Source organism: Spermophilus citellus (genome assembly GCF_964194105.1).
Source record: "Spermophilus citellus genome assembly, chromosome: 9".
Classification (NCBI taxonomy): domain Eukaryota; kingdom Metazoa; phylum Chordata; class Mammalia; order Rodentia; family Sciuridae; genus Spermophilus; species Spermophilus citellus.
Window position 1 is genome coordinate 92,693,527 of NC_138191.1, and position 72,089 is coordinate 92,765,615.

Sequence of the window (72,089 nt, forward strand, 5' to 3'; positions counted from 1 at the left end):
GATAGAAAATGTCTCCAATTCTCAGCCAAAAAAGCACATTGCATCAGACCAGGCTGCTCTGACCAGGGGCTTCGTTCTCAATCTGCTCCTGTTGCAGTCTTCCGTATCTCAGCAAACAGCACCTGCATCCTCGAGTTGCCCAAGCCAAAAACCTAAGAGTTATTCTTGTTGCCTCCCTCTTCCTCACCCCCACAGCCAATCTGTCACCAAATCCTGTTGATTATACCTCCAAAATATATTTCTATTTCATCTACTTTTCTCCAATACCCATTAACCATATTCAAACACTATCATATCCCATCTGGACTCCTTCTCTCCCCACTTTCACAACAGTTCCACTAAATCACAGACACACACACACACACACACACACACACACACACACACACCACAATCTATTAACCATCCAATACTCAAAGTAATCTAAAAAGAAAAGTATACCAGATCATGTCACTGTCTTACTTAAAATCCACAGATGGCTCTCCATTGCTGGCAGAAGAGCCTAAAAATCCTCTCTAATGTTTGCAAGGGCTCTGTGATTTGGCCTCAGCCTACCTCTTGGCTTCAATCTCTACCTCATTCATTATATCTCAGCCTCAGTGGACAGCTTCCAGTTCTTGCCCACCTTGCGGCTTCTATCATCCACCATTCTAGAATATTCCCCCTGTACTGTCTCTCCTCCTCCTCATCTTATTTCACCAGTTTCTATTAATAATTAAAGAAATATCACTTAAATATACCTAAATATCACTTCCTCAGAGAGGTCTTCTATGACTTCCAAGTCGACCAGAGCTTCCTGAGGAAGCTAGAGTTCTTCTCTTTCATGTGTCAGAAACCCAGAGCCACTTGATTTCATTAAGTAGCCTTTTCATTGAATAAGCAAAAGGAAATTTATTGAATCCCCAAACTGAAAAGTCTAGAATTAGCCTTGCTTCTGGCACAGTGGGTCCAGCCCTCAACTGATGTCATCAGAGCTGTGTTTAGCTCCATATCATCATTGAATCTTACATTCAACAAATATTTCTTATCTATTACAAACCAAGCAAAGCACTGTTCTGGGTACTGGGGATATTCAGTGAAGAAAAAAAAATATTTGGCTTGCGGGAGGCTGTCGTTCTAACAAGAAAAGATACACAGACACGGACTCACACACGAATCAGTAAAGGTAGTCAAGTATACCATATACAGTTGATTCTCCATATTTACAGGTTCTACATCCACAGGTGCAACCAATCATGATAAAAAAATATTTAGGATAAAAAGGTTGCATCTGAATATGTATAGATGCTGTGTTCTGGTCACCATTCCCTACACGATACAGAATGACAACTAATTAAAGAACACAGGAGAATATTTGTAGATACAAATAAATATTTGTAGATACAAATAATATCTGTAAATACAAATACTACACCATTTTACATAAAGGACTTGATTATCCACAGATTTTAGTACCCCCCATGGTTACTGGGGGATGACTACATTAGAAGATGTACCTGACATGAAAATAAAATAAACAGTTAGATTGGGAGAGCTGAGAGGTGAGGGGTTAGGCTGGCAATTTTAAATAGGGCAACCAGGGTAGACCTCTATGAGAAAGTGATATTTAAGCCAAGGAAGTAAGGAAGTAAGGTTAATGAGAACAACAAATATCTGAGATGGAAAAATCTTCCAGGCTGATGAGGTGGCAAGTCAAAAAATGTGTTTGTCATCCTAAGGACCAACAAGGGACAAGTGTGACTGACTCCAGTGAGGGAGAGGTGAGGGAAGGAAGGCCAAACCCCAGAGGACCTCATAGGCCATTGGAGGGCTTTGAGCAGAGGAGGAAAAAAATCTGGCTTACATTCCAGAAGAACCATTCTACAAGGTGTGTTAAGCAAAGATTTCAAGAGCAAGAGTAGAAGCAGGGAAGCCAGTTAAGTGGCCATTGCAGTCATCCAGGGAAGAGTGACAGTGGCGCTAATAATCAAGAAAGGAGCAAGGGTGGTGAGAAGGGGCTGGTTTCTGGATGTTTGGGCAGATTGGATGTGGGATGTGGCAGAATGTCCGCAATAAAGACTTCCTGGTCTTCCCTGAAGTTCAGTCATCTAATTTTAAAATTGGGCTCATGGAACATAAGCAGAAAGAGGTGGGCAGCTATTCAAAGGGAAGAGGCATGCCCTTCTCCTTCCCTCTCACCTCTGTTTTGCAGGCTGATGCCAGGCTTTAACTCTGGCAGCCATTTGAATCATGTAGGAGGGCAACACTTAAGGGAGCCACCAAGTGGTCCATGGAGGAACTGTCACACCAGCCCTGGTTTGCTAATGCATGGCTTGTTAAAATGAGAAAGACGCATCTACCATATTGAGGACACGTTTCCTTAGGTCTTTGTAAAAGAAGTCGAATGTACATCAGACATAAAATAGTGGTTGCCTGCTGTTCTTCAGTGGTGGCAGGATTTTATCATGCAATTTAACAATCTGAGTCAACCCAACAAGGACATTTTGACTGCAAAAATTAAGCCATTTCAGAAGTTACTTGAAGAGTCAAAAGTGTTAATAGCTTACTTTTCATAATATGACATTTTTTTCACAGAATTTTTACCTGCAATATTTTACTCAATTATTGAAACAACAAAACAACATTGTGAGCTAAGTACATACAGTTCTCTACCCTTCTCTGACCATCCTGTGGGGGAGGGGGCGGTGGCCATATTTTAACCATCCTTGTATCCACATCTCTGTATCTCTCATTCAGGGCCTGGCATCCAAAGTCTGATTTGATTAGTAAATGAATTAGTAAATATTTGGATAAGTGAAAAATATGGTTCTTCACAAAAAGGTTCAAAGGAATTAAATATCTTGATCCAGTTAACAAAGTTACCAGATTACACAGTTATCCTCTGGATTGACACTTTGCTTTAGAGTTTTCTAAGAGTGAGTGGAGGAAGGAAAAAGATGAAAGATAAAGAGAGAGAACCAATGGGAATTAAAGTGAAGAACAGCAATAAAGCAGCAATCCTACCACTTTTCCAGTGTGTATTTGTCATAGGAGAAGGAAATATGTGTACAGAGTCTCCTCACCTCTGAGTCCTTGGGGTGGAGCATGTTCAACACTATGCAGCAGGTCTTAGAAGCTCCCACCCTACTCCATGGGCCAGCACCCAGCAAAAAGCAGACATCTGAACCACAGGTCAGCAGTTAAAAGATGTTTAAAAACATTAAGTGAACAATTTATAATTTTTAAATTACATATAGTTCTGAGTAGCATGGTGAGATCTCCAGCCTTTCTGCTGCATCCCTCTTGGAGGAAATGTGCCTTTGTTCAGCATATCCATGCTGTATATGGTACTCACCCAATAGTCACACTTAGTAGCTATCTTGATTATCAGGTCAACTATGGTGGTATTATAGTACTTGTGTTCAATAACCTTTATTTTACCTAGCGACAACCCCCAAAGTCCAAGAACAGTGATGCTGGCAATTCAGATATAGTGAACAAAAGCTGTAAAGTGCTTCCTTTAAAGAAAAGGTAGAACATGATCATAGGTATACTATATCATAGAAATACATATAGAAAAAAAATACTTTATATAGTGTTCAGTGCTATCCACGGTACTAGGCATCCACTGGGGATCTTGTAACATATTCCTTGCTGATAGGGGAGTACTACTATACTTTCAAAGACAACCAATAGTAAAATGGCACAGCCAGATTCCAGACCGTTCACTCCCACTCCACCACCACTCACTATTCACTCCAGCAAACATCACCTTTTCCATTCTGAGAATCTGTCTAAATTCTAAAGTTAGAACAAGCCCTGGGTAGACAAAACTGAAATGAAGATGAGATTCCTATAGCAGAGTATGAGGAGGTGGTGTGTGCCTCACAGCCTCTCCTAGGAGGCATCTGAGATGACTCTGTGCTGTTCCCATGGCTCAGGCAGCCTTGGCCCCAGGCCAGGATGGGAAGACACAGAGACCCAAGGGGAAGGAAGAGGGGGCCCCTACTCTGGGGATAATGAGGTGTAACCACTGCACTCCAGGCACTGGAGCCTTCCATGTCTTTGGATCCTTTTATGCCAAGTTCAGACTAAGTCTGAAATTTCCTAGTGGTCATAGTATATTTTCAAAGGCTTAGTCGGATCAGTAAGAAGAATGCCCCGGAATCTTCACTAATGCAGTGTGGGCTGTTTCCAAGACATGGGGCTTAGAAGCCAAGAATCTTACCAAATATCATCTGGCTACTAAGCAGAGCAAGATCACAGCAAGTTCAAAGTGCCGGTGACTCTGATATAAATGGGCTTCAGTGAGCATAAAATTAAATCAAATAAAGGCATGCAAAACTTTGAAAACTCTCTTCCCACCCTAAATGAATTCCACAGAAAATGTTTGCGAATAATTCCTCGATGTCCAGTGATTTTCTTCCATAGTAAATCCTTTCAAAAGATTAGAACAATGAGGGACATCTTGTGATCTTCCAAACACACCCTCTCATGTAAATAATTAATACAAAATCCATACTTTCAAAATTATCTTTACTACCACATTTACCTAAACAACGATTTTTAAAGGAGTCCTTTTCTTACATATGTGATAAAATACAAACCATGGCATGGAGACAAATATATACAAAATATATTGTGAAAAATCTTCCACACTTTGATTTCTCAAGGTGGTATAAACAAAAAATGGTGATGTGAGATATTTTTATATTATAATTACATGTATTTAGACCTGCAAACCTTGAGAAAATGTAAAAAGTGTTACATGGTAATAAACAGAAGTTGTAGCAACAGGAATAGTTAACATATGAGCTAGTATAATTGTATATGGTAGGCGTCCGTCTGAGGTAGACATCATTATCCTCATTTTATAATTAAGAAAATTGGGGCTCAAAGAACTAATTTCCTACAATCAATCACACATCTAGTTAGCGGTAGAGCTAGTATCCAATCTCTGTTCTATCAGACTGCAAAGCTCATAGCCATCTGCTATACCTTCTCCCTTGTGCTCTCTCAGAGGAGTTCTAGATTTTTAAAAACTATGATGCTAGTCAGGAGCAATTTTAAGTATTAGCAATTCACTCCTCTTCATAATATTTCCAAACACGAATTCCTCATTTGAAACATCTCTCCCATGGGACTCCAACACATTCTCTGGGGCAGGTGTTATACATCGCACACACCCTGCCATTCAGCTTGCTTCCTCAGTTATGACACTCAGTCAGGGTTGTGGTCTTCTTCCTCAGAGCCCGTGTCTTCTTCTTCTGGCCTAGGGTCAAGTCTGTCTGGATACAAAATGACAGAATTGGAACCTCCATCAACTCTGTCGGATACTTCTGTTTCCTCAGACAAGGAGCCTTTAAAAAATCGTCTATATATCATGCATGTTTGAAATGCTGAGCTGAAATCAGCAGTGTTAAGGATGTTCAATAGGGTGTAAAGGGTCTCTGAGTCACTGCTGTACTATTTTCACTATATTATAGAACCACCTCCATCATCCTCTGCAGTTAAACTGGAGGTGAGTATGGGTGCATTTTCCAAAGCTCTAGGAGTTGTACTGGGTACATTTTTCTCCCACTGCTGCCTCTGAGGACTTGGTTGAACTGGCTTTCATGGAAAGACTGACAGATTACCTGACTCTTTTTTCCTCTGGTTACTCTCCTCAATGCACTTTCACACAGGTTTGTATTAGTACCTTCTAAATTGGGATGGTTACACCTTCTTTTTCTCCCTCTTGCATCATGCTTGTTTCGTTTCCCAGAGCTATCATGATTCTCCTGGGGTTGGTTTTTCTTGGTGTATTATGCTTACACATTTTGTTTTCATCTAATATTTATTCTCCTTATGCTGTGATGACCTCAGGGAGTAAGCACTTCTGGACTAGTCGAGAGCTAAACTGCCTCTGGAGAGCAGAGTAGTAGCTGAAGGACACTGTGAAGAATTCCTTTTGAACATCTGCATGATAAGGTAGTAAAACTCATAGGAATAATGAGATGGCAGTGGGTGGATGGACCCTTGACATATTTTGAGAATAAGACTTTTCCAACTGTTTGCCTGAAATGAATGCTTAAGGGTACAGAGTTTATACAGAATGCATCCCAAGGACCAGAGGTCACTTTTTATTATAAGGCAGGTTTTCCCAAATCTCTGAAGGCACATAATAAGGTGATCCCACATACGTATAAGCAAATGCCATGGGATTGGAGAGAAGACGTGCAGATCCAAAATCTTCCATTTTTACTTTTCCATTTGGGGTGAGGAAGACGTCCTCTAATTGATATTTCTGTGTAGCTCACGTTTCTTGTGAATGTGGTTTACTCCAAAGCACATTTGTGTAAACCAATTAAGTATTATAGCTACAGAAAATAATTTTCCTCTTTGCTTTTTAATCTTTTGCAGTAGATCTCCTCCATCACAATATTCTATCACATACGGATGTCCTTCAGCCTCAAAGAATTCTTTAAAGGCAACAATATTGGGTGTTTCATTTTGGCTAACAGAACAGACTCTTTCCTAGAATTCTGTCTATCAGAGGGAGACTTAGAAGCCTTTTTTTCTAAATGGAAAACATCTGATTGTTGCTTTCCTGCTAAACCGAAAGAGCTCTGCCAAAGAAGCCCTCCTCCCTGATCACTCTCAGGACTGTGTAGTCATCCATGCTGGGCATCCACAGCTGGGCTCCACTCATGCAGTCACCACGGGCTCTCCTCTATGGCCTCCTAGGTGACCAAGTTGGTTTCTCCACCCAGGTGACTGGTGTGCTTCATAGAGGGCGGTCATGAGAGATTTTTGTTCATGCTGACTATTAATAAGTGTATTTCCTTATACTACAGAGGGTTCTGAGATGGGTGATAAAATATTTTCCTATGAAATGTCCTATCTGAGGTAAGATATTAAGAGTTATGTCAAAGTGGGTAAAGATAGGGACCTTTTCAGGGTAATTCAACAAATATTTGAACACTTATGAACCATATCTATATCCAAAATTGTACCAAGTATTAGAAAGAGTCAAAGTTGAACAGATTAGATTTCTATCTTACAGAGTCCATTCAGGTGGGGAAAATGAAATAGTAGGCATCGGCTTTAAGTCACATGTTTTCTCAAATCTCTGAAATCAGGATGCATCTTGCAACTGACACTGTGTGAAAATGTAATCAACATTGCTTTTTCTTTTTTAGTGGCACATAAATAATAGGGTAGTTTAATATCCATTACCAGGATGAAATATGGTGTTACATAAAATATAATAAAATTAAAAGTCCCCAATTCCCCTCTCAAACCTAAAAGTATCACCCCTCCTGAGAAGAGTATTTGTAGTTGAAGAACTTAAGTCCCAATGGGCAAATTAAGTAGTAAAGTAAGGAATGATTACACAAAAGCACTTATAAATTTTTTTGTTCATAATGATGAAAATGTACTGCTATCTTTCATCATTTTAATGGATAATAATAGGTGTCATAAATTTCATTTCCATTTTCTTATCTTGAAGTTTTTCAGAATCCCCCTCTTTCAGTCATAATAAGATCATCATGCACTCATCATATTCTTCTGAAGATAATATGTACACTATCAGTAGTTTTGTTCTCCAGTATGTGATCTTTCACCAGAATATTTCATTTTGTCTTGATTTTAGGGTCTCAAATTATTGTTCAGTCGACAGGCCACTGATTTCCCAGAGGAGGGGAACAATACAGAAGCCTGAGATGAAAAACAAGCAAAACTTTGGGTGAACATTTTCTCAACATTCTCAGGTCAGCGTATTTGGTAGATCTTTCCCAATCAACACACCTTCCAGTAATTCCCTCTTCCTCATGCCTTCCACTTACCCATGCTTCAGCGACAGCTGATTACTGACAAGCCATAAACATGTCTGTGCAGTTCATGCCTCCTGACTTTGCTCATGCTTTCCCCTTTGCCTCAAATGCTTTTCCTCTGTATCTCCTTGTGGAAAACTCATGTTTAGTCTCTTAGCTTGGGCTTCCATAGAGGGGCAGAGCCTGAGACAGAAGTTAAGATAGTAATTTATTTGGGAAATGAACACAAGGATTAGGATGGAGAACTGGAAAGTGTGAAATAGTGAAGGACAAAATGTTGATGTAAGAGGGAATTATTGCAGGACTCTTTTCTGTGGGCAACTGGCCTCATCCTTCAGGGACCATTTGAGGATCTAGTGGAATGAATTTCAGAATTGTTACCTATAGGATTATGATTTATTCATCACCTCCTGCTCCCTATAGGTCATAAGATGCCTCATGGGATGTTAACACTCTTGCTTTTCCAGGTTGTGCATGAGTCAAGGATGTCCTAGTACAGAAAGTGAAAGATACATAGTGCTGTCAGGTTATGCTTCTGCAAAGTGGTTGTTATGGAAATAGTTATAGTAAGAGGTAGACTGAGAGGATGAGAGGCAGTACCCAAGAGGTTACTTTCCCACCGGGTGTCATGGCTCAGGTCTGTAATTCCAGCAATTTAGAAGGCTGAGGCAGGAGGATTGCAAATTCAAAGCCAGTCTTAGCAATGGTGAGATGCTAAGCAACTCAGTGAGACCCTGTCTCTAAATAAAATACAAAATAGGGCTGGGGATGTGGCTTAGTGGTTGAGTGCCCCTGGGTTCAATCCCCAGTACCCACAAAAAAGGTCAGACTTTCCTATCATGAAGAGTTAAGCTTGCCCCATCATACTTCCATGGAGGCAGGCACAGCACATGGCATCTGTTCTGTTGTTGTGGAATGATTATTGAACTATATGAATATATTATATGAGTATGAACTTCTTAGCAGTGGTGACAAGATCTTGCTCACCTCAGTGACTACTGCATCTAGCACAGTAGTCTCAGGACCTCTGAATGAAGTAAAAACACAAATTTTAAATTAATGGATAACTTTATAGCAGCCACTGTATTTCTCAAGGAGTTAATTAACTATTCAAGGGAAACCTTATGATGGGAAGAAATGCAGAATGAAAACCAAAATTGAAAACAAAGTTGACCCAAAGATGTGCTCATTCACGATCGAGGGGCAAGTTCTCATTTTAACAACATTATCAATTATACTTGGTGGGATTTTTTTTTCCTAAAGAAACCTAGCAGAAATAAACATTGTGTGTATTATACCATGACCCACTCAGTATCAAGTGATTAAGTGTTTATAAAAGAAGTTTTCTTTTGCAATTCTAAAAAATCCTAGCCACACTACATGTGATATAAGAGAAGGAAGTAGGCCAAAAGTCACCAACTGTAGGGGACATACAACCCACATAAAGGTTCATTTGATTTAATTATTTTTTATTTTTTCAATCTTGAATTGGCTTTTATAAATTAATCTTGATTTCTGGCTTCCCTGAAAAGAAAAAATCAGAAACTCTAGCAACTTTGAACCAAAGTTCCAGTCTGGCAATAGTAGGTCAGAGCTGAGTCAGAATTTACTGCCCTTTTAGAGGTAAGGAGGCAGCTAGAGCCTCTGAGAATGTGGATGGGCTGGGATTGGGAGAAAGGTATGGACTTCAGGTAGAAGGAATACTTCAATTATGGTCCATACTTTAATTTATAAACATATACAAACCCACGTAGACTCCAACATTCTCCTAGCCTTTTGTATCCATAGCAATCAATAAGTATATAGGTCTTTTAGCCACCAACATTTAACCCTACAAATGAAGAAACAGGAGTCTATAGAGGTTGAGTAATACTAGAATGGGTCTGTGGTGGTTAACAGACCCAAAGTTTTGGGGCAACAGAGGGAAATTACAGCATAGAGGGCACCTGTTATTCTGTCAGCCCCAAATTTTTTTTCTGCTTTCTGAAAAATAAATCATATTTTGCTTGGAGAACCCCCATTCCTCTTTATTCCATATGATCCTGATGACACAAAGTCCTCCTGGCTTCACGGTTGGCATGGGACCCAGGCCTGGCCACGCCCATCCACCTGGATCTATCAGAAAGAAAGTAAAATCCCTCCACTAGGGTTTGCTGATAAGAAAAGATTTAAGTCTGAATGATGATATCTATACCTAATTTGAAACAGAATGATGTAATAAAAAGATGATAAGCTACATTTCTTTGGTAAGTTACTTAGCTATTCTGAGCCTCAGTTGCCACATCTGTAAACAGAAACAGCACTTCCTACCTCAAAGATCTGTTGTCTGGCTGTAAATAAATAATGTATGCAAAATGCCTGGCACACAGTAGGAGCTCATTAATGCTGGCACCTTTTTTTTTTTCCTTCCAAAAAATGTCAGATGGATGTAGCATTACTGTAATTAAAATGTAAGAAGTGCATTGGCAGACTTTCTTTACTACATATTGAGAACAGCTTTTTCAGTAGCTACCTTATGTGATTTCAGGGAATGGGAGAGGAAAAAGAAAATAAAATGCAGCTTGATTTCCTGGAACAATTCAAGCCATATCCCATGCCTGCCAAGTGTAGCCCATAAGTCTATGTCTGCATTCATCTATTATCTCACCTCTATATAGATAAAGTGGTTTTCCTTCCCTCTCACTAGCTATTGTATTTTTAAAATGGGAACTCTTTTGAATCCCTGGCAATCATTTAGCTGACGATTCAGCTAGTAAGGTAATAATAATATCAGGAGCAGCTGCATGACACTTCCTGCTTTTAAAGCATTTACAAATCTGAGCTAATTAACAAGAAGGATAACATGCCAGATTTTTATGGATTAATATTACAATTATACTTTGCTTGTTCAATAAAAATGCAATGAAATGTGGAAAAACAAGAACTAAATAAGCTGTCTCCTCAATGCATTCAAAAGCCATGTAGTTGAAATATAAAATAAAGTGAAAGATATACAGTGCTGTCAGGTTATGCTTCTGCAAAGTGGCTGAATGTTCCTTTAACAACATCTACAAGGATTTAGAAGGAGGTATCACAACAAGGTTCTAACCCTTCAAATATACTTTCTACTTATCTCTAGACTTAAATACCTCAAAGAAACAAGAAAATCTTCTACTTCTGATTTATTCTTAAACCAAACATGGAAAAAAAAACAGCTTACATTGTATAGCAAAATACCCCATTATTTCTATTATAATATTGTATTGGTCAGCTTTCCATCACTGTGACATAAGAAAATACATAAGAAAAACAACTTAGAGGAAGAAAATTTAATTTGGCTTATGATTTCAGAGATTTCTGTCCAAGGTCGGCTGGCTTCATTGTTTCCGAGCCTGTGGTGAAGCAGGACATTATGACAGAAGGGAATGGAGGAACAAAGCTGTTCAACTCATGGTAGCCAGGAAGTTGAGAAAGAGAGGAAGGTGCTGGGGATGAGACACAAGCTTCCAGGGCACATTCTCAGGAACTCACCCCTTTCGCCTATGTTCACCTCCTACAGTTTTTACCATCTTCCAGTAGTCTATTAGCTATGAATCTATTAGTGAATTATTCCATTGAAAAGATTAAAGCCCTCATGATCCAATCACCTCCAAAGGCCCCATTTCTGAACATTGCTGCATTAGGGAACATGCCTCCAATACATGAGCCATTGGGGGACATTTCAAATCCAAACAGTAACTAATATGGAAGTATATTTGAGGGCTGGGATTGTGGCTCAGTGGTAGCGTGCTTGCCTTGCATGTGTGGGGCACTGGATTCGGTCCTAAGCACACATGAATAAATAAAATAAAGGTATTGTGTCCTACAACTTAAAAAAAAGAAAAAAGAAAGTATACTTGAGTCAGTACAGAGTCAGAAAGACTTGGGTTGGAATTTCAGCTCTGATATTCACTAGCTATGTAGTCATCACTCTCTGAATCTTAAGTTACCTGATCTGGGGATGATAATACTTTCTTGGCAGGAATCCTAGGAGGGTCAAAGAAGACCCTGCCTTACATGATATTTGGGATAGGCAGGTGTTCATATTGGCTTGACACATCCTCTCTATCCATAATTCATCTTTCTCCCCCTACAGTCTAAAATTACCCCAATATTCATTCAGTTTGCAGGAAAACAGAGAATCAGAATAAATAAAAATGTTCTTTTCTATATAAGCATTATGCATTTTAAATATATAATGACATTTTAAGAGGATTAAGAGTAAAAATAAAAGTTAATTTCAAAAATAAAAATCTGAATATATGATCCCCCTTAAGCTTTAATTTTAACATTGTTTAAAGGAAGTAAATTGTTAATTACAGAGACAACTAGCTTGAATTTAACCATTTTGCCCTCTGCTTTTTTGTAAATCAACAAGAAAAAAATAGTAAAAGTGACGAGACAAGGTCAGATAGTGGAGGGATGTGTGGAGCACACATGCTTGAAGAGCCTGCAGACTGGCTTGCCTCTCCATGAGCAAAGAGGCCAGACCCCAGTGACACGTACTACTTGAAAGGCTCACAAGACTGATTGGCCTACCAGCCTGCCAACTTGTTCTTTGCATCAAAAATTGTAACTGCCACCTGTCTCTAAAGCTCCCATCAGTATGATCTGTCCATTCTCTTGCTTTGTGAAAAGATAAGTCATAATATATGTAGGTTGACTGCTTTCTGGATCTGGAGTTAGAACAAGGAGACTCAGCTATGTTTCCAATGTAATGGCTTCATACAGGGGAAAAACCCCCCACCCCTGCTTTTCAGAGACTCCAAATGCGTATATACTGGGGGAACTTGAATTTGCCTTACAACTCAGTGATTCTCTATGCATTTTTAATTTTTTAAAAATTCCTTTGTGTGTTCATTTTGGTTGGTCTCTTTTTTGATCATTTATTCGACAAATATTTATTGAATGCTTGCTATGAAACTAATACTGATGTAGTCCATAGGAATAAAGCAATAAAAAGAGAAAAAAATCATCCTCCTACCATAGAAGTTATCAGAGCATACATGATTAGGCCAATGAGATAGAAAATATTAGAATCTTCCACCATATTAGAACCAGCAACCTATAACACTCCAGCTTCCTTTTTCTTCAACATTGCTTGGAAAGGAACTGGCAGCATCTATCACTGTGAACTTAGATGTGCACATTCATTCAGGCCTAAATGTCCTTCCATTTCTTTACATTTACTTGACCATCTCTACACTGATGAGGTGGTCTTCCTACTTAACTCTGAAGATATACATATGTGTACACACACACACACACACACACACACACACACACATGAAAGACAGTCTGGGTTAGGAAAAATACATCTTTGTCCCTTTGAATTCCTGCTCCATTACTTCCTTGATCTGTGTCACTTAGCAAGTTAATAATCACCCCCTTTTATTACTTAAAAAGTTGCAAGTAATTTATTAATGTATTTTTCAATTTTTAACATTCAAACATGGTCTTGTTATTTTAGTAATTGTGCAAGGGTTTATACTATAATCTCTAATGCATATTCAAGGGCTATTATGCCACTTCTTGTATGGTGTAAGAACCTTACAATATTGTGCTTGCACGTCTTTCTTCCTAGATTTTACATTGTTGTCACACATTTTATTTGCATATATGTTATAAATCTCACAGTATATTGGTATTATTTTTAAATGGCTAATATTCTTTTAAAGAGATTTAAGTGCTAAGAAAAAATCTTGCATATGTACCTATGTAGTTGTTATCCCTGATCTCCATTCTTCCATGTAGATCCATATTTCCATCTTACGTAATTTCCTTCTGCCTGATTAGATGTCCTCTAATATTTCTTGTTCTTTCAGATTTTGTATATCATATAAAAGTCTTTAGGTTGCCCTTATCTCCTGAAAAGTATTTTTACTAGGCATAGAATTTTAAGTTAGGTGATTTAGTTGCTTTTAGGTTTTCTTGCTTTCGTTGTTCTCAACAAGAAATCTGATGTCATTCTTTGTCCCTACGTAGGTAACATGCCTTTTTTTATTTCCCTTTGGCAAAATTTCCTCTTTATTATTGGCTTTGAGTAATTTGATCATAATGGATCCTAGTATAATTTTTATTTATTTTCTTCTGCTTGGAGTTTCTTCAGTTTCTAGGATCTATGAGATTATAGTTTTCTTCTAATTTGTACATTCTTTTCAGGCATTATTTTTTCAGATATTTTCTATGATCCCTTACCCCTGCTTTTTAGAGACTCCTATTGCATACATACTGAGATGCTTGAAGTTCCCTTATGGATTCTCTGTTCATTTTTAATTTTTTTTTATTTTTCTGTGTGTTCCTTTTTTTTTTTTTGGTCTCTTTTTGTTATGTATCCAAGTTTGCTGATCCTTTCTTCATCAATGTCTAACATGTCATCAATCTTGATAGTGTATTTTTCATCTCACACATTGTAGTTTTCATCCCCAGAAGTTGAATTTTATCCTTTTTGTATTTTCCGTGTCTCTATTAACTTATTGAACTTACACGATACAGTTGTGAAGAATGTTTTAATGTTCTGGTGTGGTGAGTGTAACAGCCATGTCAGTACTGGATGGATTTCAATTGATATTTTTTCCTAACTAAGGATTCCATTGAGGGAGGCATTGAGATGACTTGGAGTGTATCTGAATTCTATGCCCAGCTTTCCTTCCTTCCATCTATATTTCAAAGCCTACCATTGGAGGGTCCTAGATAGCAAAACCTTCAGGAGACACTGTTCACACAGTATCGTGTATCATGCTCTAGGATACAACTAATTTGTTGTATCTAATTTGATACAACAAATTTCCAGTGTTGCCAGGGTCCTCATCCAGACCTGGTATATAAATGTCAGTGAAAGGCACATCCCTCCTCCTCCTCCTCCTCCTCCTCCCCCTCCTCCCCCTCCTCCTCCCCCTCCTTCTCTTCCTTCCACCAGGGATTCAACCTAGGGGCACTGAACCACTGAGCAACATCATTTACAGTCTTTTTGAATATTTTATTTAGAGACGGAGGGTCTTGCTAAGTTGCTGAGGCTGGATTTGAACTTGCAATCCTTCCCAAGCTGCTGCGATTACAGGCATGCAGCACTGCACCCAGCTCTATTCTACATTTTTTTTTTACTATCTTGTCCATGTACAACAAATCCTAAATCTGCTCTAAATTAAATTCAACAGACACTTTAAAATACCTACTCTGTGCAGACATGGTGTTATCATGGGAGCTGGTCACTGGATAAGACCCTTGATAACAGAAGAGCACCCTCAGGTGGCCTGAGAATGGGCCCTCACAGTGTTCAGTTTTTGAGCACTGGGTTCTCATCTTTAAAAATCTTTCTCTCCATCTTCTTTCCATTACATTCATGGTTCAGCCCATCTTATGCTCTGAGAACAAACAAAAATGAGATGAGACAAATTAAGAATGATGTGGGAAATAAGCTCATTTTTCTGACTCATTCACTTCTTCAACATTTATTGAGCACTACTACACTCCTGATACCATGCTGAATGTTGGTAGTTTAAGGACTATCAGACAGTTTTTATCCTTCAAGTATTCATAACCGGGCGGGTGGGGGAGGATGAAGACAAATGAGTCAATGGGAATCCTTGGTGAAGTAAGTAAAGGAATGTGTAAGGGCAATGTCTAAGTTCTTGAAAAGCCATCAATTTTTGGCAGAAATGGTGTTTATCCTCAAGAGCTTCTAACAATGGTGATTTATATGCAGTGAACACTTAGGGAAGAGTCAAAAAGGTCTGAATTCCTTGGGCTGTCCTTGGGCAATCATGTTAATTTTCTGAGCTTCAGTTTTTCATCTGTGAAGTGTAACTGATGATATGGCCTTGCTTGCCTTACTGGGTTATTATAAGGATTAACAGTCATGAGAGTGATTTTTAAATTGTAAAGATCGCCATAAAAAACACAACCATAAGTTATATTAATATATTTTTGTTGCATTTTGAAATGTAAGTCTTTCTGCACTTCACACAAGTCAAGTTTTCCAGAAAGAGAGCGACACAGAGATATTTAACCAGCCCAAAATTGTCCTTCACCTTTGCCTCCTGAGGAGTTCACAAAGTAGGTCCGATTTGACTTTTTCATCTGACTAGAAAGATACTTGCTGGTATCCCAACTGCACACATGAGAGAAGTGAGGCGTCAAAGAATCTGTCCTGGAACACAAGCCCCTAGAAGTCCTGCCTGGGTGACTTTCCTAGATCTCTTTACACGTCAAAACATTTAAAACCAAGACCCCGCCTTTGGAGACCCAGTTCCTCTCATAATCCCGCCTCCCTAGCTCGGGGCGAGGTTTCAACTCCGCCCCGTGACGCAACGACTTCGGCCCCGCCCCCTGCGCGCCACCTCTCGCGGTATCTCTCGGGAAGACTGACGGGGTCAGGTGCCATCATGGCTGCGGAAGAGGCAGATGTGGATATCGAAGGGGATGTGGTGTCTGCGGTGGCAGCGGCACCGCCAGGGTGAGGCGCAGAGACGGGGTCTCCCCGGGATGGGGGCGGGCACAGATGCTAGGGGAGGACCGTGGATCCTTGGCTGCGGGTCCTGCAAGGGACAGGGAAACCGAAGATGGTGTGTTGGGTCAGAGTCTCCTCTGGTCCCGGAAGTCGAAGCGCGGGTTCCGCCCGCTAGCTTGCCCTGAGCCCAGCAGAATGGTACTTGAGCTCAGGTACTCAAGTGTCCGCATGGCTCTTTAGCTTTTTTACAGAGATGCTGTGAGGGAGCAGTTTTCTCTTAGCTTATTGCACTTGCTTCCACAATTCGGATGCCTTCTTGCATTCCCTTTGCCTCAGAATCTGCCCGTCAGTAACTAGAATGAGGGCACCTAGTAGACCGGACCTGAGCTCAGGGACTCATCTTCCATCGCTTGCTATCCGTGTGACCTTGGACGAGTCGTTCGTTCCTTTTCCTACATAGGGGTAGTTGCGAAAAACTTCCTAAGAGGCAGCATGAGTTAAAGGAAAGGGGTCAGATTTTAGAGTTCTGGACAGTTCTGGACTTTCCTTCTGCTTTTGCTGGTTCTACCAGTAACTAGCCTTGTGACCTTGGGCAAGACGCTTAACTTGTCTGAGCCTCAGACTGCTTATGTGTAAGTTGGGGGTCATGATGTGAAGATCAAATGAGTCCTCATCTTCGGGGATGGTTTCCTTTAGTACCTATTCCTGCAGATCAGGATGCTATGGTTTGAAACAACTTCCTTTGCGCCTTTGCTTTCAAAGTAAGAAATGTGCCTCCTTTCAGTAATGGCCCAAGACACCATCTTCGGTTTCCCTGTCCCTTTCAAGTCTATACAAAATAGGAATCAGATCTATGTTCTAATTGCATCGAGTTACGTTACATAGGCCATTTTTGACATGTGAAGTGGCAATTTCATGTGATTCCTCTTGATATCAGGGCTCAGAAGGAGAAAAGTACCCACCTTGACCATGAGGCACTAAGATAGGGAGTTTCAAGTGTGAATTCTAAAGAACTATAAAAATGTGAGGAATATGGATCTTTATGCAGAGCATTGGGAAGCTATACAGATAAGTAGGAAGTCTCATAACAATTGTTCATATTTGTGTAGGCTTTAAATTTTAAGTATTTTTGAATGCTTGGTTTAATTTATGTTTCATAATAAGTCAATGAAGTAAGTGGACAGGGATACTTAATCTGCGGTCCATAAAGAAATTAGTTTGCCTTGGAAGATCATCTGAGGATTTTGGCTCTATGCCTCTTTCATGGTTTTATCTTAATTTTTCTGATTATGTTTAATTTTTCTCCCTTTTCTCATTTTCTTCCTTCCTGTTTTTTCAGCCTTAGGTGTAGTGGTGGCTCTTCAATCTGTTTCATACAAGCAGAACTACAAAGATTATTGGCTCCTGATGGTCAGATTCATTGCTTTATGTGATTCCAAGGAGACTTATTGACATTATGTTCTTGTAAATGGGGCTACAGTCATCTGGAATTTAGTATAACTGGTGCCCCCCGAAGTGTGTAATTACAGCTGATAATAGCATTTGTGGAACTCTTGAAGATAAATTTAAAGCATACTGCTTTTAACCATTTTCTGAGTGCTAGGTACCAAAATTAAAAGATGGCATTTTAGTTTTCCTTCTGTTTTTATCGTTGTTTCTTGTCTTCCTTTTCTTCTGCTTGCTCTTTAAATGACAATATTAAAAAGGGATTAGTCATAGGTCTTCTGCTTCTTCATAGTTACTGGTGATACCATCTCTCAAAACGTAATTTTTGTTAGATGCTCCATATGAAATTTTACCAGTATTCTTCCATGAAAGTTCCCTAAGTTGAACCTAATACACGCTAATATCTCCCAAATCTGTCACTAAGCCAAATCTTTCTCCTGAGCTTCAGAGTAATTTACTCAACTCTCTGAATCTGTCAGCACTTGGATGTCCCACAAGTACTTAAATCTCAACTTAGAAACTTTCACCACCAGACCTGCCTCTCTGATGTTCCCTAGTTTACTAAGTGGCACTGGCAGCCATCCATCCGGTCATATAAGACACAGATCTAAAACTTCATCCCTTTTTCTTAACTCTTTCTACTTTCCCATTCTATTAGTTGTTAAGGAACTGTTCATTCTGTTTACATATCCTTTCAAATGTATTTACTTCTGGTCACACTGTTTGTTCCTTAGGTATAAGTTGCTGCCACCTTTTTTTTTTTGGTATTTTTATAATCATTTCTTTACTGGTCTTTGTCTCCTTGACCCCCTTTATTCTTTACTAAAGATAGTCTTTCTTACCAAATGTGAATATTATTCCCTTCAGTCTCCAATTGGTTTTGTGATAAATCTTCAATTCCCTACTAGAGACCTGTGTGATTTGTGACCCACCTACTTTGTTCATTCAATCAAGTGTGAATTGAGCACCATGTACACGCCAGGCCTAGGTATATAGCTATTGTAAAAACCAAGTACCTCCTCATACAGAACTAATATTCCTGTTGGATAAGATAGACAGTAAATGTTTTATAGTGACAGATGGAAAAAAGTGAAGAAAAGATGAAAGATGAATAGCTTGTCGGCTTTATCTCTTATACTTAGGCAGGAAAACTGTAAGGTCTGAAACTATGAGATCTCAAACTAAGTATGAATACAGTGGAAAGACTAAGTTTGGAAAAGGAAGAAACAATAGAATTGTCAGGCAGACTGAATAAGGATTGTGAAGAAAGAACGGCAGATTCAGACTTTTGGTTTGGATAACTAGGGAGGTGATGGTGCAATTAACTGGGATAAAAAACCATGGAAGGGTAACAGATTTGGAAGAAAACGTGATTTTTAGACTTACACATGTTGATTTGTGGTATGTATGGAGATTTGGGCAGTGTTCATATGCATACACCAGAGTGTAGATATTGCTAATCCTTCCTTTTAGAGAGTAGTATGTGAAGAGATTTGTGCAGTGAACTTGAAATGATAATAGTCCCAACTCCCACACACTTGGTAGACCTAGTTATTTGAGCAAAGATTTCCTTTTGCTGATACAAGAGACAGAATCCTTTATTTAGCCTCTTCCAGATCAGAGTTGGTCCTTGAATTTAAACCTGGGGAAAAGTTTGGCCAGGGAAAAGTCATTACTAGAAAACTTGTAACTTCAAGTGTACAAAAGCAAAATATTAAATTTAATTATATCACAGTTTGTGGTGTGAAAACTTAACGAGCCAGCCTTTTTACTTATGTAGTGTACTTTGTAACTTGTTAGTACAATGAAAGGAGTGAGAAAATTAATAAAGTTTGATTCCCTGATGGACATAGAAGTCCTCCAAATAACCCAAATTAATTTTTAAAAATTATATGAGTAGAACTAGGTGTGGTGGTACACTACTGTAATCCCATCGACTTTGTACTCTGAGGCAGGAGGATCGAAAGTTTGAGGCCAGCATCAGCAATTTAGTGAGACTCTGTCTTAGAAAATAAAAAGGACTGGGCATGTAGCTCATGGTGAGGTATCCCTTGATACAATCCCCATTACAAAAAAGAAAAGTGTATGGGATGTCATTAAAACTTCATTTAGTAATTTCTATTTTGATTTTTCCATCTAGTTTTTTTTTTTCTTCATTTTGAGGTTGATGCTATAGATGGAAGTTTTTTATGGTTTAGATATAGTTAAAAGGTTTAATTACAAAGTTGAGTTCTTTTACACATATGAGTCAAAACTGAAGTGGTACTTCAAGGCCACAGAATATATTGTGGTTGTTGCCTGGCAGTATTTTTTTCCTTATAGGCCAAGGAGGTACAGTAGGCATTTTTGCTATATTAAATCTTTTTAAGGGGAGAAAGAAACCTACACCAGAGTCCCTGAGTATGAGCTATAGCCATTAACCAATACTTATCTCTTATAGCCATTTTCTTAATTATTACAGAAATGATGAAAATAAAGCATCACTTTTACAAGATCACTATCTGGACTCATCATGGAGAAATGAGAATGGCCTTATTGTAAGTATTGTATGAAACTGTTATCATTGCCCAGAGTGCCTCTTTCTTATTTTTAACAGAGGGCTAGTTTTCAGAAATAACATAGATAATACATAAGAACTTTTTTCTTACTTTCATAATGGAAGAAACCTCATTTTTCTTTCAATTTTGAAAAATGTCCTATTAAGAAACAACTTTGGAGCCAGTTGGATTTAGGTACAAATTCTTGACTCTGCCACTTCTCGGGTTTGTGAACTTTTGTTTCTTCAAGTAAACAGTGGGGATTAACCCTACTTTCATTTCTTTATTTATCAGTTATTTATTGAATATCTACTATATGCCAGACACTAGGCCAGGTTTGGGAATACAGCTATAATCAAGACAGATGTGGTCCTACTTTCAAAGAGTTTGTATTCATTCAGTAGGAGAGAGAGGTGATAAGTAGGCAAATCATTTATAGATTATGAAGGAAATAAAGTGCTGATGAGAATACCAGGGTGGGGAGCCTCCTTGAGATAAATTGTCAATGAGGGAAAATGGGGAGGTGATATTTTAAGCTGAAAATTAATAGGAAGAATGGGGAGATATGTGAAGAATTGAGACAAGAATCCTAGGTAAAAGGAATAACAATTGCAAAAGCTCTGGTTGAAGGAAGGAGCCCTATACCATGTCTAGAATATAGTGGGAAAGAGAGGTGTGAAAGCAGGTAAGAACTCTTGTCATTTAGGGCTTGTGAGTTAAATTATGCTAAAGGGCTTACATTTTATTTTAAGAGAACTGAATCATCATTGAAACACTTTACATAGATTTTATACAGATGTGTAAGTTCATTTTGATACAGTTAATTTAGGGTATAGATTCTATTCAAATGTGTAAGTTCATTTTGATACAATTAATTTGGGATGCTAGGGTAAAGATTAGATTGGAGGGGAAGCAAGAGTGGAATCAAAGGGACCAGTTAGGAAACATTTGAAGTAATCTAAGTAAGATTTATGATGGTAGCTTGTGCCTAGTGGTAGCAAAAGAGAGAGACATTAACAGATTTGAATTATATTTTGGAGGTAGAGCTGGTTGGCAGGTTGAATATGGAGATTGGGGAAAAGAAAGAATCCACAATAATTACTGGGTTTTTAGATGGAGGAACTTAGTGACTAGTAATGTCTTTTACGATGTTGGAAAGGCAACAGAAGAAGCAGTTGGAGATATGTAATGGTAAGTTTCATTTTGAATATGTTAAATTTGAAAAGCCAATTATATCCAAGATGAAATCTTGAGTGAACAGTTGGATGTAAGCTTGGAGAACATATATGAGCTGATAATTTATAACTTTGGAGTTGAAAATATGCATGATCATCCACAGAGAGATTGTGGCTGAGGGAAAAAAAGAATTGTAAGTTTTGGAAATTTGTTGAGTGTCTAGTAAGATATCTGATGCCTAATAACTCTTCATACATAATAGCCATTATTATCTCATTGTGGGGAGGAACATGAGCCTTGGAATTTGACAGTGCTGGTTTAAGGACTCTTTCTTCCACCTAAAATGCTGCAGTGCTATCGGTGAGCATGAAGTTTTATCTCATAGTTTTTGTGAGAATCAAAGATGTCTGTAATTATAATATTATATATTTTTGTTTACTAAAACATGAAAAATATTTCCAAAACATAATAAAAATATGTGTTCTTACTCCTTTTTTTTTTTTTTTTTAAATAGCCTTGGACTCTTGATAGCACCATCAGTGAAGAGAACAGAGCTGTCATTGAGAAAATGTTGTTGGAAGAAGAGTATCCTTTAGTGATTATAGGGGCATTTATGGTTTTGGTTTTAAAAAATCAATGTAAAAATGATGAGAGAGGCTACTCTAGTTCCTAGATGGGTATTACTTGGTTACAGACAGCTATCATGTAATACAATATTTTCTATCTATGAGAAAGCATTTGTTTTATTCTTCAAGTTCTGTTTTATTGCTTAGTCTGAGATCCAACTTAATATTTTTTAGAATTTTTTTGTCAGCCAACACTTCGTGATATGTGAGTACTGAATTAATTGAAACTATAGAATATTTAAGTCAGTCAGAACCTTAAAGCCAATTTCCATTTTCAGAGTTAAAACTTAAAAGAGGTTCATTTTTCTAAGGATTCAAAATTATAATATGTAAAAGTTCTTTTCACTTTTTACTCTATAATTTACAGGTGTTTTGTGGGAAGAATCTTAAGTACAAAACATAAAGCAAATACTGTAGAATGAATATTTTATCCCCAAAATTGTGGCTACTTATCTATGTTTCAGCCTCAACCACTAGTCTCTTGTCCTCATTTTTAAAAAATTTTAATTTGTTATATATGACAGCAGAATGCATTACAATTCATATTACACATAAAGAGCACAATTTTTCATATCTCTGCTTGTATGCAAAGTATAGTTACACCATTCATGTCTTCATACATGTACTTAGGGTAATGATGTCCACCTCATTCCACCTTCTTTCCTATCCCCTACCTCCTCCCTTCTCTTCCCTCCGCTTTGTCCTAATCCTCCCATGCCCACCTCCCAACCACATTATGAAACAGCATCCTTAAATCAGAGAAAATATTCGGCTTTTGATTTTTTTGGATAGATTAACTTCACTTAGCATTATATTCTCCAACTCTATCCATTTACTATAAATGCCATGATTTTATTCTCTTTTAATGATGAATAATATTTCATTGTGTATATACGTCACATTTTCTTTATCCATTCACTTACTGAAGAGCATTTAGATTGGTCCCACAGTTTAGCTATTGTGAATTGTGCTGCAATAATCATTGATGTGGCTGTGTCCCTACAGTATGCTGTTTTTAAGTCCTTTGGGTATAGACTGAAGAGTGAGATAGCTGGGTCAAATGGTAGTTCCATTCCCAGTTTTCCAAGGTTTCTCCATACTGTTGTCCATATTGGCTGCACCAATTTGCAGTCCCACCAGCAATGTATGAGTGTGCCTTTCCCCCCCACATTCTCAACAACACTTAATGGTTGTTTGTATTTTTAATAGCTGCCATTCTGACTGGAGTGAGATGAAATCTTAGAGTAGTTTTGTTCTGCATTTCTCTAATTGTTAGAGATGTTGAACATTTTTTTTTATATTTGTTGATTAATTTTATATCTTCTGAGAAGTGTCTGTTCAGTTCCTTAGCCCATTTATTGATTGGGGTTTTTCTTTTTCTTTTTTTTTTTTTTGGTGTTGAGATTTTTGTGTTTTTTATATATCCTAGAGATTAGTGCTCTATCTGATGTGCATGTGGTAAAGAATTGTTCCCAAATGTAGGCACTCTGTTTGCCTCACTGATTGTTTCTTTGCTGAGAAGAACCTTTTAATTTGAATCCATACCATTTATGGATTCTTCATTTTAATTCTTATGCTATTGGAGTCTTATTGTCTGAGCCTAATCCATCATGATGGAGATTTGGGCCTACCTTTTCTTCTAATAGATGCAGTGTCTCTAGTTTAATTCCTAGGTCTTTGATTCACTTTAAGTTGAGTTTTGTGCATGGTGAGAGATAGGGGTTTAATTTCATTTTGTTGCATATGGATTTCCAGTTTTCCCAGCACCATTTGTTGAAGAGGCTACCTTTTCTCCAATGAACGTTTTTGCACCTTTGTCTGATATAAGATAACGGTAATTATATGGGTTAGTCTCTGTGTCCTCTATTCTGTACCATTGGTCTACAAGTCTGTTTTGGTGCTAATACCATGCTGTTTTTGTTATTGTTGCTCTGTAGTATAGGTTAAGGTCTGGTATAGTGATGCCACCTGCTTCACTCTTCTTGTTAAGGATTGCTTTAGCTTTTCTGAGTCTCTTATTTTTCCAGATGAACTTCATGACTATTTTTCCTATTTCTATGAAGAATGACATTGGGATTTTTGATTTAATTGCATTAAATATGTATAGTGCTTTTGGTAGTATGGTCAGTTTGACAGTATTAATTTTTCCTATTCAAGAGCAAGAGAAAATCTTTCCATCTTATAAGGTCTTTTTAATTTCTTTCTTTAGCATTCTGTAGTTTTCATTGTAGAGTTCTTTCATTAAGTTGACTCTCGTGTGTGTGTGTGTGTGTGTGTGTGTGTGTGTGTGTATTTTTTTTTTTTTTTTTTTTTGAGGCTATTGTAAATGGGGTAGTTTTCCTCATTTCCCTTTCAGAGGATTTGTCACTGATACACAGAAATGCCTTTGATTTATTGTCCTCATTTTTTTTTTGTGTGTGTGATATTGGTTATTTAACTTCTTTGAGACTCAGTTTTCTTACATGTTAAATAGAAAGGTTGAACAAAATGATTTCTGATATGACTTATAAAGATTATTAATAGTCTAATAAATTATGGTTTATTTTTAATTCATCCCAATTGTTGCTGTGTTGATTTTAATTATCAAAGGTTAGCTTCTTGTAGACTTTCTTATTTTCTAACATTTCCCAAACATTGCAGTTATAGCCTAAATAATTGCTATTCAATGAGAGGCACATATAATTTAATATTTCCTAGTTATTTAAAACTAAAACAGATAAAATTATTTTGATAATATATCATTTATATATATAATTCTAATAATATATCATTTAAAATATTTTTTGTAAACATTATTAATGAAATGTTTTATATTCTTTGTTTCATACTCAATCTTTGGAACCCTGTGTTTTCTATCCTTAGAAAACATTTCAGTTCGTGCCAGTTATGGAGTTTAAGTGCTCAAGAGTCGCATACGGCTAGTAGCCACTATATTAAACAATAGAATTCTAGGTTAATGAACCCTGAAGTAGTTACTTAAGAAATGGTAACAGAAATTATAATGAGAGGAGAATTATATGTAAGCATTTAGAAGACAGGGATAATGTCTGCTTATATTTTTTGTCCTCAACTCATAGTACCTAACATAATACCTGGTGTAGTGTATAGTCAATAAATATTTGTTAAGTAAATAATAGTTTGGATTAATGACAGTATTGCAATAGGCTAGTTTCAAGAACTTGAGAGAGGGAGATCCTTTGTAGATTTGATCTCAGTGTTCTTTTCATTAGGGTAGAGAGGAATGCTGAACTATTCTCTGTTATCTTTAGAAATATGGAAACAATATTCTCAAATTACCTTAGACAACCAATCTAATTCATCTATTATACTCCTCGTATATTTTAGAAAAAAAGTTTTAAACAGTAAGGCTATTTCTTCTCACTTCTAATAGAGAAGATAAGAGAAATTAGCATTTACGTAGCACATTTTGTGCAGGCATTGTGTGATATTACATATAATTTATACATGTAACAACACTGAGATATGATATTTTTACCATAATTTTTGTGGACCTAGAAGAGGCTTTCAGAATTGGTTTTGCCAATTTCAAGTTTTCCAAGTCAAACAAAGTATGACTTTCATGAGTCTATAAATGCCAATTTTATATGTCACACAAAAAGTTTTATGAGATTAATCTTATTTTAAAAGTGTCCTTAATAATCATACAGGTATTATTTATCTAAAAAATCACTTCCAGGAAAATTCTGGCTTGATAAAAAGGAAGATAATAAAAAACAAATGAACAGGTAAAATCAATTTAAACTGTTAAACATATAAATGCATTTTTAGAAATTTCTTCTCAAGCTTCCTTATTTTTTTTTTCATGTGGTGCAGTCTGCAGAAAACAGCAAAAATCATGTATGTACTTCTGTTTTATATTTTTAAAACCTTTCTGATCATTTAAAATTATGGAATATTTTTCAAAAATTATAGTTATCTTGAGGAAAAGCCCTCTTGATTAAAAAACAAAATAAATATAAAAACAGAGTTTCTAGTACAGATGTAAGAATGCCATAAGTATGTTAATATTTATTAGCTAGAATTTCTTTTGTGACCCATAGAGGCAATTCATCAAATTATGGGAAAGATAGAAATTTTAAGAAACCTATTACCTAATACATTGTATATTAACTTGAATTCTATTGCTGTGTTAACTAATTTTCAGCAGAAATCTAATTTGGATTTATGGCTTTCAAGCATTATCTAGAAATTTTATCTTACAAATATCTTTTCCCAGTAATTGGAAAATATTGATTTAGCATTTATAAACTTGTAAGTAAAAAAATTACTTAGCATTATAAACTTGTAAGTATATAGTTGGTTAAAATATGGATTGATTATTAGGCCCAGTAGCACAGGCCTGTAATCCTACACAACTTCGGAGGCTGAGGTAGGAGGAGTGAAAGTTCAAGGCCAGTCTCAGCAATTTGGTGAGACCCTCAGCTTAGTGAGACCCTATCTCAAAATTTAAACAAACAAACAAAATAAATAAATAAAGGACTCGTAATGCAGCTCAGTGGTAAAGTACCCCTGTATTCAATCCCCAGTATAAAAAAAAATGGATTTATATAATTTACATAGTGGTAATTGTGCAAGAACTTGTCCACTGAGCAGCCTTTGATGTTTGTATTTTGTGGAGTGAACAATAACAATGAAATTAATACAAAGATCAATGACTTGAGTGAATTAGCTTCATCAGTATTTTATTTTTAATTTACTAAAATGATTTAAAAGCAGTAAGTGTAATGCCATGGTTTTGCAACATCTTTTCTGGCTCAGTATTTATATGGATTTACCCAGTAATTAAATCAGAGATATTTCTGGAATCATTGTAAATTCTTAGATACCTTTAGGATTGGGGAATGTATTAACACTTGCTGCTTTGTATTCATTCCAAGAGGGCTGTTTTGTTGGTTATTACATTGACTTCCTTTGATGTCTTTAGTTTTATCCTCACTCAAACCCGGGGATTATATCTTTCGGGGTTTGTATCATCCATAGTAGAGATACATGACAGGGTAAATCTCTCCCCCTAGGTAGAGGCTGTAGCCTTCTTTTTTTGTTTTATTTTTTAATTCTTTGATTCATTTTAGCCCATGGCTATCTATAATCTTTAGCTGCATACATAAGGAATGTTCCATTTCAGAAATTTTTTTGCAATTCCTCTTTTTCCCCTCAGGGTACACTCTCCTACAAAACCAGCCAGTTACTCAGTAAAGTGGACCATAGAAGAAAAAGAGCTGTTTGAACAAGGGCTGGTAAATAGAGCAATTTTTAATTTATAGTAAAAATGATTCTAAAAGCAAATACTGATAGAGTTATAAGATTAATTCGTAGAGACCAGAGCCTTTTAATTAAATTTATTTAACAACTTGAGTTTTTCTGTAGTTAGAGTAATGGTATTTATAGTGTAGTACAAGAGAATTCCTTTTAACTAAGGTACTAAAATAGATTTGAATCAGTATTTTGATATAAACTTTTTTTGGGGTATTAGTAAAATCCAAGAAATTGTGCTGTTATCTGTATACATGACACCAACTCTCTGGATTAAAAGGTAAAATATTTAGTTGTCTAAAACTTTGTGTTAAGCTGGGTGATCAGCTGAGTTGTTCTTTAAAAAACTGTTTGGCATTATGTACACAGGCAAATGTTTTACACATAGATATGAAGACCAGAATAATTTCATACAAAATAAATTCATACAAAACATTCTTTTGTATGAATGTTTCACTGAAATCTATTTAAAAATGCACAGATTATATAATGGGGAAAAGATATATGCTCATTTCTGAAAATATTCCTTAATATGAAGAAATTTTTAACAAAAATGTTCAGGAAATTTGTCTTTAACAATAGTAGATTATATATTTTCTTTTAAGATACTTGTTACTCTGTATTTTATAAATTACTTTAGAAATTATATATATATATATATATATAATATGTGTAATTATTTAAGATTTGTAAATGCAATTTGAAATATTTACATTTCTATAGATGATGAGAAATAAAATGTTTTTGCTTTTCTAGTTAAAACCATGATATCTATAAATTCTGTGAATACTAAACAATATTGAGGGGTTTTTCCCCTGTACTGGTGATTTTTTTCCTATATTGGTATTTCAGTCTGTTGCATCATAGTCTAATTTTAATTAACCAGTAATTTATTTTAGACTGCTGACAGCTTTTATGTTTTGTCCCTTATAAAGATCAGATATACATATGTGTGAAATGCTTTGTTTTCAACCATTTTTTGGTTGTTAATTGTTGACATTGTTGGTAGTTATGGGACTGCATTTGTGCTCAAAAGTCAAAAGTAATCTAGTTATAGGGTGTTAAGTCTCCCTCTCACTTCTGAAGTAATCAGTGTCGTCATCTTTGTATATCCTTCCTAAGATATTTTGTCCATTTATAAGCAAATATGTATTTACTTATATAGAGATATGTAGGAATCTACCTATCTACATTAAGAGATATTTGAATTAGAATGCTTTCATAAACAAAAAACAGAGTTTGCATATATACTGAATTCTCTCAGGCATATGAGAAGGGAATTATGTGATACTGAACAACTAAGGAAGGTTTTTTTCTTATTTTCCTTTGGCAGTGGACTGTCCCTTTATTTTGAAATTGGTGCATGTTTTCCTTGCTACTCTCGTTAGTATCTTTTCTCCAGTGTTCTTGTTGTCCAAATTTCTGATGTCCCCAGTGATATACTTTTATCTAGATATCTAGATCTACTATTCTGTGCTATCAAGTTATTTAACTGCTTTTACTACCCACTCACACAAAAAAAGAGAACTAATTCTTCAGTAAGTTAGTCTCACCCTATGTGCTGATCTCTTTTTCTTTTATTGTACTGGGGATTGAACCCAGGGGCACTTTACCACCTTAGCCCTTTTTAGGTTTTTATTTTAAGACAGGATCTCACTTGGTTGCTTAGGGCCTTGCTAAATTGTAAAGGCTGACCTAGAACTTGTGATCCTCCTGCTTCATCCTGAGTTGCCGTGATTACAGGCTTATTCCAGTGCTCCTTGTTAAGTGCTGATCTTCAGTAATTAATTCATACTTACTAACAATTTTCTTAGAAGTACTTTCAGTTTTAAGAAATTGTCCATGTCAGATTTTCTAATAAATATCAGAAATAAGTGTATAAGTTAAAGTTTGTCATTCAGGTCAGATCTTTGAAGATGATTTGTTATTGTTTGTTATTGATAAGACGTGACTGTTTGACCTGTGGATCTGCCTCTAGGGTCTACCTCCCTGAGTTTTGGGTGTTTTTTTTTTTTTTTTCTCTTGTTTGTTTCTTCTTATAAGAATTCTAAAAAATTGAAATGGTTGAGCTACTTTGAGAAGTAGAAAGTATTCTGTGTGGTGATATTATAAAGAGGATTTACATATTAAATGAGAATTATACTTGATACCTAAAAATCCCTTTTGTATAAAATTGTATGTGTTCCTTTCTATACTTCAAAACATGGGAGCTCCCTCCGCTTCCCAGTTTTTTCTTCCCACAGCTTCAGTGTTAGCAGGTGCACAGCCTTGACACTAAGAGGGAGGCATTAGATACAGGTCTACTTCATTCGTGATTCAAACTTGTAAGTCATTGCACTGATACTTGTATAGAGTAAAAGTGTCTGTGTGGGGCACAATGGATGTTCTGAAAATTTTGTGATTAGTGCAAAACATGTTCAGTTGATCCTGTAAATGTCCAATGTTCACCTACCTCCTTTTTGAGCACTTGCTTATTTTTAAAAGATATCTTAGATTTTGGAACATCATAATGTGCAGTTTGAATGTATACAGTTAGGTAACACAATTGATGAATCTTCATATATATTATTATTTTCTGTGATTTTTAAAGTCATTTTGGATTGTTTTCAGAAGTCCAGGTTCAAGGGAGAGCTTTTTGATTTGAAAGAGCATAGTCTATAGGGAGGATTTCATTGTTTGGTTTAGTCTATAGATAAAGATAGTTTTAATTGTTTTTCAAATTTGCCATTGCTTAAAATATTAATAAGTAAGCTAATCAAAAGCAATTTTTTTCCATTTTGATAACGCAGGCTAAATTTGGTCGAAGGTGGACCAAAATTGCAAAGCTGATTGGAAGTCGCAGTGTTTTACAAGTGAAGAGTTATGCCAGACAATACTTTAAAAATAAGGTAAGCAGAACAAAATTAGTAACCAGAAATATATAATGTAAGTATTAGTGTCTTATTGTTTAAAGTTTTATATTAAAAGTATTTTAACTTCATAAAACACTATGCATGTTTGACTTTAAACATGTTAGAGCATATCTTTAGTTTTTTAACTGTTGCTATTAAATAGTATTTATATACTATACTACCTAATTTTCTATAGTTTAAGGGTAAATATTAACTACCCCAAAACATTCTAGAAGGCAAGGATTATTCCTAAGAGAAAAGTTTAGAGGTCTTCTGTTCCTCTAAACAATATCTCTTCTTTTTTAAGTATTTGCATTGTAAAGACTTGTATCTATTATTACAGCTTAGGGGACATAAATGCTAACATGATTCTGGAATCTATTTAATAGTAACGAGGTTTTTATAAATTTTGTGGAGAACTTTCTGAAAACTTTAATAAATAATATTCAGAAAGACATAGTTATATAATTCCTTAATCTTTCAAGTAATTTGTGCTATATTCAGCTGTGTAATGTTGATATTTAGAACTTTTTAACATTTTGCTGGAGCTCTAAATATGCAAGTATATAAAATTTGGAAATGTCCTGAGTGAAATTTGGTGTTTTAATGTAACTAATGTGTTTGAACTTGTATACAATATTTGTCTTGTTGTTAGCTGGAAATAGGTGGTAAGTAATGGAAGGTATTCATTGTATAGTAATTAGCTGCTACCTCTTTCAACCTAACAAAAGCAGCTTGAAGTAGTTTATCAAGGTTGAGGTAATAAGGAACAGAATAACAGCTTCACCTGATTATTCTTATACCATGCTTTTTACACTGTGGTATATGTTGGAGTATCAGTTGTACTTATAAATGTGGGGTGGAAGGATACACTTATATTATAACAGACATTAGAATTTTATGAACTCTAATGCAAAATTTCATCCAGAATTTTGAGATTAAAAACAGGAGGCTGAAGGCTGGGAATCTAGCTCATTCAGTAAAGTTCTTCCTAGCATGCATGAGGCCCCATGTTTGATTCCCAGAATTGCAAAACAAACAGAAAACCTTAAAATGTAGTAGGCTGCAAATAAATAAGAAGATTTGTAATGGTGTTTGAGGCTACATATCCAAATCTCCTCCTCCCCCTGCTACCCTTTTGTTCTTTACATGATCCTGGGATTCTTTTGTGACAATGGAGCGATTATCTCTTACTTAGAGCTATCATATCTCTTGGATGTGTCAGTCATTTACAGGATTTTCCAAAAATATTATATATAAAAATTTTCATTTTAATTCATATTTACTCATTGACTTTCATCTTTTTCTTACATTATCAGGTATTATCAGGTGTGGAAGATAATACCATGGCTTAACATTATAAACTCTGTAATATTGAAGCTGCATTAAGTTAACCTGCAAAAAAATAGTTTCTATAGTTAAATGAAAGATGGATTGAACTTACTGAATGTAAATATGTGACATAAATTCCCAAGTAAAGGATTATTTTAGCATCATAAGAAATGATCAGCTGTGGTTGTCAGACATTTTGAAAAATAGACTTTTATAAATATTTTTAATACCTTAACTTGAAAGTTGTTGGTTTAGTCTCTGGTTAGTTCAAGCCTATTTTAAACTTACTACTGAAAAGAAATACATGGTAGTTCTATATAGATCATTATTATTTTAAAAGTACCAAATCATGAGTCATATATGGGAATTTAAAATGTTGATCTTTACATTTAAAAAGCAATTTTAAACACATTAAGGAGAAGCACAGTGAAGGTCTAATGTACCATTATATCTTATTTATTGTCAGTTGATTAAATTTTAAAACCTTAATATTATGGGTGTCTTATTCTGATTTTTAATAAGGTAAAATGGAGTCCAGAGAAAGAAACACCAAATCAGAAGAGCAGCAGTGATCATCAGGTTAAAAATGAAGATAAGGGGACAAAGGCATGGACACCATCATGTTTAAGGGGACGTGCTGATCCCAACCTGAATGCTGTAAAAATTGAAAAGTTGTCTGATGATGAAGAAGTAGACATCACAGATGAGGTGGATGAGTGGGCTTCTCAGACATCACATAAGAATTGTAGCAGTGGTCTCTTGTTAGACATTCCTAATAGTAAAACACATGAATCCAGTCAAGAAATCAGAAGCCAGGAAATTCTCTTTTGCAGATCTTCCAGGGAATATCTTCAGAACATAAAACAAGATGAGATGAAAACACTTTCAAGCTCAGAAATTACATCATGGACCAAAAAACAGAGTAACAATGAAAATGACTCAGCTGAAATAAATGATCAGAAATGCAATAAACTGATTAAAAATGGTGACAAGCAAGGTGGAAATGGAATAGATGACTCCAGGCAGTGTCCTTCTCCAGAGCCTTGTGAAATTCAGAAAGATTTTGGTGATAATGAAATGCTTTTTCATTCTTCCTGCCAAATGGTGGAGGAAAGCCATGAGGAAGAAGAGCTTAAGCCACCAGAACAAGAAGTAGAAATAGATAGAAATATTATTCAGGAAGAAGAAAAACAAGCAATTCCTGAGTTTTTTGAGGGACGCCAAGCTAAAACACCAGAACGCTATTTGAAAATTAGAAATTACATTTTGGATCAATGGTAAGAATTACATTTTGGATGCTGCTTTGAAAACCTGATATTCTGTGGAGTATTTTAACTAGACCTATGTAGAATTTAAAATTTTGCTAGTGATCCAAAGAGCTTTCACATGTATTATCATTTTAGGAGGAAAGATTAAACATTTCTTATAGTGATCTTTTTTTAAAAGCATTGCTAAACACTGTAACCTGTGGCTCTCATAATCCATCTGTTCTTCAGAGTGTTGGAGCCTGGAAAGAAAGGGTCTGATGATTCCTTTAAGAAGCAACTTCTTGGGACAATGTTGGGAAGATGTACACAGAGAATTTCTTTTCAGAAATTTTATGTACCTTATGTATAAAGAAGGAAAACTTAGGTGACAGAGGAATACACTGTCGTTAAATGTAGCTAGATTGCATAAATAGTTTTCCTAAATAGCTGTCTTAAATGTTTTCAGCTTGAACTTGTTGCATAATAAGGTATTTCTTAGCATCTACTTTCATCAGGATACAGGAATTTTCTAATGTATGGAGTTACCTTCTAAATTGTCAGTATATTTTAATTAATGTGGAATAGGAAACAAGACAAAATACTTTTTATCTTATTAGCCTAAATACTCAAAAATATTTTGAATTTTTGTTTGTAGCTTATCAGTTAAGTCATCACTAAATATTCAATTTGCTGTTATTGTTTCAAGAATATTGAATTGTATATGGCCAACTTTACAGAGTGCTCCCAGGTGATGGGCCCTTGGGTGAGGATTCAGCAGTGTCCCTTGTTTTTCTCTTCCACTTTATCAGGTCTTTCTATCCTGTTTCAGTAACTTTCTGCTATATCCTGGGGATGTTATCAAAGGAAACAAATAATTTGTTGAATCAGATATCTTCATTTTATACAGACAGTATTACCTTATTTGGCTTGCAAAGACAGCCATATTCCAACAGGATGATTTGTTCTTGTTCTTGCCTCATGATCATTTCAATTGGTTAAAGTGCTAAAAGTACGACTTCTGGCTAATGTTGCTATCATAGTAAAGAATACTGAGGAGGAACAACTCCTAGCATTTACATGGTGTTTTGCAGTTTACAGAAAGCTTTCCTTTATTTCATTTGACTTGTCACAGTAATACTGTGAAACAGACAGATGGTATAATCTTACTTGATAAAGAATAATTCTGAGATCAGGTGACCATTAGAGGCCTGTCTTTGATTATACAACCAGCCAGTGACTATGAAAGATGTTAGTCCAAGTCTTTTTGTTATTCTACATTACCTAATTGACACTATTTTTTAAAAGTATATTTACTTATTTGATGATTTATTTATTTATTTCCTTCCTTCCTTCCTTCCTTTCCTTCCTTCCTCTCTTCCCTCCCTCCCTCCCCAGGGCCTTACGAGTGCTAGGCAAGCACTCTACCAACTGAGCTACATTCCCAGCCCTTGTTGATTTATTTTTTGTAGTGCTAGGGATTGTGCCCCAAAGCTTTGTACATGCCAAGCAAACTTTCTATCACTGAGCTACATTTCTGCCCTTACGTTTTAAAAGACCAATGGAATGAGATTTCTATTGGTCTTTACTTTTATTTTTGGAAATAAGAGGATGGGTAGCCAAAATTGAAGGACTTCAGAACAATAACTACTTCTGAAATGTCTGTATGAGCCAGGCCTGGTGGCACATCCCTGTAATCCCAGTGGCTCAGGCGGCTGAGGCAGGATAATTGCAAGTTCAAAGCCAGCCTCAGCAACAGCGATGCTCTGTCTCCAAATAAAATACAAAATAAGGCTGGGCATGTGGCTCAGTAGCTGGGTGTCTCTCCCTGAGTTCATTCCCCTGTACCAAAAAAAAAAAAAAAAAAAAAAAGTTTATAAGAAGATCATCAATGTATACTTAATATTTGTTTAATCAAATTGTTGCTTTGCATTTTGGATTCCATATGAGGCAGAATAATTTACATAGATATATAAATGATATGGCAGTAGTTTACTAGTCATTTGTCTTAGTTCTTGGAACCAATTTGGTTTTGCTGTTTAAATATGATAATTTAACAGAACAGTGTGAAAGCAAAAAGGAATGTTTTCAAAACTGAAATTTTGGTTAGGGACTGGAGATGGTACTAAAAAATAAAAAAAGAAGAAAGGAAGACTTAAAGTTTTCAAAATAAAAAGAAGTCTGCCAAATTTGTTTTTAGATAAATCCTTTCCATGAAAGTAGATGTAACTGACTCCCTGGTTAGAGGAATGTTTTTATTAAAACAATAATCTATACAGTTAACTGAATTTCTACCAAATGTCAGGCATTATATTTAAGCTATCCGCAGTCCTCTTGACAATTTTGTCCTCGTTTTGCAGATGAGAAAAGTTAGGTTCACAGAGGATAAGGAACTTGTTCTAGATCACACTAGGTGAAGATGATTTCAGAGTCTGGAGTCTTGACTCACTCACTGTTCCTACAGTTCCAACTCAGGGCCTTGACCACTCTGTCTTAGATCTTGCTTTCCTCCAGATCTTGGAGAGTCTTGCTTTCTCATCTCAATTCAGGTCTGCGCAGGAAAATGAGAGGCTTCTGACCACCCAAATATATCTTCTTATTCTTCATTCTTTTATCTTGTGTTTTATTTACTTTATAGAGCTTATTCAAATAAATACACATTTAAAATCTATGAAGTTCGGGAAAGGGAGTTTGGAGTTTTGGGAGTGTCTTGATTTTTTGGAATCCCCTATAATATCTATTTCTGTTTCCACTGAGAGTAAGAACTTAATGTTTATTAGATTCATTATTAAAATAAATATAAAAATGTAAATATTTGTAAGATAGCTAATAGTTAAGAGACATCTAACCTAAGTAATATGTTTAAAAATTGGAAAAAGTGTAGGGGAAGATAGAACTCAGGGGTAGAATGTTTGCCTATCCTGTGTGGAGGCCTTCGGTTCATTCTCTGGCACTAAAAAAAAAAAATTGAAAAGTTTAATGCTAAATCTTTTTAATATATTGTCAAAGTGCTCTTTTTTTCAAAGATTTATACTTGAATTTGGATCAATACATAAATAACCTTCTAACTTAAACTGGGATAACTGGAATATTGACTTTTTTATTGGTAAAAGAATAGTACTTGTAAACACAGTATAGATACCTGTAAGTTATTGCATCACTTAAAGATGTTTAAAGATTTTAGAAAAAAGTACACTTGGGTTATGTATTATATTTGCTATACACTTTATACAGTGAGATGGGTAAAATTTTAAAATATTTCATATAAGTTTTCCCCAGAAATCTTTTTTTATGTTTTTATTTATCCAAAATAATTGTACTTCCATCTCTTAATTAGGGAGATATGCAAACCGAAATACTTAAATAAGACCTCAGTACGTCCTGGCCTGAAGAACTGTGGGGATGTTAATTGTATTGGACGGATTCATACATACCTCGAGTTGATAGGAGCAATCAATTTTGGATGTGGTAAAAATAAAAACCCAACAACATCTTTTACTCAATATTTTGTATCCTTATAGCACCCATTAATTTCTATTATGATTAGAATTTAAGTAAATTTAAGTATATAGAATTCAAGGAGGTAACCATTATGGAATAAATGTATAATTACGATTTTGCTGTAAATCAAATTTTTGTTGATTAAACTGTGTTTCTTTTTGATCTACAATGAAAACTGAAGGTATAGTTTTTAAAGGAAAAATAATCTAATAGAAATAGTATAGTTCTTTGTCAGGCAAAAGTAAATTATTTTATGAAAACTCTATTAATGGCCCATTAAATTTATGCATACAGATTGAGGCCAACATGGTGCTTAAAAAGTTAAAGACACTGGAGCATTTCCATGCAAATATTCCAAAATCTAAAAAAAATATGAAATCTGAAGTACTTCTGGCTTTGAGCATTTAGGGTAAGGGTTACTCTACCATTTACTGTATATATGATAGAAATGCTATGTAGTAATGATTAAATAAAGGAAATAATTTAAGAGCCTCCACACTTAAATGTATCAAAAGTACCAAAATATTTTAATGGAAGAAAGTTCTTTCACCCATTTTTCCCCATATTTAAATTTGAGGAATAGGCATATTTCAAAATGAATTCCATCCTTTCATTGAATTGACATGACAAAAACTTTTTGAAGAAAGCTAATAGCCATAGTTGCATAGTCATAAGGTAACTAGGATCTTAGAGCCCATGGTTTATTTAAGAGGAGTACATTTTGTTTCTTTTCTGTGAAAGTGAAACAACTAACTAGAAAACTCATAGCACCTTTATTTTATTTTATGTGCACAGAGAATTTACAGTCTGCTTTGGAGCCTCTTTTTCATTTCAGTGGCCTGGTTTGCCCAAAGCCCTATATTTATAAATTAGCTTTTCAGGAAAATTAAAACATTTTAGCTTCCTTAGCTACAAAAGAAAAATGATCTGTATTTGACTGCCAAAGTGAGCAAAGGGAGCTCAGTAGTCAAAAATTAAATAAATTACTGATTTCCTATATCCGTTTTACTGAAATTTCCTTTTAATAATAGCATTACTTTTATCTGGGATCTATTAACATTAGTACATTAAATGTATGATTATGGAATAAGAATCATTGGTGCTCAGCTAAAGTCTTTGTAAATGTGTCTTCCTCTTTAACAAGTGAACTTCACAAAATAATAGATTGTTTTATCTTTCCTGAACTCCAATAGAACAGGCTGTATATAATAGACCACAACCAGTTGATAAAGTTCGAATCAGAGACAGAAAAGATGCAGTAGAAGCATACCAGCTTGCCCAGCGTCTGCAGTCTATGGTAAACAGCCGTTTTTCTAAGTGATTCCTCTACATTGCTCCTTATCAGTTTAGTAAAGTATGCTTAATTCTCTTTATCTGCTTAACAAATGGCCATTTAGTGGAAGAAAATGTTTTCTATTACACTTCACCTTAGCCATTTACTTTTCTAGCTTCTGTTCAATTTCATACTGGTTTGTGAAGCAAAACCAACTATAAAATCCTCAAAATTCATTGACAAACATGCAAAGCCATAATGTTTTGTTAAAGTGGTTTTGGGTGTTTAGTTTTGATTTAGAAATGTATCTTTTAAAACTTTACAGTTCAGGGGGTTAATGATGAGGCTCAGTGGTAGACTTGCCTAGGTTAGGAGACTCTGGGCTCAATCCCTAGCACCACTGAAAACAAAAAACAAACAAAACTATACAGTTCAGGTCTATTTTTCTCTTTCATTTCTATTATTTTTGTGTCTTTAAAAATTGTCTCCATAAGAATCAGTTTTTTGGAGTAACATTTACCTTTAATTCTTAGAATCAGTGAATTTTGTATTTTAAAATTTAAAAGGTAATCTTGTTGTGCACGTAAGTTAAGTTGATTATAGGTAAAATGTATGGGGGAAACAAAAGTATTATCCAGTAGTTATTTTTCTCATTGTTGAGGCTGCAAACCACTTCTACCTAGGTTTACTCTATTAAGAAAGAATGTTTTTTCTTTCTGGAAATGATACAGGTCATACTGCCCTTTCATAGCTGATCCATCTTAAAGGTCTCAGTATTGAGGTTTGTAAAACTGAATATTAGTAATATCAACAAATTCTGCTTTTCACTACTTGTATTAACTTCATAGTCCCCTTTCTAAAGCTGACATATAAAGGGAAGCCATTTCCTTGGTGGTTCTTTCTGGTCTTAAAAATAATTTTGTCCTAGGTTTTTAGCTTCCAAATGATAAACAGAAGTGAAAATTAAATGCAAGTAAAGGACAGAAGATCACAAATTTTTTCCTTTTTAAACAATGTCTCTGCCTCATCGTCTGGCCTACTCTCCTCACCTGCTGCCAGTGCTTTCACCCATAGCTCACAATTACTGATGTATTTCTGAGTACTAACTGTTGAACATAAAATAATAAAGTTTAGTGAGTCGTTGATGATCAGAGATGATAATATTTAAATAAATAAATTAACTAAATTTTATATAGTTATTATTTTGGTTTTGTGTATTAATGTGCTATCATTTCTCCAAGTTAATCTTGTTACCTTTTGCTTTATTCTCATCATAGCGAACAAGGAGACGAAGGGTTCGAGATCCGTGGGGAAACTGGTGTGATGCAAAGGACTTAGAAGGACAAACATTTGAGGTAATTTTGACCTTTTACATGGCTTATCCATGAAAACTGTTTTCGTCAATATACATCTGTCTATCTTAATGTCATAATATTATAGTTGTTTCATGTGTTTACACATACACATCTTTAGTCCCATGTTAATTTGTTCGTTTAGACGTTTTAGTAAGCCACAAAATGGAAAGCTTTGTTTTTACAGTTAATTAGGAGTCTGACTTATTTTCAGCACTTCGGTTCTCTCCCTGTATATCTTATCTCTAGTTCAAGAATATATGCCCAGTAAAAGAGTTGGTATGCCTGTTTAATTTCATTAAATACTTATTGAATGATGTTTTCTAGACATTAGACATTGATACACAAATATTGAAATGTTTTTCTACTGATTCCTAAAAAGAAACACAAGCAGTAACTGTGTTTTTTGTTTGTGTATATACACATGCATACCCTGTTCTAAATATACAATTTGTTCTAAATAGCCAGTACAGTAGAATGTAAAGAATGCATATTGTGTTTTTAATGGCTTTGTTATCTTGAGCAACTACTTAACCTCACTGAATTGTGTTTTTTAAATTTATGAAACATGAATAATAGTACTTCCACAAAAGGATTTTTGTAAGAAGTAAATGAGATGAAGTATATAAAGGTCTTAGTATTAGATACTCACTAAGCCAACATGCGTAATGTACTAGATAAATGTTGGCTCTCTCTCTCTTCAGTCCCCATTTCCTGCCCCAACTTTAACACCTGAACACTCTTCTAGGCACAATAATAAGTAACACATGGTTTCTTACCATAAGGAACTTATATTTCTGTTAGGAAATTAAAACCTATGCCAAATTACATAAGGTTGGTTCATGAATTATAAGGCCCTCTCAAAGACTATGATCAGGGTACGTTTCCACAGAAGAGGTGGTATTTGATCCAAAATATCAACAGAAGAATCATCTTGAAAGTGGATTAAAACATTCCTGTCTGAGGAAGTGGATAAGGTGCAGACATGGAAAATACTAAAATATATATGTATATTCTGGAAAAGGTACATTAGCTTATCTCAACTAAGGTGTAAGGTTGGTAGTAAAGATGAAATTAGTGAAGTATGAACATTAACTCACTTAATTTCACAGTAACACCATGATATTGTTATTATTACTCTTAATCTTCCCATTTTTAAAGATGAGTAAACTGAAGCATGAAATCAATTTTTTTGATAATAAAAAGCAGAGCCAAACATTCTGGCTCTAGAATCCATCTGGAGTTTGCCCCCAACCCCCAAGTGCTGGGATTGAACCCAGGACATCATGCTTGTTAAATAAACATTTTACCACTGAGCTACACTCTCAGCCCTTAGAATCTGTGTTGTTTTTGTTTTTGTTTTTGTTTTGTTTTGTTTGGTTTGGTTTTGGTTTTGGTACCATGGATCGAACCCAGGGGCACTTTAACTGCCGAACAATATTTCCAGCCCATTATGATTTTTTTTTTTTTTTTTTGAGACAAGAATCGTGCTGAGTTGCTTAGTACCTTGTAAGTTGCCAAGGCTGGCTTTGAATTTGCAGTCCTCCTGCCTCAGCCTCCTGAGCTGATTACAGGTGTGTGCCACCACACCCTACAAAATATGTGTTCTTAATCTTAACACTGTGCTGTCCCAGTTGTGAAAGAAAATTCAGCACAGTAGAACTTAGTAACTAGAAAGGGAAACTAAAGACTCAGATGATTCTAAGATTCCTTAATCTGTGTGATTGAAACCGTTGATTGAAATGGGCATATCCTATTCTCCAGTAGGAAACCCATTTAAGTCAATTTAGTCTATCTTATTCTCACATGCTCTTAAATTGATTTTAAAAGACTGTTTTATTACTTTTCCCTCTGTGTAGTTGATGGACTCTTTGATAAAAATTGGTGTTTTGTTTTAGCATCTGTCTGCTGAGGAGTTGGCAAAAAGAAGAGAAGAGGAAAGGGGCAAACCTGTTAAACCTTCAAAAGTGTCAAGACCAACAAAAAGGTACAGTGTTATGTTATATAAATTTAATTGTTTTAACTTATCAGACAGAAAATGTATAGACAAATGACCATTGGCTACATTATGCTATTCACTAAGATGGATCAGTTAAAAATTTTTTAATTAAAAATAATTATAAAATTTTGGGGGGTTTTTTTGTTGCTATAATCAAATGTTTTAAACTTCAGGTGAGTGAGCATGGGATCCAATATATGTTTCAAAAGGACCTTGTTTATGACAGGAGATCATTCAACTCCAGACATGGACAAGTAACCTCAGGAAGTGACTAGTTCTCTCAAAATATATATGAACTAGTTTGGTTCAATAGTGCACACCTGTAATCCCAGTGACTCAGGAGGCTGAGGCAGGAAGATCACAAGTTCAAACCCAGCCTCAGCAGCAAGGCTACAAGCAATTCTGTGAGACCCTGTCTTAGTAAAAAATAAAAAGGTCTGGGGATGTGGTTAAGTGCCCCCGGGTTCAATCTCCAATACCCTTCCGCACCAAAAAATGTGTGTGTGTGTGTGTGTGTAAGTGTGTAATTTGCAAAATATAAGGGTTGCCAAGTAAGTCAAATGCCTTGAATTTTTCTAGAAGACCTCTCCATTCCCTACAGATACCTATCCCACTGATTAGATCATAGTTTTGTCACGATTCCCTTTTAAAATAAGATACCCAGGAATGCCAGTAGATCATTTTCTTGCAAGTTGTGTGACCTTGGATAGACCTCCTGTTCTTGTTTATAAAATAATAATTAAAATAGCTAACACGGTTCACTGTGTTTTAAACAGTTCACATATATTAAATCATTTAATCCTCAGAGACACCTTCTGTAATAGTTGATGTTAACACTCTCATTTTACAGATGAAAACTGAGGGGCAAAGGGCACTTTAGTAACTTGCTGATGCTTAGTGTTGGAGCTGTGATTTAAGCCCAGACAATAAGGCTTAAGAATCCATATTCCTGGTAATATATAATTTACTACATTATATATTGCTTCTGTGAAGTAGAAATTAAAACTAATACTGTTATTGTGAAAATATGTTAGACTATGAATACAGTCATTTATAAGCCAAGCCTCTTCATTCAGTATTCAAACATTTGATTTTTTTGAATCTGTGAGACTTATACTTTATATTTTTATTTTCAAATTGATTCAGTGTGTCAGGACCTTTTCAAATTCAGATCTACTTTTCACATTTTAGCCTTTGTGCCACTAATCATCAACATTTCAATAAGTTTGCCTTTTCTTCTGTTAATTGCCACATAAAATGTTTAACTGGAATAAATATAAATATCAGACATAGTCAGATACATCTATTACCAGAATTAACCCATATTTCTTGTTATTCAGAAAAGTAATAATAGTGTATGTCTTGCTTAAATTTGGATAAAATAATTTGAATCTTCGTGTAGTCTTCTGGTTTCTAGCCAGTTATTCCCATCAGACATATCTATGGAAAGATCTCTTTATTATGACTTAAATTTTCCTAAACCCATTATTTACTCCTCCACTTAGTAAAGGCTCACAAATCAGCTGTTTAAAAATCTTTTCTAGAGTTTTCCTGGTAATCAGCATTTAATTCTTGTTTCTGATGTCTGCTTTTCCATGAGCCCCCGGGTTCAATAATTGCCAGTCCACCATCCTCTAACCCTCAAGAAGCATTGACAAAGGTTCTATGATCAAGGTTATTAAGTGTTCTGGGATGTTCTTCCACTGTTCTTTTTATTTTTCTCATCTGTCTTGGCTTTTAGTTCTTTTTTATTTGGTAATTTAAAGTTCTTAATTCAACAAATATTTTTTGAATGCCTACTGTGTTTCGGGCACTGTCCTAGGCCCTTGGGATACAGTATTAAATAATACACAATGTCCTTTTGGCACTGGTTGTCTCATTCATACAATGGAAACATAGTAGTCTTATTTTTTTCCAGTCATAACATCATGAACATATTCTTGCTTGTTTTTCTTTCTGTGAGCATAGCCTAAAATAACCTTGTAATGTGCTTAATATTTTTCCCAAACTCAATTTTTTACTGGTCAAAGCATTTTTGACATGTCTTTCAAGTTTACACATGGCCTTTTTATTTAGATTTGCTTAGGTTCCCCCTTTTCATCTCTTTATATTATAAGAGTTTACCAGAGAACTTCCTCTGTACATTAATTTCTTTAATAGAACTATTTGTTATTCATTTATTTTAAAAGTATTCATTGAATCTACTCTGTAGTGGGCACTTTGTACTGAGAGAAGTTTTTTGAGAAACATCCATGAACTTTGGTATCTCATGTCAGGGAACTTCTTCTTCTTCTTCCTTTACTGGAACTTCTAAAAATCTGCTTTCAGCATAGGAAACATGGCTGACCTTTGGGTATTAGGAAATTAAGTTGCTTATGGTTTCTTTCAAAAAGGTTGTATGAATGTACTAAGTGATTTTTCTAATTTTATATTTTTCTCAGAATTTGAGTTTAGATTATTGATGTATATTTTCAAATTTGTAAATAATTTTATAATAATTATCCTAATCTTGTTGAGGTTATATTTAAAATAAGTATTTTTTTTTTTCTTTTCAGCTCATTTGATCCTTTCCAACTGATACCTTGTAATTTTTTCAGTGAAGAAAAGCAGGTACTATTTATATATCAATGACAAACCATAGGTAATGTCACTGTCTGACAAGAAATGCTTTTTCTTATTCTGTATATGCAAGAAATATGTATATGAAAGGATCAGATAAGGTAAGATATATTAAGGGTCAGTTGATTGGTACAGATGGAAAATGAGAGGGAATTACTTCCTGCTAGAGTTTTGAAGGGTAAGTTTCTTTAAAAAATGTCTGATTTGCATTGAACTTTGATTAGTGGTGAGAATTTGAAAGAGGCAAACGAGAAAAGGGTGGACATTTGAGTTGGGGAGAACACAATCTCTATTTTTATGTGCCCCCCCTTTTTGTATTTCAGGAGCCATTTCAGGTGAAAGTAGCTTCAGAAGCACTTTTAATAATGGATTTGGTAAGGATAATCTATTGTGTTGACTTACTCTGATTTCTATTCTTGTTGTATTTTTATTGCAGGAAGAGTATGGAAGACATTTATTTTGGATCTTTATTATCCTCTTTTAAGACAAGGAATCTAAAAATAAGTCTTTTCTTTTGAAGAAAAGCCATACAATTGCATGTTTCCATATTTTAGAGAAAATAAATTAATGTGAGTTTTGCAGACTGTTTGCCATATTAACCCTATTTTCATTTCCTAATGTCTCATGTCTGCTGCCTTTTTAGATTACTGAAACAAAGCACAACTTGTAATTTGGAGGTTCCTTGTTTGCACTAGACTACCAATACTGTAACAGTTGTGTAAGTTTGTGGTGTTTTCTATAGAAGGACCCAGAGTAATTTTTACTTTTGTGTCCTTGTAATGCTTTTCTTGAATAGGGAGAACAAATAATGTCTTCATTTTAAATGAAAAAGTGCTGTCTTGGTGTTTTAAAGTGTTTGCTTCAAAACTTCTCAGCCAGCAGTGAAGAAAGATGAAATTTGTGCTCAGACTCACATCTAGTTAACCTATGTGACCTTATTTTAGAATAGCATAGGTGTATTTAGAAGTGACTCTCCTATAATAGTGAGTTTAATTCTGATTTTTGTCAGATGGTTTGTGCATTTGAGCTAAGTATATCTTGTATTTCTTCTAGCATGCTCACGTCTCTATGGCAGAAGTAATTGGTCTGTTAGGAGGAAGATACTCAGAAGTTAATAAGATAGTTGAAGTAAGTTCTTTCTTTTTGAAAAAAAATGTTTTAATTACTATCTAATCCTGTTGCCATACTAAATATTTTTATGGAGTATTTATAACAAAATAGACTTTACTTTTTGTATGTGTGAGAACATGCAAATTATTCCCAGAAGTGACTTACATTTTATATATACTGAGCACCTGTTTCTTTTTCTCATCAAGAAAGAGAATACTGCCAAGCCTTGGCTTTTCACTACCTTTATCAATAAAGAGCTATAACTCCTAAGATGCCAAAAATATGTATTAATACTTGTAGTTGAAAGTTGATATGCATTATTCTATTGCATATCAATTTGAAATTATTGCCATAAATAACAGGAATTGTTGAACACCTTAGCACTTGTATTATATAGTGTAATTTGGAAAACTAGCCATTAGTATGACCTTATTAAAATAGAAAAATGTATGCAGAGTTCTAAGCATACAATCACACTTTGGGAGTATAATTTGTTTGCAAGTGATAGAATTAAGAGGATTTCAGAATAATCATAAGAGGCTCAATCCTTCATAGGTCTGTGCAGCAGAACCATGTAACAGTCTGAGTACAGGACTACAGTGTGAGATGGATCCTGTGTCACAAACACAGGCCTCAGAAACCTTGGCTGTTAGAGGTTTCAGTGTTATTGGATGGTATCATTCTCATCCTGCATTTGATCCTAATCCTTCCTTAAGAGATATTGACACACAAGCCAAATACCAGGTATGTATATAGGTATTGTATGTGTGCCTACTGTACATGATTACACATCCTGCTGTGTTTTTTTTCTTTAATAAGCATAGTGTTTTTGATATTTTTTCATCTGGGATTTTTAATTAACTTGAATTCTTTTCTCCAATTGTAATAATAATACATGTTTGTATAAGTATTTGGAAAGTCAGCAATTTTGTTTAGTACAGACAAGCTACAAAAGTAATACTGATATTCTCAGAGCCTTCTAAAAATGATAGGAAAAATTAGGACAGGGAATAGTTAAAATAGTTGGAAACATTCATGTAATTTACCCATCTGAAGAAAACAAGTTTTTTTTCCCTGCAATTTTATGTTTGATATATGAGTGTTTTAGCTGTGGGCAGCTATTGTAGATTATAGTTGAAAAATAACCATTATAATTAGTAAACATATTCATAGCAAATGCAGGTTTTTGCAGGCTTTGTGATATTTTTTAAGGGTCATTTTAGATTGGGTTTGACACATTTTAATTAAATAAATTTAATTTAAAATTTCAAAAAAAATAAAAAAAAAATTTCACAGTGTGAAATGAATACATGCAGCATTTCATTTTGTTGATGTTTGGATATGAAGTTCATAATGTACCTTTTTGTTCCCTTTCCCCCCATTGGATGTTAGTGTGGTTAAATACTGACCTTTGAATTTATGTAGTTGAAACTAATTTTACTTTTTTTATAGAGTTACTTCTCCAGAGGAGGTGCAAAGTTCATTGGGATGATTGTTAGTCCCTATAATCGAAACAATCCTTTACCATATTCCCAGATTACCTGCCTGGTTATAAGTGAGGAAATTAGCCCAGATGGCTCGTATCGTAAGTTTTCAACAATAACAAAAAAAAATAAAATGTTTATAAGAAGATCATCAATGTATACTTAATATTTGTTTAATCAAATTGTTGCTTTGCATTCTCTTTTGTTAATTCTGTAAAGTGAGAAAAAAATATTATCTTGCTTACAGGGTGAGAAATTCTGGTAATGTATGTGAAGTATTTAGCAAATAATAGGTTTTCAATAGATAGTTACCATTGTAGCTGGCATCTCTGCTTAATTGATTTGTTATCACCAGAAGAATTTGCTTAATAGTCCATGTACTATAATGTATCAGTCTTCTTAAGTTTCTGCAAGGGAGAAATAAAATGGGGGGGGGGAGAATTGAGAAGTGAAAAAAAAAATTAGTCATCAGTAGTCTTGCTATCCCTTTCCTTCTTTCCAAACATTTGGGGCCAGGGTGGCCTTTTTTAGAGCATGTTTTTGTTTCATTATGAAGAATACCATGTCCTCACTCCCACCCCACCCCCCCCCCCCACCCTGTTTTCTTGCTTTCTGACTTGCTGGATTTTTATTAACCTGAAAAGCCTTGTTATAGCAAAAAACCTTGATTGAGAGGCAATGGAGTGCAAAAGGTAAAAACAACATTATAAGGCTGGGGTTGTGGCTCAAGAGTGCTCACTTAGCGCGCACGAGACAATGGGTTCAATCTTCAGCACCACATAAAAATAAAATAAAAGATATTGTGTCCACCTTAAACTAAAAAATAAATATTTTTATTATCAAGCCTGACGGCCTGGGGGTTCAAGTCCTTCTTATACACAACCTTTTCCTGGCTCTGTGTCCTCATTGAAAAATGGGAAATGGGGACAATAATAGTAACTATTTCATTTAAATGACTTCACATACTTAAAGCACCTGATGCCTGGCACATGGTAAACCTTTGGTAATGAATCACTTGAGCTGTTCTTTTAATATTCTGTAGATTTACATGGCAGTGTTGAAGGATATGTGACAGATTGCTAAGATGGCTCATTGTGTGGTGATGTCTACCCTTTGGGCTCTTTTCCTCCAGTTTGGTATGGCAGCTATGACTCAAGTACAGTTGCTGCCTCTCCAAGGTTGATCCCATTCCATGTCTAGTCTTAGACTAGCACCTATAGGGAGGTGATGTGAAATCTAAGCTCCAGTTTTGCTAACTTGAGCATTGTATTTAACATAGCTTAACTTGAATTTTCTCCTCTGAAAAATAGGAGTAATGCTGCTTGATATCACTTGTCTTAAAAAAAAAAAAAAACAAACTTATCACTAGGATGGCCATATGTTTTGTCTTGACTACGACTATCCCGGTTTAAGCCTGTGGTTTAGGCATAGTTATTAATTTTGTCTCCTTTCATTATAAAAGTCTTTTGGTTTGGATAACATATTATGTGCTCACCCTACCTCTCGTAGTGTCTTGTGTAGAATTGTCACGAAAGTGTCACTTTTACTCTTCTTCATTATTATTAATAGCTTGGCATTAATATGCTTGGTGGACTAAGTATAGTCAGGCAATAAATATTTAATGACTGCCCTCTATGTTTAAAGTGCTGTTCAGCTGGTCTGCTATGCTGTGGTTGTTAAAACACTGAAGGGAATTTTAAGTAATTAAAAGAAGACTGGAGATTAAGAAATAGTTGAAAATATGCTTCTTTATGGTTTTCTAGGTTTACCTTACAAATTTGAAGTACAACAGATGTTAGAAGAACCTCGGTGGGGATTAGTATTTGAAAAGACAAGATGGATAATAGAAAAATACAGGCTCTCCCCTAGGTATGTTTTGTTGTTTGAGATGGTTGCACATCTGCAGTGTTTCTCATTAAATTATGTTTTAGAGAAAACCCAAGTTAAATATAAAACTGTGATGTATGGCATCAGTGATAGTTTATTACACAACTGATTACCTTATAGTATTTGTTTCATCAGTTTGTTTTCATATTTCTTCCTACAGCAGTGTCCCCATGGATAAAATCTTTCGCCGGGATTCTGACCTGACTTGTTTGCAGAAAGTAAGCTGCCTTCATTTTAATTGATTCTGTTGTTCACAGATTCCAAAGCTATTCATCTAGATGTGTTTTCCCTTGATGCCTAATGCTTTGTGGATACATTTTCTATATAGATTCTTTATTGCTTTTTTCTTTCTAAAGTTAATTTCTAGAAGATAATTAGTAATGTGTTTTTGTTGCCCAAACTTGCACAGAGAAATAATAGTATTTTAGAATAAATTTGTCAAGTGTTGACTGATAAATTTCTTAGCAGATTATTATTGTGCACAATGGAGAACATTTTTCTCATTTTATTAAATTCAAAAGCACCATGTTTTCCCTCTAGCCTTAACAATTGATCATTTTTAAGAATGATAGTTTAAATCTAACAATTAAATTTAAATGGTCTTTTTATTTAAATTTCTAATAGGAAATAAGAACTTTGAATTATTTTATCTCACTTCTCATTTTGCTTCTATAATGAGTAGATTGGCAACATTTGTCTTGGGATTTTTTTGGTAGCAATTTGGGAATAGAAAATTTTTAAACATTAATTTTCAATATCTTTTACTTCTTAATTTTATAACCACATTTTCCATATGCTATTGAAAGACTAATGTACACATTTCTCAGAAAGTAGATTCTAACATTCTAATTTTTGAACAGTAGAGACTTGTGTTTTTATCTACATGTTTTTTTTAATTTGGATTTGTTTTGTTTCTTTGTGGTGCTGGAGGTTGATCCCAGAACCTTGCACATTAACCCATTAAATCTCAAGTTTCAATATTGCAAATAGTTCAATGAAATTGGTATATAAGCATTAAGATAAATTGAAATTCATAATCTAGAGCTTATATTTCCTCTGTGTTTATATGTATGAAAATATATTTTTTCAAACACTACTCATTCACCTATTTTATCAAAAGAATAGAACCTAAAAACATAATAATTTAAAAGTTATCTTAGTTTATTTGTTGCTCAACTTAAGTTTTTTTAGGTGTTCTACATCTGAGACAAAAATGAATTAATAGGCATTTTACTACATCACTAGATCCATAGCGTTTCTTTTAAAAATCCTAGTATTATTTTACTTTGTGAGTGCAACAACTAAAAAATGGAGCAAAAGTCACAAATTTGTCCAAAGTAGAGACCATCACATATACAATCATAGGTTTGTCTTCTTACATAAAGTTGTAAGGGAACCAACCTAAGCATTCCTCACTGGTTTCCAATACTTCAGCAGGCAGTTGAAAATAAGTCAGCCTTTAGCCATACTTAGGAGAGTTCCACATTTGATCATTAAGAAATGTGAGGTTTGGAAAGAGACAAAATGGTGATGTTTAAGTAGTTCCTCTTCTTATACTTTTTTATGTATTTATTTATAAATTTTTTTCTTTTTAACTAGCTTTTGGAGTGTCTGAGAAAAACTCTGAGCAAAGTAACTAATTGCTTCATTGCTGAGGAATTCTTGACGCAAATAGAAAATTTGTTCCTTTCCAATTACAAAAGCAAGCAAGAAAATGAAGTGGCTGAAGATACTGCAAAGCAATTATTAATGTAATTATTAAAGTAAGACATTTTAATCTATAGAATAGTTCCTACTTTTAAAGTTATAACTTAGAAATGATTGTAATTTAACTGTGGCATGACTTTGTGATAATTTTTCTCTAGTGAACAAAAATCTACACTTTTCCACATAAAAAAGGAGGAGATATGGACTTGTTTTCATATAGTGGTTATCAGAGCGTTGTGTAAACCAGGGCCCATCACACTGTTCCTGTCCTTTATCACGCAGTGCAGTAGACTATGAAAACTTATGCAGGTGGTCTGCTTTACTGTTACATTCAGATTGATAAGTGGATTATCCTTAATTTTTGCTTTTTCCCTGAACTAGTCACTATTTTTCATTTTGGCATCTCACATCTCATTAGAAGCACTTCCATTATTTGCATATGTTCTGGTGAGATTTGTGTATTTGTTATTCAGGATTGCAAATGAGATATGGATGGGTGGTCACTGAGATAATTAACATAGTGGAGAACAACTAATTAATAAATAACAACATGCTGTAGGGGGCCATGAGAGGCATGAGGAGAATATTTTAAAAACCAACAGAAGAAACCAGAGGAAGAGAATTAAATTACCAGGGTTTGGTTTTGGTGGGGTTTTTTTTGTTCCCCCTTCCTTTGGTGCTAGGGATCAAAGCCAAGGCTTCATATATGTTAGGCCAGTGCCCTGCCACTGTGGTGAATACTCAGTCCTGAATTGCCCGTTTGCTTCCATTATGTTTTTAAAAAGCCAACAATACTTTAGAATATGCTGTTTTCTCAGCTGTCTGAAATGTTTATGAATTTCACATGCATAAATAATTAGCTCCAATTATATGTTCACTTTCCATTAGTCTGTGATCATCATTTAACTGGATCTGGTAATTGTAACCCTCAAACAAGATTTTTTTTTTTTTTCCTCCACTGTCTACTATCAGAAGAAAGGCAAATTGCAGTAAAGTCTAAATAAATTAGAGGTTTAACTTTTAGAAGCAGAACAAGCAAAAAAGCCTTCATGTATTTTTACATATTCAATCCCAGTTTCATGTACTTTCTGAATGGAGGCCAGCAAACTTTTCTCTTTTTTATGAGTATATAAGCAAAGCATTAATTGGGAAAAGAAAAGAGGGAGAAGGTCTTTACCTCAAGGTGAAAGGGATAGCCCTGACTCAGAGAACTGTCAAAATCCAGCAAACTTTTATAATGTAAGGGTCCAGTTACTATATAGTTTCAGCTTTTTGGCCATGTGTGGTCTCTGTCAGAAATTCTTCAATTTTTTTAATAACATTTTAAAAATGAAAAAATCATTCTTGGGTCATTGCTTTCACAAAATATAGGCTGCTGATCTAAAGAACTGCAAACAGTCTAATTTGGTATTAGTTCCTGAGTCTAAAACACCATCTCATAATAAAAACAACAAAACTCAGAATTTTGATCCACACTTAAGTACATTATCAAATGAAAACATGCATTATGCTGCTTCATTCATTAAAATTTACAAAATCAATTTCTATTAAGCAGAGAATTGATTTATACCTATTCTCCAGGTATAGTAATAACAGTTATTATATCTAGACTGGATGTGATTACATGTTTTTGCTTTATTTGGTTATAATCAGTAGCCAAGGAAGAATAAGGCAGTATTGAAAGAAGCAGCTTTCTAGTTTCAGGTTATCTGAGTCTCAACCTTGTGATTTTGGGGGAGGTATAGTTTATCTTCCCTGACCTAACTTATTTTCTGTAGCCAGAGTCCAATTTAACTTCCTAGTATCTTTTTGGGTCTAAAATTTTATTTGTTGGTCTACTTCTTTGAAATTTTATATTTTGAAATTCTGCAGTTTTCAGATTAACATTTTGAAAAGAAAACTGGTAATTTTTCCATTTCTCTGTGTGGATTTAAAAAAAAAAAAAAAAAACATTGAGGGTTACAAATATAAGAGTCCTAGTCTAAAAATCAAGAAATCTGATTCTGGTAAAAGCTTTTCTGTGTGACTTAAATCATATAATCTTTCTGAACCCCAGGCTCCTTGGTTGTAAATTAAGTGTATGAATTTTAAATGACTTTGGTGTTCCCTTCAAGCACAAGAAGTATGTGATTCTATGAAAGGCAATAATTTATTCGTTTGTGCTCATCTTTTGATCTGTTTCCTCATTGCAAATGGAGGAACAGACACTAGGAAGTGGTAATTTTTAGCTCTCTGGATTGATATATATCCCTATAATCCTGATGTATTTGGATGATAGAAAATGTTAAAAGTACTGTTCTCAACTCTGGGCTTCTAAATGTCAGTGGTTAACCATATTTACTAACCAATCTAGTACTATAAGGAACTCAAGGATGGTAATTGTCATAGTGTAGGGCCTTGAGAGAACAATTTAAAAAATAACTTTAAAACAGTATTTATAGTATTAGTATTTACATTAAGTATTTTTATCTTATAAAATATTTTTTAAATACAGAAAATTTACTGTTTTCCTCTTCTCTTTTCCTAGTCATTCTGCTTGCTTTCTTTATTCTCTTCTCATATTCTAAACATACCACCAACCTTAGGCAGTTGCAGCCAGGGCTTTGGAGAAGCAAAGAGGAAGTCTAGAATTGAGAGAACTTGTAATATAGGAAATTCAGGAGGCAGACTCCAAAAGAAAAACCTACCTCTAATAATGTTTCCAGAAGTAGAAAAAGAACTCAAAAATATCCAGGTCTCTTCATCCTGAGTCTGTTATTTAATATTATTGCACATGATTATAAGATAATGAGCTTAACTTTGTTTCTTGTTCTGGCTTGGCTAATGAAGATTGATATAAGTACTTCTTCAATATTAAACAGTTTTCTTTAAAAATCAAATTCCAAAGAAATATTCAAAAGAAGAAAAATCAGTGAAACAAGACCAGTAATATCAGACTCTCTTTCTTTTCTTCCTCCATTATTTTAACCCTCCATTATTTTAACCTTGAACCATTGTTCTTTGAGAGAACAGTCTTTTTAATTACAGATTGTAATCCTTTTAAATGATCTTCAGTTTCTACAGTTGGTTAGAGGTATCTGATGAATTTTCTCTGCCCCAGGTACTTTGCCTTCTTTGGGGGGGGGGCGGGGGGATGTACCGGAGATTGAACTCAGGGGCACTCAACCACTGAGCCACATCCCCAGCCCAATTTTATATTTTATTTAGAGACAGGGTCTCACTGAGTTGCTTAGTGCCTCAGCCTCCCCAGTAGTTTGCTTTCTTGCACCCCTTCTCCCTTACAAATTTTAAAACTGTATTTTAAAATTATGTTTGTATAAAATGAATTTGTTTAGATTTAGGTTTAAAATGTTTTTTTGGGTGTTTTTTTTTTTTTTTTTTTTGGTTGTTGTTTTAATCGTAAATTTCTTTTTTTTTTTTCATTAAGTTAAAAAAATGTGAAAACATTTTTGTGGGCCTTTCAGAATATTGTGAACCTGAGGCATTGCTAATTGGATAGGTTGGCCCTGTCTGTGTTCTGAAGGGTATCATTGGGCTAGAGTAGTCATTGCCACCCCACTCAAGAGCACTGCAATTCCCACTTTTACAGATTGTTAGACTTGAACTTCATAGGAATGAAGTTGGGTTAGGAAGAATCCCAGCCTAACCAAAACTCAGCAGTACTGCTTAGGAACACTCATCTTCAAAAAAGAAGGCAAATAGTTAATTTTAGTCATTAGATAGGTGGTTTTAATTTGGTCCTTAATCTAGTTTTAAACCTGTGCCACACCTCGTAGGAGAACAGCCTACTGCCTTTCTTTTCTCCCTACTTCCCCTAAGTCCTTTCCTTTATCCTTGCTGTTTTTACTAATTAGCTCTTTTACATACAAGATCTTTTATCATTTATTGAAATCTGTGCCTATAGAATAAAGATAAATAGACCTATTCATATTTCCCTGAAACTGTTTAGTGTGCTGCCTCAGCCTACTCTCCAGAATGTTCTTCCTTCCCCAACCACAGGAGTGGTCTGTGTAATATGCACTCTAAGCACCATCAGAATCCCTGCTGCTCTTTGGGCAGCAGAGGAGATTATGGCCTCACCATACCAACCTGAGTCAGCCTCCTGCTCTTTACTTTAACTTCTTCCCATTTACTTTGCTGGGTCCTAACAAGGGAGCTGGAGGATAAGCTGCTACAGTCATAAGGCCTAGAATTGGTGCTGTGTCCCATGGCCAAAGAAGAGCCATGTTTGTCTGGCCACTTGATTTGTAGCTACCTATCTACAAGTCACCAACAGGTACCCAGCTGATGGATTTCTCAGTGGGAATCGAGTCAAGTGTACCCACATTTTGTTTTTCACCAGCATTCTCCTCTACCATGTGACTAAATCTAGTGTCACATAGTATGGCAGTAAGAAAAACTTCTTTTAGAGAAGCACAAAAACAGCACACAGTATTTTGATAATCATGTGCTCCATCAATATTAACAAAATTGAACAAAGAAATTTGATCCACATCTCCAGTTCACCAGTAATTTGTTTTCTCAAAAAATTTTCAGAAAGTCAATGTGAGAAAATAATGTAACACAATTTTTTGGTTATTATTTCCTGACCTTTTCTTAAATATTTTTATGAGTGCTAATCCCCAAACTCTGTTTTCTTTTTGTTTATCCTATTATTGTACTTTTTGGTATTTCTGAATCTGTCTTCTACCTTAAATCCTTCGGAACAGAGGAGGTAGTAAATATATTCCCACAAAATCAGGAGAAAAGGAAAATTCCCAGAGAAGCTGTGGTTATGATTAGGGTTCTATATGGAACTAAATTTGAATAAGTAAAATTGGTTCATAAAACCTGAGTTGTTTCTATTTTCCTCTGTTAATGTTTATGAATATACTCCTAAGAACTTTTAACTTCAGGAGAAAATGCCTGATTTGCTGTCATTGAGATTTCCTAGGATAGTCTCTTAGGAATTATGAAGTCTATTCAAATGCTTTCAGTTTGTATACCTATTTTATAGGTTACCACAAAGCACTTGTTTCAGTGTATAAGTTATACAGTTGTATTTGGATTCTAGCATGTTTTAAGTCAATTATATGCCTTTAAATTTATGGATTTGACATGTGTCATTGCGTGTAAGTTTACTAGATGTATTGCATGACTTTTGACAAATCTCTTGCTATTGTTTTTCCCAAATGTTACCAGTATTATTGGATTCTTTTTATTAGTTTGAATTTTGGAATGTTCTGTAACAAAATTAATGATTTAAACTATTTCATAAATTTAAATATGATGCCATATTGTACATATCTATATTAAAGATTATTGTAAATATTAGTGTTTGTAGAATTACAAAAGGCTTTCCTCAAAAATGATCAAACTGTTCCTTCCATACTCATTTGTGACATACTATAAAATATCTGATTTTAAGTTTTGGAATTTTATCTTCTGATAAAACTATTAAAGGAAAATACTGAGTATTCAGTGTAAATAAAATTTTGAAAACAAGTAGTCATTTGGTCTCTAAATTATTATCAATATTATGCATATTGAATTGCAAAAAGAAAAACATTACTTCAGTAACCACTTGTTGAACATCTGTTATGTTGAACATAGTAGGGGACACAAAGATGAGTAAATCTTGATTTCTTCCCTAAAGAAGCCTATTACCTAACAAGGGAGAGAACACATAAAAGAACACCAATAGCTAAATGCTCAGATACACGCTGGAATTGATTATAAATGCCTGTGAGAAACTTTAAGGATAGAGGGTGGTTAGACAAGAGAGTGCTCTGTAATTTAAGCAATGAGATCAGTCTCTTAGAAGAGGTCCCTGGCAGGATTTGGTTAAATGACGTTCGAGGGACAATGTTACAGAGAGACTTGACCTTATCTTAGTGTAGGTGTGCATGTATTAGAATAATGAGAATATTTTGATCAAAGTAGGATATATGAAAGCAGCACACAGTCAACCAACTAAATTTAGCTATAGAAATTATAAAATACAGATCTCACCTTAAAATCAATATTAACTCTGATTTTTAACTTTTCAGTCTTTATTTCTGGCATATAAGAAATGTATAAAAAACAAGATCCCATCTTTAATGTCATTATTTCTCTCCTCAGGAACATCTTTCCATATCCACACAGATTATTCATTCTTTACAGAACCAATTTAAACTCATTAACTACAAATAATAAGTTAGTTTGTAAAGTACAATGAAGTCCTGAGAATTTTAACTCTATGAGGCATTTATTTCATTAGAAGTTCATTCCTCTGTAGAGTTGTTATGGATTCTTGCTAATTAAACACTTGTAATTTTCTGATTGTGGGCAGCATTTTATTCAGCCTGTGGCTTTAGAGGCCAGCATTGGCCTGAGTCAGTGCCACCTTGGGGACAAAAGGCAAATGTACTCCCTAGACCTTAACTCATGACCTGTTACCCATTAAAAGTATAGTCTGTGTTCTTCCCTGCCCACCTCACTCTCCCAGAGTTTTGTCAACCACAGAAACTAGGGCATCATAAAAGCTAGGACGCCTTTGCAGTAACACCTACAAAATAAGATACATGGGAGAATGAGACTGCTAAGGATCACTACAAAAGACAAACTAACTCCTGGTCCCTTAACCTGTCAGTCATTAAAAACATGAACTACCCCCACCCATGTGCCTTCAGTAGCTACAAAAGCCCAACCTTACCACAAGGCCAAGATGTTTGTGCAGGCTCAACACCAACAGAAGAAACGGCAGTTCCTGGAATAAAATGACTGCCCATTCCTCTTGGTCAGGATGTTTGACCAGGGAAAAAATTCTAATTCTAGCTCACTTAGGCAACCCCCTACACATGAATAAAACTTGTCCCCTTTCTCTGTTTTTTGAGCAACCTGATCTCTATCAGTGCTGTCTCTCTCTCTCCTTGAGGCAAAGCTGCTAATTAAGGCTTTGTGTATTCGTGCTTTTGGGTTTCATTTCTATAACTGGGTCAGATGTTCCCATCTCCAGTATCAGTCCTGCAGTCCTGTTTGTACTGTGATGGTTTTTCTGATGCTTGTTTATATTTGTCTAAATCACTGATTCTCAAGAAAATATTTCCATAGAATGTTATGTATGTTAATTTAGTGTCTTCCATTTTCAGAAAGATGTAACTAAATAAAATGCTCATTTTCGCCCTCCATATTTTTCCTATTGTCAAAAACAAGACATCAGTTATCTAATGTCTGTTACTGGGTATAACCAATGATTCTCCCATCCACCTGCCCCCACATTAACGAGATCACCTCCAAATGCAGAAGAATTGGAAAGTTTCAGAAAACAAGTTAACTGCTTAGCTCATGTTATCTGGATTGGTGATTGTTGAAATTTCTTCTGTTCTAACACACATGGTATAATCAGCAAGAGTTGTACCTTCTATACTCACTGGTAACTAGGTAGAAAGAGAGTACACATCAGACCTCCTTTGTGTAACTGTTGTGGTTTGGATCTAAAAATGTCTTCCCAAAACCTTGTGTTTTTAAATTATGATTCCCCGGTGCAGAAAGGAGGTAGGGCTTGTAGGCAATGACAAGAACTATAACCTCATCAATGGATGAATAAATTATCGGATGGTTCAGATGGGGCGTGATAGAGGAAGTATCTTTGGAGGTTGCCCATCTGGATGATATCTTGCCTTTGGCCCCTTCCTCTCTGCTTCCCATCTGCCATGAACTGAGCAGTTTGCCTTTGCCTTTGGCCATAATGTTCTGCCTCACCTGAGGTCCAGAGCAATGGAGTCAATAGACCAGGGATTGAACCTCTGAAACCATGAGTCCCAAGCAAATAATAAACTTTTCCTTCTCTAAGTTCTTATCATGTATTTTGGTCACAATAATGCAAAACTACTAGTAATAATAATAATCTTTTCAATAGAACAAAGCTATTTTCCTAATCAGAATAAAGACCAGACTAATCTTTCTCTATTTTGATTTTTTCCCATTTCTCCCTCACTTTTCTCCTTCTCAGAATTTGCTTTAATGCAATCAGTTGGAGAGATGAGTTTGCTTTAGTGCAGTGCCTCAAATTGGATTCCAGCATCATGAAGTTGGACAGTGTATCAGGACAGTTTAAACTAGCTGCTATAACAAACCACCCCCAATGTTTGGGGCCATCACTCACACAAAATCCAGTGCAGGTGCTCCTGATTGGGTGGCTCAACTCTGATAGGTAATTCAAGCCCTCTTGTGACCCCAAGTAATACAAGTGTCCCATTAGAGGAAAGAGGAAGAACAGAGAATCACACACCTGATACTTCACTTCAGCTTGGAAATACACACTTTTTGCTTACATTCCTTGGCCAAAACTAGTAAAACACTTCCACCCAGATGCAAAGGGAAAAGCTAAATGCAGCCCTGATTGGACAGCTGCTTTTCCACAAAATTCTACACAATGGGGGGGTAACATGAATCTTTGTTAGTGACTAGCCATCTCTACTCCAGATGGTCTTTGTTGATTTTATAAAATGTTAAAAACACTTCTCTAAATGGCATTAAATTACTATAATTGGGACTGCAAGTTCAAAAAGGAAAACAGATCAACTTTCTTTGAAGTCTGATCCTTATATTAAAGCAGATTAACATTCCCCTCAAATCAAAGAAATACTAAAGCTAGGAAAGACCTTGGAGATGTTTGGGTTTGGAGTTCTATATTTTAACGTGAGAAGGTTGAGGTCCATGGAATGAAGCCACTTGGCCAAAGTCATATGGTCAACTTGGTTGCAGGGTTACCTCTGGAAAGACCCTAGTCCTTCTATTTAACACAAGTGCTATTGCATGGTCTTTGGGGTGATTTCTTTCTCTAAGATTATTTTCAATTTAATGGCATAAAGAACTACCCTAAAGATTTTATGTGCAATTCAGATGTTCAGAATAATTTATGTTTTAATTTAAAATGTAATTTTCTCTTTTAGAACTGCAGTATTTTTCTTATAAATGCCAAGAACATGTGTTTTCATGGAAAAGTTGACTAAGGAATAACTCTTAGGAGGGAGATAATTAATGAGACTTTACTATCTTTCTCTAAGATTAGCTTTATTAGCTTTACCTAAGATTAAAGAACCCCAAAATCCCCCGTTTGTCTATCTATATGTCCACAAAGCCACACTTGTTCAATCATTTTAATGAAAATGTCAATGTCTACATGTAGCCACTAGAAGGCGCCCCATCACAGTGTTAGCATGGTAGTCTCATGCCCTTTATGTTGGTTGGTCTGAGGCAGAAAGGATTTCACATGTGGCTGAATTTGTAAACACTGTTATATATTCACTTCTCTAATTCCTTGTTGTCCTGTGATCTAGGACTGCATTTCCTTGTTCCCTAGTCTCTTTAGTTATCCAGCCTCACTTTAGAAGTCCATTTATAATAATAGCCACACATTTATACATTGATACTGTGCTAAGAGCTTTATGTACAGTATCGTATCTAATTCCCACAGCAACCTTGCAAGAATAGTTTTCTTATCACCATTTTACACTTAGCCTTAGAGGATTTAAGTAACTGATCCAAATCATGCAGCCAGAAGACAGAATCCAAACTGAGAGCCACATGATTCTAAAACCAGCTAACAAAACTCATATTACTGATTTCAGAGCTGGAAGGCACCCAAGGAATGATTTAGTTCCTCGTTTGTTGTTGTTGTTGTTGTTTTGTTTGTTTGATGGAAGAAATGATACCCAGAGATGAGAAGTAACTCATCCAAGCCACAGACCCAGTCAAGTCCAGGTTGTAAAGTTGGGGTCTCCACATTTCCTATTCAGGGCTCCTGGGTTCCATCTCATAGCAATCCCTGCCTTCCCCGAACAACCAAAGAAATCCTGTAATTATAAATCCTGTGCCATGTTTTACCCCAATGTAAGCTGAAACCATGGGATGATTTGTCTCTTATGTTGACAATAGAAGAAATTCATCTGTGGATGAAAATTTTGCTCCAAATGGTTTGTTATCTTGCCTATTATGACCAAGCCTAGGGGAAGTGGATTCAGATAAGGAGAACATCTTCCATTTTCAAAAATAATTCATCTCCTGACCTCCATGTCATCTACACTGCAGTCAAGGTGGATTTTTTTTTTTTAAATGAAGCACAGATCTGTGTCAGCTTCTCTGCTTAAAATGTGGCTTGCTGAGTTTTCTGTATCACATGCAACATGGAAGTATAGAAGACCCTTACATGTGCCCTTTCCTCCCTCTAGTCTCAGCTCTTGCCACTCCCCCTCTGCCTTCCAAAGCACACATACCTTGGGCTCTTAGCTCCAGTCATTCTGAGCCATTTGCCAACCCAAATGTGCAGTTCCCGCAGGCTTTCCTGCTCCTCTCCCCATACTCAAAACATCTCCCTGGTCACACCATTTTTATCTTTCTTTTTTTTTTTTTTTAAGAGAGAGTGAGAGAGGAGAGAGAGAGAGAGAATTTTTAATATTTATTTTTAGTTCTCGGCGGACACAACATCTTTGTTGGTATGTGGTGCTGAGGATCGAACCCGGGCCGCACGCATGCCAGGCGAGCGCGCTACCGCTTGAGCCACATCCCCAGACCCATTTTTATCTTTCTATGCAACTTCCAAAATTCAACTCAAATGTCATTTCCACAAAAAGCCTTCCTGTTCTCTTACTCTTATTCCCCATGAAGGGCCTTTGGGCTGGGCTCCTCTAATACCCAGTGCTTACCTCTCTAGTGGCCCCAGTCACATTTTGTTTTTTAATTTGTCTCTTTACTTTTCTGCTGCCTCACTCAACTGAGCCAAACCTTTTTAAACTCTGTAACTCCAGATCCTAAAATAATGTCTACCATAAATTTAGAAGGCACTTCATAGCAGTTTAATGAATAAATAAATAATTGGGAGAAATTAAAAAAAAAAGAAGAATGGAAGGCAGATCCTTCCTTTTGATGGGGAATGGGTTCTGTAACATTCAGATATCAGATTTTCTTGTTTTCTCTCTTAGCTGCAGTTTCTCTTTCTGTGATCCAAAAATATTAAATAGAAATTTCCACAATTAATTCCTGTTTACTATAATAATAGTAAATCATTATAACAGTTTTGTTTTATTATTTTTTATTTGTTATTAATTACTATTAATCTCTGTGCCTTTTTTATAAACTTTATCATAGGTATGTATGTATAAATAAAAACAGCATATATAGGGTTCAGTACTATACTTATTTTCAGGCATTCAGCAGGATCTTGGAACATGGTTGAGAAGGTACTACTATATAAGGAAAAGATAAGAATTGAGGCAGAACCATTTGTTCTGAAAAATGGGTGGGAGTTGAACACCTGCTATCATTTGGATCTTGAATGTCCCCCAAAGACCATGTGTTAAAGGCTTGGTCACCAGCCCATGGCATTATTTGGAGGTGGTAGGATCGTTAAGAGGTGGGACCTAGTGGAAGGAAGTTCAGTCCCTGGGAAGTTCAGTCCCATGATCCAAAAGGGGATATTGGGACCTCGGCCCCTTGTTATTACTTATTTTGCTTCCTGACTGCCATTTGGTGAACATCTCACTTTACCATATGCTCCCACCATGAATGTTCTGCCTCACTACAGACCCAAAGCTGCAGGGCCATGTGATCATGGATTCGAACCTCTGGAACCATGAGAGCCAAAATAAATTCTTCCTCTTGTTGATTATCTCAGGTATTTTGTCACAGTGACAGAAAGCTAGCTAACAAGCCCCTCCAAGAAGCAGCCTGTCTTCATTTGTTCAAGGGCAATGACAGCTCAGGAGGCTTGCATCAACTGATTAGCAAGGGCAGTTTGCACCAGAAGACCTATTCTCTTGCAACTTCCTCAAAAACACAAAGGCAGGTGAGAATATAAACTGTATACATAATTGTATTTGCTAATCAAAAGTGCAACATAATATGGGTAATTATGAGGCTTCGTTTGCTTTACAACATGGTACAGCCTGAGTATTTTTATCACTGCAGATGAGATTACAGGGAGAGCTGCTCAAGCATTTCCATCATCATCTTGTGTTCTGTTCCACAGCATCTATAGATGGAGAAAGTGATTTAAATGAAAAAAAAAAAAAACAGGCAGTGAGATAGTATACCTTTTAATATGGCACAGGTGCGTAGGTGACTTGATTTGGGACAAATGTAAGGTGGGCTCTGTGTTTGGGACAAATGTAAGGTGGGGCAGATAGTGTTTATCAGGGGCAAATGAGGATTAGAAAGAGCATCAGACCTGGTTGAGCAGGGCAAGGAGAGCAGCCCAGCTCTTTCTCCACTTGGACAAAACCATATGAACTGCACTTTCTTTTCACCCAGGGCTTCTCTACCTTCAGCAAGGGGGGAATCAGCCATCCAAGGACTCAGAAGGGAGTTTCCCTTCCTCCTTAGGAGAGAGAACAATAAAATAACAACATAAAAACAAGGCTTTGAAAGAATGGGGGCCTTTTTTATTGCTGCATAAGGAAAAGAAAAGAAATCTGCCATGACTCTGGTTTAGGAATACAGCAGCCCCACCTCCTGATCTGTGCACACGGAGTCCAGCTGGGAGTCTTGCATGGAGCATGCACTTTCTTTTGGTCTTGCGACAAGCAGGACCATACACTGGGAGCCCTGAACTTTTAGAAAAAAATGGAATCTCAATAAAATGGATAACAGGATTTGGACAAGCAGAGGTGGGGGAGGAAAGCATACTAGGCCAAAGGTCCAGCCGAGCAGCGGTAGTGCCAAGAAATAAAGGTTTCTGTGAGGTGGTACGTACTCTGTGTAACTTAATCAGGAGCCACAGAAGTGGGGTAAGATCCTCAAGGAAGTCAGATGCCATTTTAGAGATGGGTATATTTGTGTTTCTTGTGAAAAGAGATTCAGGTAATCAACAGCTATCATCAAATCCCAAAATGAAAGAGAGTCCTCTAAGGCAGAACTGCTTAGACAGTAATTTAACCAGACATCTCTAGTTAAATTAAAGAAAATCATGCATAAGTAAAAAAGCATATATCACCACCCAATTGGCTATCAACTGATAAAGGGATAAATAAAATAAATGAAGCACAGTGTATCCATACAATGGAATACTGTTCAGCCACAAAAAGCAGTGAAATCCCGACTCACGTGGCAAAACAGATAAAGTTGAAGGCATGGTGCTCAACGAAGAAGCCCGAAGTGAAAGGCCCACAGGTATGATGTTGTTACATGAAATATCCACAGCAGGCAAATCCACAGAAATAGAAAGTAGATTAATGGTTGCCAGGACCTGGGGCAGGAAGAGGGAGTGGGGGTGATGGCTAATGGATATGGAGTTTCCTTTTGGGGTGATGAAAATGTTCTGGAATTAGGTGGTGGTGATGGTGATGGTTGTACAACCCTGCAAAGACACTGAAAAACCAGTGAACACACTAAAAACCATACTTTAATATGGTGACTTTGATGGTGTTGGATTATATCTTAGAAAAAAGGAAAGAAACAAGAGAAAGGGGAGGAAGGGAAGGAGGGAGTGTAGCAGGAAGGCACCGTGAGGTGCTTGACCCCCACAGCTGGCTCTGATTGTCTCTGAAACCTCCCAATCTCCCACCTACAAGTTAGGCCTGGTTTCTGGATCCCTGGGTAGCCCGAGTCTCCAGAGTGACCAAGCTGGTATGCAGTGACACTACAGGCCTAGCCGAATACCCCAGGTATCCCTGGCCTTGAAAGCTGGAGCCATATGACACCTCCTGCTGTCCTCCCTCCCCAGGTTCTTCCCTTTCCTATAATTTGGGGAACAGTTTTGAGTTTATTGGGGAAGGAGGAAGACATAGGACATATCAGCCTCTGGAAGGTTTAGCATTGTCGGCCCAGTCCCAGATTCCTCTCTGATTTGCACCCCAGCCCTCATAATCATCCCATGGATAAGGCACCATTTCTGCTCTTGCCTCTTCAGACACACTGCTAAGTCCACCTGTTGTCCTCTGTCCCTGGTCACTCCAGTAGGGACTGAAATCCCAGCCAGAATCCCAAACTCCCTATTGCTGCTGCCAGTTCCTTCTGATAGGCCCTTTTGAGTTTCTCTGGATACCACTCACCCAGAACCAAAGCCCTGCTTTACCCAGAACATTGGTGATCAACAGAGTCAGTTAAGATAGTCAATAGTGTCTCCCCACACCCCGAAGATATGTGGTGATAACTCAGGAGCAAGATAATGAAACATCATTCTCCTTAGACAACTATTCCAGATTCACCCAAGATTAAGCCCAGATCTTGCCTTTCTGAAATCTTTCTAGAACACTTAAAGCCTGATGATTTATTGCTAATGTCAATAGACAAATTTTCCTGTTGCCCAATTTAGACTTGACATAGGGAAGGCCCTACCTAGAGCTTGCTGACCAGGTTTTGCAGTACATATGGAGAAGAGATTGAGTATGAGTCATATAATGGGATTGTCCTTTTTATGGTCAGATCTGACTAGTTCTTTATGAGTAGCTAATAAAGTATTTTTAGAATGCTAAAGACAGTGAGGGGCTGTGAACTCCTGGGTCTGCTGGGAGAAACAGGAGATAGCGAAGAAAGACATTTTCCTAGACATTGTTATTCTGTGGTATTAATGTCAGTATGGCCCAAGTTTAATCCACCCCCACTACTGCCTAGGTGTGTGACCTTGGGAAAGCTTTCTGTGATTCAGTTTCTTCTTGTGGAAATGAGGTTACCAGTCATAACTAACTTAAAGGTTGTGTAAGGACTAAGCTTGCAAAAACATTTAGAATAGTGCCTAGGACAGAACACTCAGTAAATGTTAGTTGTCACTATTACTGCTTTTATCACTGTTACTATCTTTATTAGTGATGTTAGTATTCTTATTTAGATATCCTATCATAAAGTTTCCACGTGGGAAACAGAAACCACTGTAGGTATTTCATGTAGGAAGGGATTAATACAGAAAATTAGACACAAAAACTTTGGGAATATGGTCTTGTGGTCTTATGGTCAGAAAGGTTCTTATGATCTTCCTACAATAAGAACATAAAACATATTCTGATTGAGGCTGTCAAGAATGACCAGCAGGTTGTTATTTTTTTTTAAGAGAGAGAGAGAATTTTTTTAATATTCATTTTCTAGCTTTCGGCGGACACAACATCTTTGTTTATATGTGGTGCTGAGGATCGAACCCGGGCCACACGCATGCCAGGCGCTTGAGCCACATCCCCAGCCCAGCAGGTTATTCTTAATGACCATCGGGAGAGATAAGAACCTCTGAGCTCACCATTAATGCCAGCTGGAATTAAGGATTTACCCCTATTGCAATGAATACTACTTCTGCTTCCTCTAAACCTTGGGAAGCTGTGGCTCTGACCATCCAGAGATCAGGAAGCATACCTCATTACCCATGAATGGACTCTGGGAGTTAGTAATACGGAACACACAGTTTCATAGTCCTACTTGCCAGCAAAAAACGTCCCAAGAGAGGCAGAAAGATGGCTTCCTCTCACTCCCACCTAACAGATATCCTGAAGGAACATCTAAGGGATAGAACCTAATTAGCATGTGGAATTGATAGTATGAAAAGCAAAATTGTTAGTTTTCCAACCATTACAATTAGAAGGAGCAACTGGAGTACAGGTGGAAATAATGGAGGCACACTGTGCAGGCAGGTATGTACGAAGGTCTACTAAGCAGAAGGCTTAATCTCTGTATAAAAAGTAAGCCATCTAAAGGGAAAAGTCATTCATGATTTCAGTACCCTGGGGAAGGGACTAGTGCCTTAGATCACATGAAAATAGCGATGGTCTGAACAAAGGGAGCTTACCATGAAGTTGAGCCTGATGTTGCAAGTGGAATATTAAAACATTCATTCTTTTAATGATTGCTTTTAAGCAAGGCACAAACATCAGAAGTTGCAAGAAAAAAAATTGACACATTTACCATTATAAAGCTAAAATTTCATAAAGCAAAATAAAAATACAAGCAATGGGTTGAGAGAAAATATTTGCAATTCAAATGAACAATTTTCGAAGAGCTCTTTTAAGACAATAAGATTAAAACATTCAACTGTTGTGGGTCATCTAAGTGCTTTTTGGTAGAATGACATATCATACACATAGTATCCTCTGTCAAAAGAGCCCTTCTCCCCTGGCTGACCTGATTAATATTTTAAGATGCTTAGTAATCTGTCTTCTTCTTAAAGCATTGCCTACTTCTCTTTCTGTGGTGGATACTCTGGTGCAGGGTCAGATTACCCTTCAGGATGGAAGCTCCAATCTCCCCCAGGGGGCTGAAGTTTTACAAGGGAATTTGCCCTCTGCACAAAGAAGTTGCCTTGCCACGGTTATGCCACTTTCTTGGGGGCAGCCTGTGCCCACTGACTGCTAATATAAGAGATCCAAGTGGCTTTAACCCTTATTTCAAGAAGGACAACTCAGCAGAGCCACATCAGCCCAGAGAGACTCAGGAGACGGGCTGTGGTCTCTGTTGAGCTTTTCCTGTGTCCTGTCAATCCTGTCTTCCTCACCCCTGAAACATTCTGTTCCTTTGAGCTCTTCATGCTAATCTCAGAGTATCCTGGAAACCTGAGCTATAAAACTCTCCTATTAATGATTTATTATTTTTTCATAGTGATATGTGTCAGTTGTTTGGTTCATCCATCTGAATAGCATATTGTCGTATAAACATTGCACAATTAGTTTGTATTCTCCTTTAAGGGGCATAGAGGCCATTTCCAATGTTTTTGATGTTATAAGCAGTGCTGCTATTTATATTTTCTAATATCTCTCTGTGAACATATGTGAGTTTCTCTGAGACATATCCCTGGAGGTGGAACTACTCTGAGTTAAAGGTTATGCAATTCCAAGTTTATAGAGATTACAAAATTTCTCTTCAGAGTTGTACTATCCATCAAGCCTCGTGTGAGTGCCAGTTGGTATTGTCAGGCTTTTATATATTTGCCAGTGCAAAGACAGGGAAATGGTATTTCAGTGTTTGAGATGCAAATACTTTGGTGACTATAAGCTTGAGCAAATTTTTATATTTGTTGAGGGTGGAGGCATAGGCCTCACCTGGGAATTGCTTATTCATTTATCTTGCCTTTTTTTGGTGTGCATGTGTGTGGTACTGGAAATTGAGCCCATAGCTTTATGCATGCTAAGCAAATGCTCTACAACTGAGTCACATCCTGAGCCCTCTTGCCTATTTTTATAATAGGGCTTTGGTTTTTCTTACTGATTTGCAGGAGTTCTTTATGTTCAAGATGGAGACCTTGCGTTGGTCACATGCATTGCAAAATTATCTGCCTCTAGATTGTTTCTCTGTTAATTTACTTAAACTTTTACATATTTAAAAGCTGAGCATTCCTAATCCAAAATTCAGAAATCAGAAATGCTCCAAAATCTGAAACTTTTTGAGCCCCAACACCATGTCACAAGTGGGAAATTTCAGACCTGAACTTAAATGAGAGGTCACAGTCAAAACACAGGCACACTAAAAATATTATATAAAATTATGTTCAGGTTTTGTGTACCAGGTGTATAAGAAGCACAAATACACATTTCGTGTCTAGACGTGGGTCCCAACCCCAAGACATTACATTATACGTTCAAAAATATTCCAAAATCTTCCTCAAAAAATAAAAATTCTGAAATACTTCTGGTCCTAAGCATTTCAGATAAGGGATGCTCAACCTATATAAATTTTAATTCTTCAGATCATTGAAAATATTTTTATTATTATTTTATAACTTATGGTTTTTAGATAGGAAGATCCTATTTCCTACCATAAGAACATAAAATATATTCTAATGTTTATGACAAAGTTATTTTCATGTAGATATTTTCCTCATACCTAATTGTCCCATCCCATTTATTGAATGCCCATCATTTTCCCACTGGTTTCTAATGCCACCTCTATTGTGTATCAACCCATCTATGCTTGGCCATTTGGGACTCACTATTCTGTTCCATTAACCCACCTATTCCTTACAACATTACTTTCTAAAGCTTCATATTAAGTCCTTTAGATGATACAGCAAGTCCTTCTTCCTCACTCCCCACCCCCAAATTATCTTTGCTAAGTGTGGGCTCTAATACACCAAGTTAATTTTAGAATCAGTTTGACAAATTTTACCAAAACAACAACCAACACCAGCTTTGTGGAATTTGATTGAATCTACCAACATTTTTTTTGAGAGAAAATTCATATCTTTAGAATATTATCTTCTTACTCTTGAACACTGCATATATCCCTATCTTTATTATATCAATTTTTGTATCAACTTTGTTAATATCTTACAATTAGACTTTATACTTTTATTCATAAGAATTTTATACTTGTTAGATGTATTCTTTACTTCAAATTTTGATCTTCTTTTAAAAATTATTATCAAATGAAGTTAGTATAGAGATACAGTTAACATTAATATATGGATCTTGTAATATTAATGTTGATCAGTTCTCCTTTTAATTCCAATAATTTGTAGATTTTCTTGAGTTTGAGAAAATCATACCTTCAAAGAGACACTTTATCTTTTATTTCTTACTTTTTCTTTTTAATGGTTTTATTAGAGCATTATAGTTATATATACATAATAGTGGGATTCATTTTGACATAATCATACATGTTTGGAATATAATTTTTTTCCATTTCAGTCCCAAGTACTCTCTCTTTCCCTCCTCTCCTCCCTTACCCTGTTCTCCTTCCTCTACTCTATTGGTCTTTCTTTTACCTATTTATAATTTTTAAAATTTTCTTTATCTGTTCGTCTGTTGACAGGCACCTGGACTGGTTCCATCACTTGGCCATGGTGAATTGCACTGTTAAAAACACTGATGTGCCTATATCACTATGGGATGCTGATTTTAGTTCCTTTGGATAAAGACCAAGGAGTGGGATGGCTAGGTCAATATGGTGGTTCTATTTTCTAGTCTTGAGACATCTCCATGCTGCTTTTTTTTTTTTATAGTACCATACTGACTAGGGCCTTTAATAAAATATGGGGTGAAAAAAAATAAGTGATGATAAATGACCTTGTTTTCACAAAGATTGGTCTTAACTTCTCACTATATAGTGTGGTGTTTATTGTAAGGGTTTATTAGTAGATACTTTTATTAAGTTAAGAAAGTTTCCTTCTATTCTGGTTCTATAAAACTCTTTTTAAAATCAGGAATAGTTATTGAATTTTCTTAATTACTTGTTTTTCCATAACCATTGAAATGTTCCTCGGCCTCTAGTCTCAATCATCAGGACAACAGGGATTTATGGGAAGTACACCAGAAGGCTGTCCCTTTTCCTGCCTTTTCCTGTGAGTTGCTGGAGATGGGATCAAGGAAAGTCATTTTATGAATCCATCACAACCTTCTTAATGGTGGTAAGTAGGGAGAAATCTAGATTAGTTCTTGTTGACAGGTTGAGTGGTAAACAATTGATATTAGAATTAAGTAGTTTTTTTTTAAACTTTCATTAAGAAAGTCTCTTCTTCAGGCTAATCATAAGGAATTAATTCTTCCAAAGACTAGGGATAGCTGTTTTCAAAAACTGAGATTATTAGCGTGGGCATAGTAGAATACACTTGTGGTCCCAGTTACTAAGCACGCTGAGGCAGGAGTATAACTTGAGCCCAACAGTTCAGGACTAGCCTCAGCAACTTAGAGAGACTGTTTCTTTTAAAAAAAAATAGAGTAAACATTGAGGTTACTGGCATTCTGGCACAGTGCGCACTGATGAAACATGCAAGACCCAGGAAATGAACCTGAGTGCCCCTAGAACCAAAGATGGTTAATACCTACTCTTTACAAAATCCTCTAACCTAAGTTTAATCAGATACAGTCCCAACTTCTTTCCATTTATTAAAACTGGTCAAGAAATGACAAGAGGAGGACATCACAGCTTGCCGCCATAAAATAAAGTACACTCTATAAAACTAGGACCCACCAGGTAAGAGTGAAGGGACACAGCACTCATGTCATGTAAGGGAAGAGAGACCACACTGGTGCTCAGATTTCTGGAGGCAAAAGGGGGAAGGAGGGTTGAAGAAATCCATGAAACGAGGTGACCACCCGTGAAAGGATTCTCAGGTAAAATCATCCACATGCTTCTAATGCAAATGGGGCTGACAGAACGGAGGGCAGAACATCCTTCCAAGCATAGAGTGAGAAGCCATCCTTCCAAACCACTTGGAGCATGGTGGAAAGTAGAGAGTGGGAGTGGGCTGGCAATCCTAGGAGCCCAGACTCCCCAGGGTCATGTCTTAGGACTTGTTCATAACCTTATGAGCCTTGTCTAGCACAAAGGGGACAAGACAGCTCAGTGGAGGTGTAGGAAAATGACAGTAAAGCCCAGATGCAAAACAAGCAAGAGGTGCACGTGTCTAGGCTCATTTGAGCCTTCAGGGAACCTGGGGAAATATCACTGCCCAGTTGTATGCAGCTTCACATTTGAGTTTCTCTCTAAAAGAAGAACTGGGGACAGGGACTTGGTTTCCAAGTTGTGTAGGATAAGAGACTATCGATTTCTATTATTACAGGACTCATGTTCCATAGTCTGTATAAATACTGGATTAGTGAATAGGGAAAATCGTTCCTAGGAAAAATGCAGGTTCCTGTGAGCCTCTGGTCACATCATTTCCAATGATACATATAATGTCTTCTTATGTGTGTTTCTGTTTAAGGACACCTTGTTTAATCTATATTGATGATTTATTAACAAAGAACTCACAGCGAATATGCCTTCACGAAACTTTCTTAACATGCCTGTTTTCTCCATACAACACATCCATCCGCTGTTGCACTCAGAAATAATAGGCAGTACTCCAACACTGTTTTGGGGGTGACTTTAAACAACAAAACCAACATAAAGCATGAAAATGAAAAACATGTGGCATTCGTGACTTTATCTCTACCCACGTGTTTTGGGAGTTGCCTGGACTTTCATTCCTTCTCTTTCCTCCTGACAGGGTCAGTATGAAGGGCAACACATTTCCACAGACTTCCTTCCTAGCACAGGACTAACTCCTGCAACACATTGGACTTAATGCCAGGGCTACCGCTTCAATATGGAATTGCTGTTTTCCCTCTTTTCCACTAGAGGGCGAGCTTCTTGACTGAAATGGCTCATCTCTATCTTTAGGATCTAGGTCAGCATCTGTCACATAGTAAGTCTCCATAAATATGGAATGGTGGTTGATTGGATAGATGGATGGTTGGATAAATGACCTGGTCAAAATGGCATAGCCGACAGATGGAATGACTCAAAGACAAGCCTACTTCCTGGATTCTTATTTTTGTCTCACCAAGCTTTAAAATCTGTTCTCCAACCTCCTTGGTTGTCCAAATGACACCTACTATTGAAGGTTGCTACAGATGATGATGACATGCCCTGAGAGCTCCAGTTGCTCAGATGAAAGGCTCTGTCCATTGAGTACAGGAGATAATTTGTCCAGTGTGGTTTTTTTTTTTTTTTTTTTTTTTTTTTTTTGTATCCTGGACTGAATGTTGCAGAACCAGCTAATGAAATCTACATTGTAATTAGGGAAAATATTCCAGCAGCAGGTTGGCGAGATAGTCATTGCCTAATTATATTTTCCCCAGTATTTTAACCCAATGGTCTAGAAAAATAATTTAGAGTTGTGATTTTTGTAATTACTTTTTTGTAGCAGCCTGTTCAGAATTATAATAATCATTTAAGAGTTTTGAGAGCTTGTGGGTTAGCTTCTATTTTAAAGCTTTAGAATAGAGTAGCACAGGAAGTGTCCAATATGCAAAAACAACACTCAAGAGACTAAAAAAGTGCTCCTCCCTGGGCATTGCCCTTGGCCAGAGGGAGCTGTGACCAGCACTGGAAGCCTCCCAGCATCTCATTCACTTATTCTGAAATCCCTGCAAAATAGGTCTGATGATTTGCCTTATTTTATGGATGAAGAAACTGAGGCTAAGATGGGTTAAGACACTTGTCCAAAGCAATACCCAGAAATAGGGTTGAACTAGGACTTCCTCACTCCATCTTCAGTGATGACACACTCCATCTGTGCCACCAAAGGACTTGGTCCTATCCCCTTCTCTGGTCTACCTTCACAGTTCCCAGAGACATTGATTCAATTCTTTAAACAATGTTTTTTTGTTTATTTTTTTTAAGCACTGAGGATTGAACTCAGGGCCTGGCACATGCTAGACACGCACTCTATCACTGAGCTATGTCCCCAGCCCCTTTTATTTGTTTATTTTAAAATTTTGAGTTAGGGTCTCCCTAAGTTGCCCAGGCTGGCCTCACATTTATGATCCTCCCGCCTCAGCCTCCAAAGTAGCTGGGAGTGCTACCACCCCCTAGCCTAACAGTGTTTTATTTTTAATTATTGTCAAACCTGGTTTAGGTACTAAAGAGAACAAAGCAAAGTCCCTGTTTCCATAGAGCACATATTCTGGAGACAGCAGAAGACAGATAATGAGGAAACACATAAATATA

The 72,089-nt window shown here is 36.0% G+C and overlaps 1 protein-coding gene and 1 pseudogene across 3 annotated transcripts; one reads left to right on the forward strand and one right to left on the reverse strand.

Annotated features, from left to right (window-relative positions):
• Positions 1–5,190: 5,190 nt before the first annotated feature.
• Positions 5,191–6,670, reverse strand: LOC308657039 (serine/threonine-protein kinase Nek3-like; annotated as a pseudogene). Its single transcript has one exon. The product of its transcript is annotated as a serine/threonine-protein kinase Nek3-like (transcript).
• A 9,494-nt stretch (positions 6,671–16,164) lies between these two features.
• MYSM1 (Myb like, SWIRM and MPN domains 1) lies at positions 16,165–55,199 on the forward strand. 2 transcript variants are annotated; one of them, XM_081308917.1, is made up of 20 exons: positions 16,165–16,269; positions 20,171–20,246; positions 21,937–22,007; positions 25,717–25,794; positions 25,883–25,906; positions 27,228–27,306; positions 30,112–30,210; positions 32,068–32,822; positions 36,127–36,257; positions 37,484–37,587; positions 38,841–38,918; positions 40,814–40,902; positions 43,470–43,524; positions 43,857–43,907; positions 44,587–44,661; positions 45,199–45,387; positions 46,096–46,228; positions 47,891–47,996; positions 48,175–48,232; positions 49,614–55,199. In XM_081308917.1, the coding sequence occupies exons 1-20, from the start codon at positions 16,199–16,201 to the stop codon at positions 49,767–49,769; spliced, it is 2,478 nt and encodes an 825-aa protein (XP_081165043.1). In that variant the 5' UTR covers positions 16,165–16,198; the 3' UTR covers positions 49,770–55,199. The 2 variants fall into 2 exon arrangements, with proteins under 2 accessions (XP_081165043.1, XP_081165042.1); XM_081308916.1 differs by having other exon boundaries at positions 16,186–16,269; positions 48,178–48,232.
• The last annotated feature ends 16,890 nt before the right edge of the window (positions 55,200–72,089 follow it).

Coding starts and splice junctions, on each gene's coding strand:
- MYSM1 (XM_081308917.1), top strand. CDS start 16,199: ATGGCTGCGGAAGAGGCAGATGTGGATATCGAAGGGGATGTGGTGTCT. Junction 36,258..37,483: donor AGCAATCAATTTTGGATGTG/GTAAAAATAAAA, acceptor GAACTCCAATAG/AACAGGCTGTATATAATAGA. Junction 48,233..49,613: donor ACCTGACTTGTTTGCAGAAA/GTAAGCTGCCTT, acceptor CTTTTTAACTAG/CTTTTGGAGTGTCTGAGAAA.